The following is a 72,089-nucleotide window of genomic DNA, read 5'->3' on the forward strand; positions in this document are numbered from 1 at the left end:
ATGGTGTGGGGAGCGATCTCCTACACTGGCCGTACACCACTGGTGATCGTCGAGGGGACACTGAATAGTGCACGATACATCCAAACCGTCATCGAACCCATCGTTCTACCATTCCTAGACCGGCAAGGGAACTTGCTGTTCCAACAGGACAATGCACGTCCGCATGTATCCCGTGCCACCCAACGTGCTCTAGAAGGTGTAAGTCAACTACCCTGGCCAGCAAGATCTCCGGATCTGTCCCCCATTGAGCATGTTTGGGACTGGATGAAGCGTCGTCTCACGCGGTCTGCACGTCCAGCACGAACGCTGGTCCAACTGAGGCGCCAGGTGGAAATGGCATGGCAAGCCGTTCCACAGGACTACATCCAGCATCTCTACGATCGTCTCCATGGGAGAATAGCAGCCTGCATTGCTGCGAAAGGTGGATATACACTGTACTAGTGCCGACATTGTGCATGCTCTGTTGCCTGTGTCTATGTGCCTGTGGTTCTGTCAGTGTGATCATGTGATGTATCTGACCCCAGGAATGTGTCAATAAAGTTTCCCCTTCCTGGGACAATGAATTCACGGTGTTCTTATTTCAATTTTTAGGAGTGTATTTGAAACGAGACTCTCCGACCAGGTATCATGTTTCCAATGATCAGCAGCCCATTGTCGGTGTTGACGGCCCCAAGCGAGCCGCAAAGGTTTGTGCCGTGCAGTCATCATGGGTACACAAATGGGCCTTCGGCTCCGAAAGGCCATATCTGTGGTGTTTCGTTGAATGGTTTGCACGCTGACACTTGTTTATGGCCCAGCACTGAAACCTGCAGCAATTTGCGGATGGGTTGCACTTATGTCACGTTGAACGATTCTCTTCAGTGCTCGTTGGTACCGTTCTTGAAGGATCTTTTTCCAACCGCAGCGATGTCGCAGATTTGACGTATTACCGGATTCCTGATAGTCACGCTACACTCGTGGAACGGTGACACGGGAAAATCCCCACTTCATCACTACCTCGGATATTCCGTGTCCCATCGATCGTGCGCCGACTATAGCACTATGTTCACACTCACTTAAATCTTGATAATCTGCAATTGTAACCGATCTAACAACTGCGCCAAACACTTGTTGTCTTATATAGGCGTTGCCTACCGCTGGCTGTTTACATATCTCTGTATTTGAATACGCGTACCTATAAGTTTCTTTCGCGCTTCAGTGTATATTCGAACATCATGGGATTATTTTTCCTACTCATATTCATTAAAATACATTTTTCCACATTTAGAGAAAACTATCATTCATCACACCAACTAGAATTTTGTCTAACAAGGGAATGGTCAGACTTGTCATGCCGAAACATGTATTGATTTTTTTAGCACTGTTATTTAACTGTGCAAAAGGTCCGTATGCAAAATTGTAGCTGCTGACATGAACTGGAAGACACCTAAAAAAATCACGAACATGGCTGTGTTTTCTGCTTGGCGCTTGGAGTGACGGCTGGCCACCCCTGGAAACGGCGAGTCGCGAGCGTTGTGCACATGGTCGGGAAGTGCGGCCGTCTTATCGCGGCGTTCACTAAAGAGGAATATCGCTGCACGGTTTTGGTGGAAAGGGTAAACGAATATTCGTTTCTGTGGCATGCACGTCCTTTTAATTCTGGTACGTATTTCGAAACATACCGTCCTGAAACTGATTAGAGATGTGAAAGACGTTCTGTACATGTTCATCTATACTCCGCAAGCCACTTTACGGTGAACATTCAATCTCCCCTCACAGGTGATGGTGAACCCAGTAAATGTTTTGCTGCTTGCCATGGAGATATACCACAGATGCCAAATGAAGCAATCAACAGAAAACACGCGCGAATACTATGTGTTGTGCAACATGGTTGTTAAACTTCTAGACGAGCATGTAAATGGCGCAGACATGTGGCTGGAAACAACTGAAACACTCGATATTGCAGACTGTGAATCTACAGACGGCGAAGACACCTACAAAAGTTGCACTCATGAAGACTCTTCGAGTGATAGTGTCACGTACCATCATCAATTATCTCCGAAAGTAACACCAGCAACTACAATTATCTTACCAGACAAAGAAAAAGCGGTGACGTATTGGTCGAACGAAAGTGGTAAGAAACGCCTACGTGTCAGTACTGTTCAAAATAAGTATCGCTTTGTGCGTTCTGAACGTGAATTGTATAGATGGAAAAAGGAAGTCGCTGGACGACGTAAGAGTCGACTGGAAATTGCGACGGAGATAAATGCGCGACTTTTTGAGCTGTTTACCGATGCCAGACAACAGTCATTTAGTGTCAGCGATACAACTTTGCGTGATTGGGCGTTAGAAATTGCCAACGCGATAGGCGCTAAAGAATTTACAGCTTCTCAAAGTTGGATTAGTCGCTTCAAAAGATCACATAGAATTGTGGCAAGAAAAATAACAAAATTTGTATCGAGAAACAGGTCGGAAAATGAAGTGACACAAATCGAAATGATAGAAGCTTTTCTTACGAATGCAAAAAATAAGATCGCTAGTTTTAGTGAATCGTACGTGAACAATGCAGATCAGTCAGGTTTTCAAAAAGAAATGCGTGCGAAAAGAACACTGTCATTCAAAGGGAAAAAACATATTGAGGTGATTACGCAGTCCTTGACTGTACTCATCCATTCATACACTATAATGCCCATAATTAGTCTGGATGGTTCATTGCTGCCTAAACTATATGTGTGTCTTCAAGAACCAACTGGACGTTTTGGATCACGTGTCAAAAGAACAATGTTCTACGCAAACAATCTTGTGGTAGACGCATCGAAGTCTGGAAAAATGGGAAATGAAAACGTTACACCTTTCATGCGTCATGCTTTTCTTCCGTTCTGCGGGAACAAATCTCTTCTCCTTCTAGAATCGTGGTCAGGTCAGAAAAGGTCTGATTCATTAAAAGCTGTATTTCGAGCACTCCCTGACAAAGAAGTAGAGATACTTCAGATTCCACCCGGGACGACGAACGTAATCCAACCTTTAAACAGAGAATTTTTCCGTCATTGGAAGGGATTTTACAGAAAACTAACAGAGAAAATTATTGTGTGCAGATCACTGCAATTTCATGTCTATCACCGTGACAATATTCTCAGGCTGCAATCAGTAGTACGTTATCAATTTTGCCCCCCACGGTTTCAGAATTTGATTAAATATGCGTGGCACTCCTCGAAATATACTGATACTAGGCCTGATTCATTCCTAACACCAGCCCAGTTTTGTCTACGGACATCTAACAACGTCTGTGATTCGCAGGGCTGTCATATGTCGTCTTTGCTTGTATGTTCTTGGTGCACAAAAAACCTATGTTTTGAACATCGTATCAATATTTCGCGCTTTTGCGGTAATTACAAGAAATAAAATTTGGACGTGTTCTAAACCGTATGTTTATTTGTGTCTATTTCGTAGCTAATTGGAAAGAATGTTGTAGATAACATATCAGCCATATTTGTCAACGAATGTTTAATTATCATACGATTGCTTTCACTGGGGGAATCAGCTGTCTCACTGCTGTGGCAAGAGAGCGGCGCGTAGCTAACGCCACCTTGTCCCTAGATGGCGTTGGTATAACGTAGCGAGAGAGGTCAGGGATGTACAAGGGCAGTTATAAGCGCGGAAATCATGCGACAGTAATGTCTTACTTCATAAAATCGTTTACAGACTTCCAGGTCATGTCAGCAGCTAAAATTCTGCATACAGACTTCTTGCAATGTTAACTCACAGTGGTAAAAAAAGCAACACAGGTTTCGACATGACAAGTCTGACCATTCCCTTGTAAGTCACCTTATATGCTCCTACAATCACTCAACGACGGCACATTCTCTTACACCAAAGCATCATCAGCGAGCTGCCAAAGGTTGCTGCTCGCCCTGTTCGACGGATCACTCACGTATGTAGAGAACAAGAGCAGTCCTATCACACTTACCAACGGCACTTCAGACGAGTCTCTGATGAACATTCGATGTCGAGGAGAAGGTACTGGGTTGTGTTACCTTGAAGTCTTCATGCCATTGGCACATCTGTGAACCTATTTCTTATACTTGTACCTTCGAAAACAGTATGTGGTGCGGCACTGAGTCAAACGCTTTCCGGAAGTCTAGTAATATGGAATCTGCCTGTTGCTCTTCGTCCATGGTTCGCAGGATACCTTGAGAGAAAAGGGCATGCGCAGTTCTTCACGAGTGATGATTTCTGAATCCATGATGATCTGTAGGGAGGAACACTTTCGCCTTAAGGACATTTATTACATTTGAACTGAAAATATGTTCATGAATTCTGCAGCAAATCGATGTTAAGGATGATGGTCTGTAATTTTGCTGATCTCTTCGTTTACCCTTCTCATGTATGGGACTTTCCTGCGTTTTTTTTCCAGCCGCTTGGGACTGTGTTAAATGACCGCTCTCTTTCGTGTCGCTTGGGACTGTTAAATGACCCTTAGATTGTCACCCACGGAGAGTGAAATGAGACGTCAGGTCGACAGTAGATCTGCACAATTAATTTCTTTATTCTGGCCCATCGGCCATAGTACGTTAGGAACAGCTTGGTGAAGGCGTCCAGTTATCTCTCATGCGAGACAGTAGGCGTCTGGCATTGCTGAAAATGCAGAGAGCAGGGCTAAGCAGGGCGTACGGCATTGTGGGTCGGAAGTCCCCCATTCGGGGTAGTTCGGCCGCCGAGGGCAAGTACTTACTGCATTCGGATCCACATAGGGCGATTTGCGCGTCAGAGATGGGGATGAAATAGTGATGAGGACAACACAACACCCAGTCCCTGAGCGGAGAAAATCTCCTGCCCCAACCGGGAATCTAACCCGGGCCCCTTGGCGTGGCATTCCGTCGCGCTGACCATTCAGCTAACGGGGGCGGACGGCGTCACTTGAATATCACTGTTAGCGACGTCTCCAGCTGCGACCGTAATGACAGCGCGATGACGCAGCTGACAACGGCTGTGAACTTCCTCCAGCGAGTGGACGGCTCCCTCGTGACTCAGGGCAGGCTGCCCTGACTCGTGGTCAAAACGTGGACCCTGTACTGCAGGGGCGGGCAAACGTTGCACGCGGCTCATGAGCACACAGCGCTGCACGTGTGCTGCTCGCGTGCAATCGTCGACAGGGGCAGTGGCGACAGCCGGCAGGTTGCTGCAGTGTAGTACCAGGCTAAGCTGCGGACGTTGAATCGAAGCGACCACTACGTAGTGAACGTTGTATTTCAAGAACCGGAAAATGCAGAGTGAATCAAGGAAACGGAGAATTGGAGATTTGCTATCTTTTAAAAAGGAATGGGAGAATCATTTTTTTCTCTGTGCAAAAACGTGAAAATTGGAAATGTATAATGTGTGACAGTATTCTGGCTGGTCAGCGGAAGTTTAATATTGAACGCCATTATAATAAATTTCAGTATGTTGCAGTTCTTGGTGCAATAAAAGAGGAATTTCTCAAGCGATTTGGGGATATATCTTACTTATGCCAAGGTTTTGAATAGTTCTCGAGACAATTCTGCTGTTTCTGTAGATGATATTCATCCCAGTTTGCAAATGGAATTAATAGATCTACAGTGTAATTCTCGTCTGAGAGACAAGTTCCTTTTGGCAAGACGTGTAATAGATTTTTATCACGACTTCCACAGCAAGAGTTTCCTCGTCTCCATCGTGAAGCCATGAAGATAATGTCAATGTTTCGCTCGACATACGTTTGCGAGAGATTTTTTTCTGTTATGAAAGTCTCGGTTAAGAGCAAACATCAGTAATGAAAATTTAAGTAACTGTTTTCGTTTGTCTGTATGTAGAAATTTTGTTCCACTCCACCTGTGATAATTAAATAAAACGTATCGTAGGTAATAGGTACTCTTTCAAACCACGATTACTTTCAAGCACTCCTACTAACCTTATTCCTTCATTCAATAAAGCAGGCCAGGAAACAAAACGCATTACAGAGGAAGAAGCGGAGAGACGGTATGGTGGGGAGGGGAGAGAAGCGGGTGGCCAGCTTGCCCCTGTGTGCGCGCAGAACACCTGTTAACTGCACACGTGCATGTGCACCTCACACGTGCAGAATTCCTGCCCGCCCCTGCTGTACTGTATTACAGAATGTTGCTCTGGATGTCACAGGCTCGTTGTGTAGGCTGTGGTAGTATGACAAGGATGATTTAGTACATGAATGGCTGAGTAATTATACGCTGCAGACTGTGTTCGTTCAGGGCTGAAGGCATATACTCTAAACATTTCCGTGGTGGCAAGTGAAGGAAGTCTACTGTCCTTCCACTAGCGTATTGCAGCGTCGGGTGTTGCTATACCGCGCCCAGCTGTCTCTGCTTCACAATACTAGTTGGCCACGTTTTTCTTTGCAATGCATTACACTTTCACCTACCTGCGGATGGCAGTGTTGCATCTCACTTCTGCTCTGGAGTATATTTTTACCAAATAGTCTACAGGCTACATTGCCCTCCTTTTTATCAAGACACAGTCCCTCGGGTCGACCAAGCTAGATTATCCTTCACACTAGAGTTTCTGGCGACCGGCCCTTCTGGGCCTATTTCGCCTCTTAATAACGATTCAAACATCTGGTTCCCTTAACCCTATCACATAATCTTATAATTTGCACAGGGCCCCTTGCCCTGCTCCTTCTCTCAAACACCATGGAAATCATATCATTACTAGATTTCTTGCACAGTCACTTCTAACTCTCTATTCCCAACTCACATGCTAAAATGAATCAATTATTTTTAATGTTACCACCTTATGTGTTCAGCTTCCTTCTGCTTCATTTATGCTTCAGGTTTCAAATCCACTGGAATCTGAACGACGGCTAGGTCCGAGCTCAGTCTTGTGCTTCGTGTTCTGTGTTTCATAACAAGGACTACACTCAGCAGAACAAGTGCCACTGCAGTGGTTGGTATGACAACAGTCAGCGTTGTCGCTTTCCAATACTGATTTTCCCGATATGAATTTACGTGCTGCAATAAAGTTTCCAGAGGGACTCATCCCTCCATACTCTGTCCCAAATTTCGCTAATTACTCTGGCAAATTTCTTAACAAATTCTGTAGCCTCCCCTTTCTTCGCTTTCAAGATGTAGAACCATGATAGCATTTTACGACCATATACTGCTTTATATGGCGATAATACAGTATTCGTAGGCTGCTTTGAGTTGTAGGAAGAGATGACGTATTTCAAATAGACATCTCAGTTGGTGTGATGTGCATCAACATAGCATCAAGCATCTTCCCAATCGTCCTGTGCACACTTTCAGTTGTTCACATTCAATAACTTCACAGTTCCTTGAATAGACCTTACATAAGGTTCGTTCCCTAGTCTGTTCTTATTGTTTAAGACACTCCATACTTCAATATCGAATTATTCACACAAGTGCTTGTGCCACTGTTGGTGACTGCTGGTTTGGTATTGCGATCATTTCAATGTATCATGGATAATGATCTGTAATTGTGAGTACGTATTTATTCCCTGCAGGTTTCTTGAATGGACCTAAAACATCAGTCCCCAGAAAGTAGAATGGTGCTAATGCTTCAGGTAACCTCTGAAATGGTACTCCTGTTCGACACAAATATTCTCTCTGTGCGCACTGCATGCAGTTCCGCGCCTACTGGTTTACGTCTGTCTGCCTGTTCCTCCACCAACACGTTTCTGCTACTCTTCTTTTGGTAGATCTGTAACGGCCATTACCCGCTAATATGTGATCGTGACCTTGTAGCACTCTATTCCTTAGCTTCACTGGTACCACTACCCACGGTCCCAACTTGGTTTCTGTACATAGCAACCCATTCTGCATAAAAGACTGTGAATACTTAAAATACTGCTTACATTCATCATCCGTTCTACGTGCAGCTTGCCATTCATTATGCTCATTACCACCAACATGTAAGACTGCTACTTTTCTACTTAAGCCATTTGCATTTCTGTGCTTCTTCCCAGGCTTATGTCTAACTTCGAAATCAAATTCACTTAGTTTTACTGTCCATCGTGCTAACCTATTGGAAGAATCCTTTAACCCCAATAACCACTTTAATCCTGCACTATCTGTTGTTACTCTCAACTTTTTGTGGATCAGATAACGTTTGAAATTGATTCCATAAATACGGATTTACATATTTTCTCCATTGTGCAATAGTTTCTGCAAAATTTAGTTGCCTTGATGCGTAAGCTAACAAATGTTCTATGCTTTCTACCTGTTGTGGTAACACACAGCCAAGTGCATGGTTTGATACACCGCATGAGAAAACAAATTTTCTATTAAAATCCGAAAATACCGATATGGGACTCGATGTTAAAGCTTCTTTTAGCTTCTCAAAAGCGTGTTGTCACAATTCTAACCACGCAGATTTAGTACCCTTTTTTTAACAGTTGTGTCAATGGTCTAGCAATATCCACAAATCTTTTTACAATCCCGCGGTTATAGTTCGCGAGTCGCAAGAACTATTGAAACTTCTTTACAGATTCTGGAACAGGAAATTCACGTGCATCTCTAACTAATATTTGGTCTGTCTTAACCCTCATCTTTACATATGATATGACCTAGGTTTATTACCTCTTTCATCACAAAATTACACTTTTCCGTAGTCAGCGTTAACTTTACTGCTTTTAACCTTGGGAATATTTCTCTTAGTAGCTGCATATTTTGTTCTGTATCACTGCCATAGACGATTATGTCATCGAGATACACTAAGCACGCTATGGTTTCGAATCTCTGAGTATCCAAAAGTCTCTGAAATGTTGCATATGCGTTTTTTAATCCGAACGGCACGCTTCTAAATTGGTTGTGTCCCCAGTGTACCAAAAACGCAGTTTTGTGTTGATCCTGTGGTGCAAACTCTATTTGGTGATGACCACTCTTCAGATTCATTGCTGAAACATAGTTGGACTGCCCTAAATTATCCAAGGTTTCTGTGATGTTTGTCAGAGAGTAGGCGTCCGTTATATTTTTCGCATTTAGGTGTCTGTAACCACAACAAAAACTATATTCTCGTGTTCCATCCATTGATTTTTTTTGGCGTGACTACTATTCCTGTCCCAATGTACTATTACTTTCTTCAGTTATTCCATCTTTCAGCTTTTGATCGATAATTTCCTCCAAAATTGGCTGCAAGTACGTAGGTATTCTGTACGTTCGCAGTAGACTGGTGAGTCATTTCCCATTGGTACGCGGTGCTGTGCAATATGCACAGCTGGTAATGGACCTTTGGGAAAAATAAATTCTTAATTTTCGAAAGTAATTTCCCCATCGTGTTCTATTGCTTCCCTGTAGGTGCTTCACTTTTTCCCGTAATGCAGTTTCAATGGCGTCCGGCAATTGCCTGTGGCGGACACCCATCGTGTCCCGTTCTTCTCCCTGCGGGATATCCATATAAGCGATTAACAACCCCTTTGTTAATTCTATCTCCTCTGCGCTGAAATTATCTATAGGAAGAGGCGTCGTCTTTTCAGCCTCCATTTCTTGTATGCGTACAATACCTTTTTTAACTAAACAACCTGCCTGATTTGACACTTGATTCTAACGGTTCCCTCACACATAAAATTGCTGCTGGCAAGCTAGACTCAGCACTGACCCAAACCCAGTCACTTAGGTACAGAGTCGTGCAAATCAACTCTTAGTGTGGCAGTTCGCGGTTTAATCGGTTTGTCTTTCGCAACAGACTCCCCTCAGAACATCGCTACGCTGGCAATGGCTTCACCTAATTGAAACATTTTCCCGTCTAGTTCCACCCTATGATGTCGAAGATTGCTTATGGCAGAATGTTGATATACGAAATCTAATTGCAGAGTCATCTCGTAGCTCTCACTACTGTGTGGCACAATCTCTACAAGTTGTTTAAATTAAATAATATCCGGGGAAAAGTCTATGTCCATCATTCCTAATTGTGTGACATCTTTACCCCCCATTCCACGCAGTCTGTACAGTGGTGGGTCAACATTGCTTACGTTTAATCAGATCACCACTGCCGACCGACACGTGCGGCCCTGTGTCTAATAGTACTCTGCAACCCCTTTTTCCTACTGTTCCTCTTATCACACAGTCTAGCTCTGCATACGATTTCCTAGCATCCAGTCTTACTGGGAAGGACAATAGGTGGACCTGGAGTTCCCGTTGGTATTTAACACTTTATTTCTCTGTGGTCCTCTGCTTCTAAAACTGTTACTTCCTCTCACTCTAATCACATCACCCTTAGGTTGGCAATACCGCCTCCTTACATGCTCCATTCATCCACACCTTAAACATTTTATATTAGCTGCAAACACTGTCCGTTTACCCTGCATTCCGTTCTACAAATCGATCTCCCCACACTCTGTAGCTAACCGCACTGCTGTTCACAAATCTGGCTGAGTCCCTGTCCACACGCGTCTTGACATTTCCACATGCAACCCTCTTAAAATAGCATCGGACGTCCTCTGCTCAGCTTCTTGCAAAATAATTTCATTGACTGCAGCATCCCGTCCTGATTCATAGGCACATCCATTAATTTTTCTTATCCTGTCTACAAAATGTTCCACAGTTCCTGCATTTTTCTTAGTTATTACCCACCCCCAACCCCCATGAATCACAGGCCTTGCCGTCAGTAGCGTGACTTACGTGCACCAGCGATGCAGATAGCCGTACTGTAGGTACAACCACATCGGAAGGGTATCTGTTGAGAGGTCAGACAAACGTGTGGTTCTTGAAGAGTAGTTGCAGGGGCAACTGTCTGGATGACTGACTGATCGGGGCTTGTAATATCAACCAAAATGGCCTTGCTGTGATGGTATTCCGAACGGCTGAGGGCAAAGGGAACTACAGCCGTAATTTTTCCCAAGGACATGCAGCTCTACAGTATGGTCAAATGATGATGGTTTTGTTTTGGGTAAAATATTCTGCAGGTAAAACAGTCCCCAATTTGGATCTCTGGGCGGGCACTGCTCGGTAGGATATCGTCAACAGGAGAAACAAAACTGACATTCTACGGATGGGAGCGTGGAATGTTAGATACCTTAACTGGACAGGTGGGTTAGAAAATTTAAAAAGGGAACTCGATAGACTGAAGTTCGATGTAGTGGGAATTAGTGAAATTCGGTGCCAGGATGAGCAGGACGTTTGGTCAGGTGAATACAGTGTCATAAATAGTAGTTCAAACAGGGAAATGCAAGTGTAGGTTTAACAGTGAATGAGAAAACAGGATTGTGGGTAAACTACTATGGACAGGATAATGAACGCATTTTCGTAGCCAACACAGACATGAAGCCCACGCCTACCACAATAGTACAAGTTTACATGCCAACTAGCTCCGCAGATGATAAGGAGATTGAAAAAAAGAAATGTATGATGAGATAAAAGAAACTATTCAGATGATTAAAGGAGACAAAAGTTTAATCGTGATGGGGGACTGGAATTCGACTGTAGGAAAAGGAAGAGAAGGAAAAACGGTAGGTGAATGTGGAATGGGGGAAGGAAACGAAAGAGGAAGCCGCCTGGTAGAATTTTGCACTGAGCACAATTTAATCATCGCTAACACTTAGTTTAAGAATCATAAAATAAGGCTGTATACGTGAAAGAGACCTGAAAACACCATAAGGTTTCAATTTGGTTATATAGTGGTTAGACAGAGATTTAGGAACCGAACTGTAAATTGTAAGGCAGGGGCAGATGTGGACTCTGACTACAATTGATTGGTTATGAACTGTAGAAAAAAATGGTTCTAATGGCTCTGAGCACTATGGGACTCAACTGCTACGGTCATCAGTCCCCTAGAACTTAGAACTACTTAAACCTAACTACCCTAAGGACAGCACACAACACCCAGCCATCACGAGGCAGAGAAAATCCCTGACCCCGCCGGGAATCGAACCCGGGAACCCGGGCGTGGGAAGCGAGAACGCTACCGCACGACCACGAGATGCGGGCTAGTGAACTGTAGATTAAACTTGAAGAAAAGGTAGGAAATTAAAGAGGTGGGGTGTGGACAAATTAAGAACCAGAAGTTTCTGCGAGCTTCAGAGGGAGCATTATACAACGGTTGACTAAAAGAGGGGAAAGGAATGCGGTAGAAGAAGAATGAGTCGCTTTCAGAGACGAAATTGTGAAGCCAGCAGAGAATCAATTAGGTAACAAGAAAAGACATAGTATAAATCCTTGGATAACACAAGGGATATTGAATTTAAAAATGCAGCAAATGAAGCGGGTGAAAGGGAATGCAAACGTTTAAAAATTTATTGCTAAGCAGAAATGACTAGAGGACAAATTCAAGGCTTCAGAAACATGTTTCACTAGGGGAAAGGTAGATACCACCTACAGGAAAATTAAAGAGTCCATTGGAAATTGAGAAGGAGCTGTATGAATATCAAGAGCTCAGATGGTAAACCAGTCATAAGCAAAGAAGGGAAAGCTGAAAGATGGAGGGAGGACACAGAGGGTCGATACAAGGGAGATGAACTTGAAAGCATTATTATACAAAGGGAAGTGGACATAGATGAAAATGAGAAGGGAGATGTGATACTGCGAGAAGAATCTGACAATGCTCTGAAAGGTCTAAGTCGAAACAAGGTCATGGGAGTAGGCGATATTCCTTCGGAACTACTGATAGCCTTGGGATGGCCATCCATGACAATACCAGCTGATGCGCAAGATGTATGAGGCCGGTGAACTACCCTCATACTTCAAGAAGAATATGTAGTAACACCAATTCCAAAGAAAGCAAATGCTGACAGGTGTGAAAATCACCGAACTATCAGTTTAATAAGTCACTGTTGCAAAATACTAACATGAATTCTTTACAGAAGAATGGAAAAACTGGTACAATCGGACATTGGGGAAGATCAGTTTGGATTCCGGAGGAATATACTAATCTACCTTAGTAGATCTGTTAAGGAAAGGCTAACCTACATTTATCGCATTTGTGAACTTAGAGAAAGCTTTTGACAATGTCGACTGGAATAGTCTCTTTGAATTTCTGAAAGTAGCTGGGGTAAAATACAGGGAACGATACGTTGTTACAACTTGTACAGAAACCAGACGGCAGTTATAAGGGTCGAGGGGCATGAAAGGGAAACAGTGGTTGAGAAGGGAGTGAGACAGTGTTGTAACTTATTCCCGATATTATTTGTACTAAATATGTGCTTTGAACCAGCAGAAAAGGAAACCAATGAAAAATTAAGAGGAATTTAAATTCAGAAAGAAAAAAAAAAACAACTTTGAGGTTTACCGGTCAGAGACAGCAAAGAAGTTCAAATGGCTCTGAGCACTATGCGACTCAACTTCTGAGGTCATCAGTCGCCTAGAACTTAGAACTAATTAAACCTAACTAACCTAAGGACATCACAGACATCCATGCCCGAGGCAAGATTCGAACCTGCGACCGTAGCGGTCACGCGGTTCCAGACTGAAGCGCCTTTAACCGCACGGCCACATAGGCCGGCCAAGCAAAGAAGTTCGAAGAGCAGTTGAACGGAATGGACAGTGTCCTGAAAGGAGGATGTACACAAAAGCACTAAAGAAACTAGTATACACATGCGTATTCATATACAGAGATATGTAAACAGGCAGAATACGGCACTGTGGTCGACAACGCCTATATATATGATAACAAGTGTCTGGCGCAGTTGCTAGATCGGTTACTCCTGCTGGGATGGCAGGTTATCAAAATTTAAGTGAGTCTGAAAGTAGCGTTATAGTTGGCGCACGACCGATGGGACACAGCATCTCCGAGGTAGCGATGAAGTGGAGATTTTCCCGTACGACTGTACGTCAGACTGTATGTCAGAAATCTCCGACATCTCTGCGCCCGAAAAAAAAAATCCTGCAACAACGGGACCAACGACGACCGAAAAGTATCCTTCAACCTGACAGAAATGCAACCCTTCCGAAAAATGCTGCAGATTTCAATGATGGGGCATCAACAAGTATCGGCGTGTGAACCATTCAACGAAACATCATCGATATGGGCTTTCCGAGCAGATGGCCCACTCGTGTACCTTTGATGATTGCACGACACAAAGGTTTGCGGCTCGCCGGGCCCGTCAACACCGACATTGGATTGTTGATGACTGGAAACACGTTGCCTGGTCGGACAAGTCTCCTTTCAAATTGTGCACGGGTATGGAGACGAGCTCATGATACCATGGACCCTGAATGTCGGCAAGGGACTGTTCAAGTTGGTGGAGGCTCTGTAATGTTTGCGGCGTGTGCAGTTGGAGTGATGTGGGACCCCTGAAACGTCTAGATACGACTCTGACAGGTGACACGTACGTAAGCACCCTGTCCGATCAGCTGCATCCATTCATGTCCATTGTGCATTGTTTATTTATTTATGTACACGTCTAGTTCCGTAGAACCAAACTGAGGAGCAAATGTCCAAGGTCTGATTGCTTGCATCCATTTATGACCTTTGTGCATTCCGACGGACTTGGGAAATTCCATCAGGACAATGCGACATCCCACACGTCCAGAATTGCTACAGAGTGGCACCAGGTATACTCTTATGAGTTTAAACAATTCCGATGGCCACCAAACTCTCCAGACATGAACATTATTGAGCATATCTGGGATGCCTCGCAAAGGACTGTTCAGAAGAGATCCCCACCACCTCGTGCTCTTACGGGCTTATGGACAGCCAAAGAGGATTCCTGGTGTCAGTTCCCTCCAGCACTACTTCAGACATTAGTCGAGTCCATGCCACGTCGTGTTGCGACGTTTCTGCGTACTGTCGGGCGTCCTACACGATATTAGGCAGGTGTACCAGTTTCTGTGGCTCTTCAGTGTAATATAAATCTCAACAAAAGCAAAACAAGGGTAATGGAATGAAGTCAAATAAAATTAGGAACTTTGTTACGAATACTTCGACAATTTACTGTTAAAATTTTTACAGTAGAAGTGTCATTACTTTGTATGCGGTCTGATTGATGTGCTGAGAATACACAGAAAGATAGATCCTTTATCATTTAGCTACAATATAGCAGGTCAGCAACTGGAAGCAGTTAATACCATAAATTATCTGGGAGTACGCATTAGGAGTGATTTAAAATGGAATGATCATATAATGTTGATCGTCGGTAAAGCAGATGCCAGACTGAGATTCATTGGAAGAATCCTAAGGAAATGCAATCCGAAAACAAAGGAAGCAGGTTACAGTACGCTTGTTCGCCCACTGCTTGAATACTGCTCAGCAGTGTGGGATCCGTACCAGATAGGGTTGATAGAAGATATAGAGAAGATCCAACGGAGAGCAGCGCGCTTCGTTACAGGATCATTTAGTAATCGCGAAAGCGTTACGGAGATGATAGATAAACTCCAGTGGAAGACTCTGCAGGAGAGACGCTCAGTAGCTCGGTACGGGCGTTTGTCAAAGTTTCGAGAACATACCTTCACCGAAGAGTCAAGCAGTATATTGCTCCCTCCTACGTATATCTCGCGAAGAGACCATGAGGATAAAATCAGAGAGATTAGAGCCCACACAGAGGCATACCGACAATCCTTCTTTCCACGAACAATACGAGACTGAAATAGAAGGGAGAACCGATAGAGGTACTCAAGGTACCCTCCGCCACACACCGTCAGGTGGCTTGCGGAGTATGGATGTAGATGTAGATGTAGATGTAGATTTCGCTCTCTGCTTATTGATGACGAGCGCTCACTTGAGGATCTCAATCAACCGCCTAACCTAAAAACAACTATGTGCATTTTGCAAGTACTATACTATCTGTACAGCTGCTTCCTTTGTATAGTTCACCCTTGGCCGATCCATTCAGTAACGCATTTCTCGCGTTAATTTGTAAATGCGAGCTGGCGAGGTGAGAATTCTTTTCCTTCTTCTTGCATCAGTCTTCGTAACGACTTCAACCAGTCCATCATAATTATCATCAGTTTTTCCGCGGTTTTGTTTTTAAGAGTCGCATTGCAGTAAGATTTCATGTTGGTGTTTAAAACTGAATAAAAGTTTGGTAATTGTGAAATCGACTGACATTTGTGAACTTTGTTTCCTGCCACTTCTCCCATGGAGAGGCGACTCATATTAACAAATATGAGATGGTGTTTCCATTGTGTGCAGTAGCCAAATAATGAGCGCGATTATACGTAATATGCAAATTTCCGAAACCAGGTGACTAGAAGGTAGCGCTCGCATGTTACCAATGACAAATTAGTTGAAAGTTATTCAAACTCATATATCGTGCGTTATGCTTATATTGAAGGAAAAACTGGCTGCTACTAGGAAGCACTGCAAAGAAAAATTATAGGTTTCTTCAGAAAGAATCACGCAAAAAATTGGAAAATACATGACAAGAAATTAAGAAAACTCAAATAAACCAAATCACGTACATTTATGGACGTATACAAATAATGGATAACGCATGACTTCCAAAATTCCTAGTTCCTAAAGAAAATGGACGACTAGGGTTTACTGAACATTAGGGAATGGATAAGCTTAATGACGACCCCCAACAACACTCATTGGTACATACACTTACTTGTGGCAGTAAAACGTTCATGAGTGCCTATTTTAAGATCGAAATGTAAGAGTCAAGTCGCAAGAAAATATGGTCTGTGTGGTGAATGTGAAATGGTTTACAGAAGGTTATCTGTGAGCTGTGACTAAATATGTAGATTAGTGTTATCACGAGCAGAGAAAATGCCATTGATACATTTTGGCTTCTGCATAGCTCATATGGTCCATATCATTTGTCAAACGACTGATATTTAATGCGGCTTGAATAACTGCATTTACTGAAAAAAATTTTTAAGAGGACATATTGACGCAGAACTGCGTTTACACCACATGCCTAAAAGAGTCTACGAAAATCATATCAACAACAGTTGCTCTGAATGGGATAAATGCCACACCAGCCACGGAGTCTACGCTTGACATAATCAGTCATCATTATCGCTCCGTTAAAATCGAGCCGTTTGCAACTGACTGTTTATACTAAATCTGAATCATTGAAACTGGTATACAAGTTATGAATATCCTATTAAGAAATAAACTTTCCACTCTATGTTTGAGACTGGGTACAGATTGTTTAGGAGAAAGTGTTAATAAGGCACCATGTTCTGCGGTACAGGTTGAATTTGAGAGGAGAAAGACAACATCCCTATCTTACGCAGCTTTTAATCCAAGCATTTCTGTCTTGATCTTCGACATTTCATTGCTCCCTCTAAGTTTTTGTACATACTGTGTATCATTCGTTTTTCCCTGTAGTTTATCCCTGTTTTTCTGAGAATATCAAAGATCTTGCTCCATTTTACTTCCTCAGAAGTTTTTTTTCTAAGCCGACAAACACTGTGACAGTGTCTTGATTATTCTTAAGTCACGCGTCCATTATGCAGGGTGATTTTGCTAAATATCGACACAGTGCAGGAAACGATGCCTGAGAGGAAAAAAAAGTCTTATGGACGTGTGACAGGAGACATCTACCAAGAGAGGCACACCCACTTGAAGGTGGAGATACAGTAGAAGAACATTCACAGTGACCCTGGTGTCAGCATCAGATAGTTTTGCAGGCAGCATGGCGTAATCAAATAAAACTGTATGGCTCTAGAGAGCTTCTGAAGTCTCAAACATCAATGATGTATACAGGGTGGTCAATTGATCGTGACCGGGCCAAATATCTCACGAAATAAGCGTCAAACGAAAAAACTACAATGAACGAAACTTGTCTAGCTTGAAGGACAAACCAGATGGCGCTATGTTTGGCCCGCTAGATGGAATTCCCATAGGTCGAATGGATTACATATTCGTGTAGTACTGGTACGTAAAGAAATATGAATGTTTTAGTTGGACCACCTTTTTCGCTTTGTGGTAGATAGCGCTGTAATAGTCACAAACATATGGCTCACAATTTTAGACGAACAGTGGGTAACAGGTAGGTTTTCTAAATTAAAATACAGAACGTAGGTACGTTTGAATATTTATTTCGGTTGTTCAAATGTGATACTTTGTGATCTTATCATTTCTGAGAACGCATGCTGTTACAGAGTGATTACCTGTAAATACCACACTAATGCAATAAATGCTCAAAATGATGTCCGTCAACCTCAATTAATTTGGCGATACGTGTAACGATATTCCTCTCAACAGCGAGTAGTTCGCCTTCCGTAACGTTCGCACATGCATTGACACTGCGCTGACGCAAGTTGTCAGGCGTTGTTGGTGGATCACGATAGCAAATATCCTTAAAATTTCCCAACAGAAAGAAATCCGGGGACGTCAGATCCGGTGAACGTGCGGGCCATGGTATGGTGCTTTGACGACCAGTCCACCTGTCATGAAATATGCTGTTCAATACCGCTTCAACCGCACGCGAGCTATGTGCCGGACATCCATCATGTTGGAAGTACATCGACATTCTGTCATGCAGTGAAACATCTTGTAGTAACATCGGTAGAACATTTCGTAGGAAATCAGCATACATTGTACCATTTAGATTGCAATCGATAAAATTGGGGCCAATTATCCCTCCTCCCATAATGCCGCACCATTCATTAACCCGCCAAGTTCGCTGATGTTCCACTTGTCGCAGCCATCGTGGATTTTCCGTTGCCCTATAGTGCATATTATGCCGATTTACGTTACCGCTGTTGGTGAATGACGCTTCGTCGCTAAATAGAACGCATGTAAAAAATCTGACATCGTCCCGTAATTACTCTTGTGCCCAGTGTCAGAACTGTGCACGACGTTCAAAGTCGTCGCCATGCAATTCCTGGTGCATAGAAACATGGTACGGGTGTAATCGACGTTGATGTAGCATTCTCAACACTGACGTTTTTGAGATTCTCGATTCTCGCACAATTTGTCTGCTACTGATGTGCGGATTAGCCGCGACAGCAGCTAAAACACCTACTTAGGCATCATCATTTGTTGCAGGTGGAAGTTGACGTTTCACATGTGACTGAACGCTTCTTGTTTCCTTCAATAACGTAACTATCCTGCGAACGATCCGGACACTTGGATGATGTCGTCCAGGATACCGAGCAGCGTACGTAGCACACGCCCGTTCGGCATTTTGATCACAATAGCCATACATCAACACGATATCGAACTTTTTCTCAATTAGTATACGGTCCATTTTAACACGGGTAATGTATCACGAAGCAAATACCGTCCGCACTGGCGGAATGTTACGTGATACCACGTACTTATACGTTTGTGACTATTACAGCAGCATCTATCACAAAGTGGAAAAAGTAATCCAACTAAAACATTCATATTTCTTTACGTACTACACGAATATGTAATAAAAAATGGGTGTTCCTATTTTCAAAAACGCAGTTGATATCCATTTGACCTATGGCAGCGCCATCTAGCGAGCTAGCCATAGCGCCATCTGGTTTCCCCCTTCAAGCTAGACGAGTTTCGTTCTTTGTAGTTTTTTCGTCTGATGGTTATTTCGTGAGATATTTGGCCCGGTCACTATCAATGGACCACGCTGTATATACTGACTGCAGCGACGGATAAAAGTTTCTACCAAAGCTGAGACTCAAACCTGGGTATCCTGCTCACGAGGCAGATGCGCTGACCAATACTCCACCCAAGCACAGTGATTTTCCACAACGGCACGAACTACCCCGGCACGCCTCCCTCCTCAGTCCAACTGTTGAAGGGCCTCTGCAATTCTGTTCGAGTTTAGAGGGAATAATAAGTGTGTGAGTGGGAAGCGCTGCAGAGAAAAATTTTAGGTTCCTTCAGAAAAAAATCACGCAAAAAATTGGAAAATACATGACAAGAAATTAAGAACACTCAAATAAACCAAATCAAGTACGTTTATGAACATAAGCAAATAATGGATAATGCATGAAGTGGGTTCGAATCCTGGTCTTGGTACAAATTTTCGTTCACCCCTTCAATCTGCATATATATCAGGGGTGCCCAGAAAGAAATGCACCGCAAATTTTTTCCTTCAATAATTCTTTATTAAACATAATGAGAATTACACACACGAAATAATTGTGTTTAATTTACGCACTCTATTTTTCCATATAATCTGCATCCTGTTCTACGGCCATCCTCCAGAGCGAAACAGGGCATGTATGCCTTGTCGGTACCAGTCCTCGTCCTGGTGGCGGAGCCAGTGCTTCGCTGTGTGGATCACCTCCTCATCGACCTCAAAATATCTTCCACGGATGACATCCTTTGATGGCCCAAACGAGTGGAAGTCCGAGGGGTCTAGGTCAGGTGAAAGTCTGCAGGCTTTCGTGTTCTAGCAGTAGTGGACACTAGAAGATCCTGAGGAAGATCCCAGCAGAGGGGTCGAAACGTCGATCATTTTAGGCCGGCAGGTGTGGCCGAGCGGTTCTAGGCGCTTCAGTCTGGAACCGCGCGACCACTACGGTCGCAGGTTCGAATCCTGCCTCGGGCATGGATGTGTGTGATGTCCTTAGGTTAGTTAGGTTTAAGTAGTTCTAAGTTCTAGGGGACTGATGACCTCAGATGTTAAGTCCCATAGTGCTCAGAGCCATTTGAACCATTTGGTCATTTTAGAAGAAATATGACGCGGCCCACTAACCCAGAAGATTTTAACTTCAGTTAACTTTAGGTCAGGTGTGACAGTCGTGGATTGTCTCCCCGACCGCTGCAAATCGTGGAGTTCCGCCGAACCACCTTCTGATGACCTCGCCCTCCGTGCCCAGCGACTAGCGGTACTTCTGTCGACAGCAGATGCCTCATACACTTTGCACAAGCATTTGTACGTATTCCCCACAGTTTCTTTCTTTGCAGTGAGAAATTCAATGACGGTACGTTGCTTGTAAAGCAGATCACCTATAGTCGTCGTTTTGAAACTGGCCTGCACCTACGCTATCTGTCGGAAGTGACTTGGCACGCTAACTCAGGAGACTTCAAATAATACATACGTAACGTTTCGTATTCGAGCATTGTTTTTGGCTGAGAAAGAAAGTGGTCCATTTCTTTGTGGGCAACCATCGTACATTCTAGCATGGGGTGAGCCAGACGAGTGTGTTGAACATTCTTCCTTCTAAACTTCCACTATGTGTATAACTCGCAGTTTGTGCAAGCTTTGTTAACTAAGGAGTTGCATCTATGGCAGTGGTTTTGTCGCTGGTTCGTCGCACAGGGACCAAGTTTCTAGGATTTCTGTCGTCGGTACTATTCACAGATGACGCGAGCTTCATGAGGGACGATATCGGTAATCTACACAATAGGCATCTGTGGGTTATGGAGAATCCCCATGGTATGGCGGCAGCGAAACTTCACCACGAGTCCAGCCTCAATGAGTGGGTGGGGATTACTGGCCACCATCTTGTCGGACCTGCTATTCTACCACAGTGCCTGACAGGAAAGGCATATCTGCACTTCGTGCAGGTAATCTGCGTCCCCTGCTGGAAGACGTGCTTTTGATGGTACGAAGGTTAATGTGGCTACTGTGTGATGTAGATCCAGCGTAGTGCTCTCTTGAGTGTGGAGTGAAAACACTGGTACAGGAGAACATTTCCAATTGCCCAGTGTGTTCTCATGTGCGTTTTCAATCACTGATGCCTGCACTGCCTTGCCGGCCTGAGTGGCCGAGCGGTTCTAGGCGCTTCAGTCTGGAACCGCGCGACCGCTACGGTCGCAGGTTCGAATCCTGCCTCGGCCATGGATGTGTGTGATGTCCTTAGATTAGTTAGGTTTAAGTAGTTCTAAGTTGTAGGGGACTGATGACCTCCGATGTTAAGTCCCATAGTGCTCAAAGCCATTTGAACCATTTTTTGCACTACCTTTCTCGCCATATGCTCATGTGACCTTTTTGCTTCTTATTGTCTCAGGAATGGCCTTCTCCAATTTATCCCCTCTTACCAAGACCACCCTTTAAAACCCAATGACAGCACTGTGTGAAAGTGAGTCACAGTTTATCGAGACCTGAGCTGATAAATCCCTAAGTTTTTAAGATATGGTATTACATAAATATGCCGAAAATAGACTGATTGGACGAGAATTAGCAAGTTCCAGAATGAGATTTTCACTCTGCAGCGGAGTGTGCGCTGATATGAAACTTCCTGGCAGATTAAAACTGTATGCCGGACCGCGACAAGAATTCGGGACCTTTGCCTTTCGCGGGCAAGTGCTCTACCTAGCAAGTTCTCCGATTAATCGACAAGCGAAGTAATAGAGAACACGAACTAGAACAAGGGATACGTTGGTAGGGGTTGTGTTAAAAAATGAAGAAATAACTTTCATGTTGAACAATAAGCTTTAAGGGCACAAACAATATGGAAAGACAAAGCTTTGAAGCCCTTAAAACTGTGACTCGAATCGATTACCTTCAACTGGAGAATAAACACATCTTCACACCATAACGACCTCGACGGGTAATGAACAGTGACAGCAATAACTTCGAGTCGTGATGATCAATCTCTTCCACGAAGCCAACAATAATTTCAAGCAGCAGATTTACTGAAAGGCTGCGGCGACAGTTATGACTTTGGCAGTGCCTCCGTATTTATTGCACCGGAGCCAATACAACCACCGCAAGTACAGGGAAGGCCGCGCTACGGAGTGCCTCAGCTGGTGCTCATGCGAGGCCTTCCAGACGAGACCAGTTGACGGCGTGAGTCAGCGAGAGGCCTCGCTACAGAGGGCCGTCTCTCGCTCAGATATGTGGGGAGCGATTCATTGCTGGCAGCTGGGCGCGAAGGCCGGCCCCTGCGACCTCTGCCGCCCTGCACCTGCACCCTGCTCGCCGTGCCGGCGTCCACACCTGCCGATTGCGACCGGCGAGTCGACCCGAAGGCTCCGGAGATGACGAATGGCCCCACGTGGCCTCGGCTCTTGACGTCGGGCAAGGCTGCGCGCGGGAGAAAAAAGGACTTATTTAAATGAGGACAGCGCTCGCGCATTACTCTGAGGGCGTCGTTAAAGTCTTAGACGTGCGAAGCTCATTAGAGCTTCCCGATTTGTAGGGCAAGCGGAAGACATTGCTGCCAGGGATCCTTGTGGCTCACAGCCTACGCCGCTATACTCGATACCAGACAAATGCCAGATACACTACTGGCAATTAAAATTTCTGCACCACGAAGATGAGGTGCTACAGACGCGAAATTTAACCGACAGGAAGACGATGCTGTGATATGCAAATGACTAGCTTTTCAGAGCACTCACACAAGGTTGGCGCCGGTGACGACACCTACAACGTGCTGACATGAGGAAAGTTTCCAACCGATTTCTCATACACAAACAGCAGTTTACCGGCGTTGCCTGGTGAAACGTTGTTGTGATTCCTCGTGTAACGAGGAGAAATGCGTACCATCACGTTTCCGACTTTGATAAAGGTCGGATTGCAGCCTATTGCGATTGCGGTTTATCGTACCGCGACATTGCTGCTCGCGTTGGTCGAGATCCAATGACTGTTAGCAGAATATGGAATCGGTGGGTTCATGAGGGTAATACGGAACGCTGTACCGGATTCCAACGGCCTCATATCACTAGCAGTCGAGATGACAGGCATCTTATCAGAATGGCTGTAACGGATCGCGCAGCCAAGTCTCGATCCCTGAGTCAACAGATGGGGAGGTTTGCAAGATAACAACCATCTGCACGAACAGTTCGACGACGTTTGCAGCAGCATGGACTATCAGCTCGGAGACCACGGCTGCGGTTACCCTTAACGCTGCATCACAGACAGGAGCGCCTGCGATGGTGTACTCAACGACGAACCTGGGTGCACGAATGGCAAAACGTCATTTTTTCGGATGAATCCAGGTTCTATTTACAGCATCATGATGGTCGCATCCCTGTCTGGCGACATCACGGTGAACGCACATTGGAAGCGTATATTCGTCATCGCCATACTGGCGTATCACCCGGCGTGATGGTATGGCGTGCCATTGGTTACACGTCTCGGTCACCTCTTGTTCGCATTGACGGCGCTTTGAACAGTGGACGTTACATTTCAGATGTGTTACGACCCGTGGCTCTACGCTTCATTCGATCCCTGCGTGACCCTACACTTCAGTAGGATAATGCACGATCGCATGTTGCAGGTCCTGTACGGGCCTTTCTGGATACAGAAAATGTTCGACTGTTGCCCTGGCCAGCACATTATTCAGATCTCTCACCAATTGAAAGCGTCTGGTCAATGGTAGCGGAGCAACTGGCTCTTCACAATACCCTAGTCACTACTCTTGATGAACTGTGGTATCGTGTTGAAGCTGCATGGGCAGCTGGACCTGTACACGCCGTCGAAGTTCTTTTTGACTGAATGCCCAGGCGTATCAAGGTCGTTATTACGGCCAAAGGTGGTTGTTCTGGGTACTGATTTCTCATGATCTGTGCAGCCTAATTGCGTGAAAAGGTACTCATATGTCAGTTCTAGTATATTATAAGTGTCCAATGAATATCCGTTTATCATCTGCATTTCTTCTTGGTGTAGCAATTTTAGTGGCCAGTAGTGTAGCAAAACGCACTCTTTGTTTCTTTATTCTTCGGCTCTAGCATGGTTCAGCTCTATAAAAAGATTTCAGATACCGCTACTGGTCACCAAATTATTGTTTAATAAGTTGTTCACGTAGCGACGTGTTTCGAGATGATATCTCATCATCAGGCTGTGCCGGGATTGCGAAAACACTTAATGTAAGTCTGTACAGATATTAAAGTTTCTTTACACGACTGTTGTGATCATTTTATGGGGAGAGGAAGTATAACCTAGTATGAGGCGATGTCACTTCGTCACTCACTTTATTCTTGGTGTGGCAATCTTCTTGTGATGTGCTGAGGTATCGCTATTTCCATGGTTCTCATGGATTTCTTCACCATTGTTCACAAACTTCGCGAGGGTGACTTTTCAAAACGATACCACAAAAAAATCGGCAGTGCAGGAAATAAGACGGCTTTCAAAACAAGGTTAGTTTCGATTTGACTATCGGTATGTCGATCCTGGGATTGTCAGTGGCAATGTCTTCTACTTGTCTGGATGTCGTATTGCTGATGTTGGTTGGTGTAATATATTACAAAACGAGCGACTGCAACAATTTTGCAATACAAATGACTGTATAAACACTTTTTATTTTATTTTAGAAAATTTCAAAGGTATTTCTGGGGTCTACACTCATGTATAACCTTAATGTCATGTGCTTACTATTTTACTGAATTGAAATTCGTAAAAAAACGTGAACGACCATCAGTAATACGACAGCAAGACAAGCAGAATACATGCTACTGACAACATCATGATCGACATATCGATAGTCAAATAGAAACTAATCTTGTTTTGGCCGTCATCTTGTTTTCTGCACTGCTGGTTTATTTTGTGGTATCGTGTTATAAAATCACCCTTGTGAAGTTTGTGATTTCCAAGAGAGCCATGGAAATAGATATACCTCAGCATATCACAAGAAGAATGCTAACCACAGGGACAAAGTGAGTAATTGTCTTATAAAAATTTTCATGTGAACAATAGACCAATATACAAAGTGACATCGTCTCATACTAGATTACCATTCTCTCTCTCCACAGGATGATCAAAATAGTCACGTAGAGAAACTTTATTTGTGTACACTTACGTTAAATGCTTTTGTAATCCCAAAATTGCCTGAATTTTGTGACTGGTAGTGGTATCTGAAAACCTTTTCATATTTTTGAAACAGTCACAGTCGATAAATGGTCACTATGGCTTCAAATTATGGGGCAGCTCTGCTATACCCCCTTCAGTGGAACTTATTTTCAGTTAAAAACATATTAAGAGAAAAGCGGCATTCTGCCGCCAACAAGAAACAATGATTGTGTTTTACAGTTTTACAAAAAGAAAATTAAACCTAGTATATCATAAATTACACACATCAAGGAAAGTTTTCAATCAACTCTTTACTTTGAAATTCACAGAAAACAGAATTTGTCTCTGATGCATGTGTACATCATATGATCAAAAAGTAATGGGAGTTTTCATTTTATTAAATAGTCTGAATTTATTCATCAATATCAACTTTGTCCCCTTAAAATTAATTCTTCTCAGATGTAATATACTTGTGCCAGCGCTTTTTACAATCTTGTTAGTGCTTCTGGAACTCACTGCCCTTTATGGTGTTCAACTTGTTCAGTGATATCTCATCAGTGGTTACAAAATGGTTTTCTTCAGTCTCTGGAACAGAAAGAAGTAGCAGGGTGCATGGCTGAGGCAACATAACGGTTTTGGTTTTTGTCAAAAAATCATCAACAAGCATTGAGGTGTGAGTGGGAACGTAATCGTGACGCCACTTCCACGACAGTTCTGATCGTTTTCTTCGGATTGTTTCAAGCAAACGGCGCATAGCTTTCAGGTAGCATTCCTTATTGAACGTACGACCATACGGCAGGAACTCATGATGCAATATCCCATTGCAATCGAAGAAAAAACGGTGATCAGAATCTTGACACGTTATCGAACTTGTCGAATTTTTTTTCGCTCTTGGCTCTTTAGGCAGTTTCCACTGATACGACTGACGTCGAAGCAGTATAACCATGTTTCGTCATCTGTTATAGCCTTCTTTAGACGTTCTGGATAGTTGTCGACTCCATTCAGCAATTCCTGAACGATATCTAAGCGACGTCAGTTTTGGGCGACATTCGACAGTTTCGGAACAAACTTTGCTGCTACACTTTTCATGGCCACAACATCTGAAAAAATTGCATAGCACGAACCAGAGATTACAGAGATTATGCTGACATTATCAGCAATCACTCTAATGCTGATGCGCCGATTTTCCAGCGCTATTTTCTTTACTTCTTCCACATTGTCGTCAATACTTGACGTGATAGTGAGTCAAGGGAGGTCGTCGTCTTCTCGACTCTCTTTGAAACGCTTATACTACTCGTAAACATTAACACATAGTAGATTCGCCAAAAGCCAAAGTCAACATTTCGAAGGCGGCTGCACGTTATTCTATTTTTCAAGCAAAATTTAATTCAAATTCTTTGATCTATCTTTTTTGAAAGTAAAAATTTTCCGAGCGCACGAAAACACTTATAACCTTTCCGACTGTCAGCAGTAAACTAAATACTTAAAACAGCTGAAAATGCAAACACACAACAGGAACATGCATACCAACAAGAAAAAAAACTGAAAATCGGATGTATAAAGCCCGCGAGATTAAAGGAAATTCCCGTTACTTTTTGATCACATCTTACATACTCATCTGCAATTTTTCTAGATCATTAAACTTAAAAAAATGAAAAAATAGAATCACCTGTTTAACGACGAAATAGTGTGTTTCCCACAGCAATCCTGAGCAACATCAAGCCCGTCCTGGTCCACATTGTCCCACTCCAAAATGGTCACGCTATGTAAGTCGTGTAGAGTACGTGGTCGTTGTCGATGTTCAAAAACAGGTTGTCAGTTTTCGATTGAGTTCATGTCTGGCGAACAGGCAGACCGCTCCATTGTGATGATCCTAAGACGGAGAAGGAACGTGTTCACGAGAACAGCACGATCAGCATGCGAGATAGCATCCATCAACAGGAAACTGTCACCAAAGATGTCGGCGATACGGTCCCACTATTGGCTACAGAATGCCGTCCCTATACCATAGAGCAGTGAGCCTGCCCTGAACAGCCACGAGAAGACTACGGTGATGCGTGCAGTGCCACCTTAGAACACTGCGCCACCGCCATCTTGTTGCACATGTGGGCACAAAGTTGCAGGCGTTCAGCATTACCAGGCTCTCTCCAAACACATTGTCTACGAACATCACGGCGCAAACAGGTCCCAGTTTCGTCCATAAACAACTCCCGACGCCATCCTGGGGCGTTCATTCTGCATGATTTCTTGCCTGTCCATAACAGAGTCCATGGTGTTGTGCTGTACTACGTTGCGCTCGTCGCGATCGTCGGGAATGGAGACTCACGTGGTCCAATCGCCTCCTAACAGTTTGATGGGTGACGCCGTATTGACTCTTCGAACACCGAATTCAGTCCTGGTTCTGGAACACACATCCCACAGTCCCTTTTGACTCAAACGTCGTAGATATCCATCAGCCTGTGTACATGTCGAACGTGAAATCTCTGTGCGGTAACGTGATGCTCCCTGCCGCCGTTGGATAAGCAGCTGCAGCAGCAAGTCGTATACTCCTAGCTCACCCATTTGTTACATAGTTTAATTCTTAATTTCTTTGCGTGTTTTTGGTACTTGCATTGTTTAATTCATAAATTTCGGGCGTATTATAGTATTTGAGAGCTGTAGCATCGCGTTTTAGTACCTGAATAGTGTAAATTCGCGTAGTCGTCTGTCTTCTGTTTTTGTTTTGAACGGCCAGTGTCGGTTGGTCACAGTCAGTGTGCTCCCTGCCGCCTTTGGATAAGCAGCTGCAGCAGCAAGTCATATACTCCTAGCTCATTCATTTGTTACATAGTTTAATTCTTAATTTCTTTGTGTGTTTTTGGTACTTGCATTGTTTAATTAATAAATTTCAGGCGTATTATAGTATTTGAGAGTTGTAGCATCGCGTTTTAGTACCTGAATAGTGTAAAATCGCGTAGTCTCCTTCCGCCGCCGATCAGTGTGTCAGCAGTGCGCAAGTAGCAGCATTACTGCATTTACTAGGCAACCTTGTATTTTAATAACCGTTTAAATTTTGTGTCGATTTGTTTGCGCTCTCTGTAGATTAGTTCAGACGTTCTTTGCACAACACTTTTTAGCATGGATAGGGACTGCAACTGCTGTGTTCGGATGCAGGCTGAGTTGGCATCCCTTCGCTCCCAGATTCAGGCAGTGTTGGCTTCGGTCACACAGCTTGAGGCTGTTGCCAATGGGCATCACTGTGGAGGTCCGGATGGGGGTTTGTCGGGGACGGCCAGCTCGTCCCACGCATCCCCCGATCGGACTACGACTGTGGTTGCCCGGGATACTGCCCGCATTGAGGCTGATCCCTCACCTGTGGTAGAGTGGGAGGTCGTCTCAAGGTGTGGCAGGGGGCGAAAGACATTCCGGAGGGCTGAACGGAAGGCCTCTCCAGTTTGTCTGACGAACCGGTTTCAGGCTCTGTCTCAGGCTGATACTGATCTTCGGCCTGACATGGCTGCTTGTCCTGTTCCAGAGGTTGCTCCTCAGTCTGCAAGATCCGGGCGGTCGCAGAGGGTGGGCTTACTGGTAGTTGGGAGCTCCAACGTCAGGCGCGTAATGGGGCCCCTTAGGGAAATGGCAGCAAGAGAGGGGAAGAAAACCAATGTGCATTCCGTGTGCATACCGGGGGGAGTCATTCCAGATGTGGAAAGGGTTCTTCCGGATGCCATGAAGGGTACAGGGTGCATCCATCTGCAGGTGGACGCTCATGTCAGCACCAATGATGTGTGTCGCTATGGATCGGAGGAAATCCTCTCTGGCTTCCGGCGGCTATCTGATTTGGCGAAGACTGCCAGTCTCGCTAGCGGGATGAAAGCAGAGCTCACCATCTGCAGCATCGTCGACAGGACTGACTGCGGACCGAGTGGAGGGTCTGAATCAGAGGCTGAGACGATTTTGCGACGGTGTGGGCTGCAGATTCCTCGACTTGCGCCATAGGGTGGTGGGGTTTCGGGTTCCGCTGGATAGGTCAGGAGTCCACTACACGCAACAAGCGGCTACACGGGTAGCAGGGGTTGTGTGGCGTGGGCTGGGCGGTTTTTTAGGTTAGATGGCCTTGGGCAAGTACAGAAAGGGCAACAGCTTCAACGTGTGCGGGGCAAAGTCAGGACATGCGGGGACCAAGCAGCAATCGGTATTGTAATTGTAAACTGTCGAAGCTGCGTTGGTAAAGTACCGGAACTTCAAGCGCTGATAGAAAGCACCGAAGCTGAAATCGTTATAGGTACAGAAAGCTGGCTGAAGCCAGAGATAAATTCTGCCGAAATTTTTACAAAGGTACAGACAGTGTTTAGAAAGGATAGATTGCATGCAACCGGTGGTGGAGTGTTCGTCGCTGTTAGTAGTAGTTTATCCTGTAGTGAAGTAGAAGTGGATAGTTCCTGTGAATTATTATGGGTGGAGGTTACACTCAATAACCGAGCTAGGTTAATAATTGGCTCCTTTTACCGATCTCCCGACTCAGCAGCATTAGTGGCAGAACAACTGAGAGAAAATTTGGAATATATTTCACATAAATTTTCTCAGCATGTTATAGTCTTAGGTGGAGATTTCAATTTACCAGATATAGACTGGGACACTCAGATTTTTAGGACGGGTGGTAGGGACAGAGCATCGAGTGACATTATACTGAGTGCACTATCCGAAAATTACCTCGAGCAATTAAACAGAGAACCGACTCGTGGAGATAACATCTTGGACCTACTGATAACAAACAGACCCGAACTTTTCGACTCTGTATGTGCAGAACAGGGAATCAGTGATCATAAGGCCGTAGCAGCATTCCTGAATATGACAGTTAATAGGAATATAAAAAAAGGAAGGTTTATCTGTTTAGCAAGAGTAATAGAAGGCAGATTTCAGACTACCTAACAGATCAAAGCGAAAATTTCTGTTCCGACACTGACAATGTGGAGTGTTTATGGAAAAAGTTCAAGGCAATCGTAAAATGCGTTTTAGACAGGTACATGCCGAATAAAACTGTGAGGACCGGGACGGGAAAAACCCACCGTGGTTCAACAACAAAGTTAGGAAACTACTGCGAAAGCAAAGAGAGCTTCACTCCAAGTTTAAACGCAGCCAAAACCTCTCAGACAAACAGAAGCTAAACGATGTCAAAGTTAGCGTAAGGAGGGCTATGCGTGAAGCGTTCAGTGAATTCGAAAGTAAAATTCTATGTACCGACTTGACAGAACATCCTAGGAAGTTCTGGTCTTACGTTAAATCAGTAAGTGGATCGAAACAGCATATCCAGACACTCCAGGATGATGAAGGCATTGAAACAGAGGATGACACGCGTAAAGCTGAAATACTAAACACGTTTTTCCGAAGCTGTTTCACAGAGGAAGACCGCACTGCAGTTCCTTCTCTAAATCCTCGCACGAACGAAAAAATGGCTGACATCGAAATAAGTGTCCAAGGAATAGAAAAGCAACTGGCATCACTCAACGGAGGAAAGTCCACTGGACCTGACGGGATACCAATTCGATTCTACACAGAGTACGCGAAAGAACTTGCCCCCTTTCTAACAGCCTTGTACCGCAAGTCTCTAGAGGAACGGAAGGTTCCAAATGATTGGAAAAGAGCACAGGTAGTCCCAGTCTTCAAGAAGGGTCGTCGAGCAGATGCGCAAAACTATAGACCTATATCTCTGACGTCGATCTCTTGTAGAATTTTAGTTTTTTGCTCGAGTATCATGTCGTTTTGGAAACCCAGAATCTACTATGTAGGAATCAACAAGGATTCCGGAAACAGCGATCGTGTGAGACCCAACTCGCTTTATTTGTTCATGAGATCCAGAAAATATTAGATACAGGCTCACAGGTAGATGCTATTATTCTTGACTTCCGGAAGGCGTTCGATACAGTTCCGCACTGTCGCCTGATAAACAAAGTAAGAGCTTACGGAATATCAGACCAGCTGTGTGGCTGGATTGAAGAGTTTTTAGCAAACAGAACACAGCATGTTGTTATCAATGGAGAGACGTCTACAGACGTTAAAGTAACCTCTGGCGTGCCACAGGGGAGTGTTATGGGACCATTGCTTTTCACAATATATATAAATGACCTAGTAGGTAGTGTCGGAAGTTCCATGCGGTTTTTCGCGGATGATGCTGTAGTATACAGAGAAGTTGAAGCATTAGAAAATTGTAGCGAAATGTAGGAAGATCTGCAGCGGATAGGCACTTGGTGCAGGGAGTGGCAACTGACCCTTAACATAGACAAATGTAATGTATTGCGAATACATAGAAAGAAGGATCCTTTATTGTATGATTATATGATAGCGGAACAAACACTGGTAGCAGTTACTTCTGTAAAATATCTGGGAGTACGTGTGCGGAACGATTTGAAGTGGAATGATCGTATAAAATTAATTGTTGGTAAGGCGGGTACCAGGTTGAGATTCATTGGGAAGTCCTTAGAAAATGTAGTGCATCAACAAAGGAGGTGGGTTACAAAACACTCGTTCTACCTATACTTGAGTATTGCTCATCAGTGTGGGATCCGTACCAGATCGGGTTGACGGAGGAGATACAGAAAATCCAAAGAAGAGCGGCGCGTTTCGTCACAGGGTTATTTGGTAAGCGTGATAGCGTTACGGAGATGTTTAACAAACTCAAGTGGCAGACTCTGCAAGAGAGGCGCTCTGCATCGCGGTGTACCTTGCTCGTCAGGTTTCGAGAGGGTGCGTTTCTGGATGAGGTATCGAATATATTACTTCCCCCTACTTATACCTCCCGAGGAGATCACGAATGTAAAATTAGAGAGATTAGAGCGTGCACGGAGGCTTTCAGACAGTCGTTCTTCCCGCGAACCATACGCGACTGGAACAGGAAAGGGAGATAATGACAGTGGCACGTAAAGTGCCCTCCGCCACACACCGTTGGGTGGCTTGCGGAGTATAAATGTAGATGTAGAAGTAGATGATACTGACATGATCATTGGTCACGCCTGTCCTTCGTGGCATGATGGAATTTCACTCTACGGTTCCACAGACGTCTCTAATGCGACCCTACTGGTACTTTACTTTGAAGTGAAATTCTGCAGTCCATTCCAGTTCGTCGATCTAACGATATGTGGCGCGTTTGGTAACTGAATATATACTTACAAACAACGTCAGGGTGACCGTCTGCTCGATACAGGAACGGTTACCCCGACATGTCGGGGTGATGTAAAACTTCTGTTGATGTGTGACTCTGTTATCACGGACTTCCGTAGAATTGTACTGTCTTCAGATCTAAAACATGGAATGTATGATAGCCATCATCGTAGTCAGATTTTGCGCATCATGAAATCTGTGTACATATGGTGTTTCAAAATCTTTGCATAAAACGTCTGGGGTGATATATCAAGTTGTGGAGGAACAAAACGCCCACTGACTGTACCCCGTGGCTTTAGGCGTCTTTTTACTGTTTCCTTATATGCCTGAGAGGCAGCAATGGGTGGGCAATTTTCGGAGTGTGTATACCATGTATTTTGCCTATAAACCAGTCATCTGCTCTGAATAAGAGAGGATAGACGGAGCGTATGATTCCTTTGTAATATATGTCTCTCTGCTTATACTCATTCTTTAGGTTTTTTTGTTGAATGTCTATTAATTTACTGGGTTACGTAGTATACAGGTGCGAGGCAAGTGGTTAGTAGACCAAGCTAGCACAATGAAATTTCGTCGTCCCAGGACCGACGAATTCAATGAAAAAACGCTTAGGATCGACTAACGTTCTTTGCCATTGACATTATCCATAATCCCTAGGCGTCTGATACAAAGACTTTGAACACCCTGCTTCCATATACACTGCTGTGCAAACTTGAAAGTAAATATCGCATTACGTGCCGCCTCTTGGCCGTAAGTAGAATACTAGTACAATATAGTACAGTACAGTACAGAAGGTAACAAATGAAGCGAGATAATGAAGCAAATACATTTTTGTTTTAATGAGACGATAAACACTTTTAACGGCATCAGAAAGCTGTTCAGAATGTGTATACAGTGTTAAAACGTTAGTTAATTTTGGAGTCGAAACTAAAATACCAGAGAAAAGTGCTAAAATTAAAGGCCAAGGCGGCTGGAACCGGCTTATCGCTGTAAACACCGCCAAGTGCGGCTGTCATACCAGGTTGCGCCGCTGTGTGGAGCCTATAGACTGCTTACTTGGTTCCAGCAAAGGAGATCATTTAATCATGAGTATTTACACACATGTGAAAAAGTTTTCTAATGCGCTAGGAGTTAGTATGCAGTTCAATTTACAAGATTCGTATCTGACCACGTATGTAAGTCATTTAAACTGTGAGATACATTTTACCTTAATTGCATAGGCGTATATTCTCGCTATATACAACAAAGCCTGAGATGACCGCCCAACCTAGAAATGTTTACACCGCAGTTCCTTTCAGTTTGAGCACATTTATCGGGTACTTATGAGGAAAGTTTCACTTTTTTTTCTTTCTTTTTTTCTGAGTCATCAGTCTTCTGTCTGGTTAGATGCGGCCCGCCACGAATTCCTGTCTTGTGCCAACCTTTTATCTCAGACTAGGAACCTACGTCTTCAGTTATTTGCTCGATGTATCCCAACCACTGTCCTACATCTCCCTCTAGTACCGTGGAAGTTACTGCGTGATGTCTTAACAGAGCCCTGTCATTCCGGCCCAACATCTTGTCAGTGTTTTCCATACATTCCATTCCGTGCTGATTCTACAGAGAACATCCTCATTACTTACGCTGTCAGTCCATTTAATTTTCAACATTCTTCCTTAGCAGCCGCGCGGTATTAGCCGAGCGGTCTCGGGCGCTGCAGTCATAGACTGTGCGGTTAGTCCCGGCGGAGGTTCGAGTCCTCCCTTGGGCATGGGTGTGTGTGTTTGTCCTTAGGATAATTTAGGTTAAGTAGTGTGTAAGCTTAGGGACTGATGACCTTAGCAGTTGAGTCCCATAAGATATCACACACATTTGAACATTTTTTTCTTCCTTAGCACTACGTATCAAATGCTTCTATTCTCTTCCGGGTTTTGCCCATCCCATGTCTCACTACTATACCACCCTGTCCTCCAGACGTACTTTCTCATAAATGTCTTCCTGAAATTAAAAACCGGAAGAGAATAGAAGCATTTGACACGTAGTGCTAAGGAAGAATGTTGAAAATTAAATGGACTGATAGGGTAAGTAGTAAGTAATGAGGATGTTCTCTGTAGAATCAGCACGGAATGGGATGTATGGAAAACACTGACAAGATGATGTGCCGGAATGACAGAGCTCTGTTAAGACATCACGGAGTAACTTCCACCGTACTAGAGGGAGTTGTAGAGGGTAAAACGGCAGAGGAAATAACTGAAGACGTAGGTTGCAAATGCTAGTCGGAGGTTTATTTATTTAATCGTATGCCTAGGATGGAAGCTGTACCATTATATGTTTCTTCTTCAGTGTACTAACATGGGTTGTAAGACGACTTGTCTGTGAAAGGCCGTTAGTATCAGCCCAGCCATCGTAGAGAATCTCGAACAACTACGAGGATGAAGAAATAATGTGTTTGTCAGGTATTTTTCTTGGCATCACTCTCTGAAGTAGGTGTGCAGCGCTTGTGCAACAGCTGTTTTCCGACTAAAATAACCAAAGCGCATGCTATTCTTATTTATTAACCTGGCAACCACACCGTGAAACAGCTGGTGCCGTTGTTAGACCAACTCTTCGTGCGTAACAAATTTCTTCATCTGCTTTAAGCTATTTCTTAGCTTAGCTTGTAACTTGGTGAATACAGTTTTCTGGAGGCAGGTCACGGGTGCCTGATGGAATTCATTGGATTCGTCTGTTTGTGGTACAGCTGTAGAGAATAAGTAATGGTTGACACTGTGGATCGCATTTCAGAGAGGTGTGACGTTTAAAGCTATATTCAGTCACGTTCATCTACTCGTAGATTTACCATGATTTTTCCTAAACATCCTGATACGTCAATACCAGGATTATTCCTTCAACAAGATCGCAGGTAATTTCTGCTTATTATTTTCCATTGTGAGCTGCTTCTATGTCTCTAACGAACTGGATGCAAACGTTAAATTAAAATTCAGTTTTCCTTCCATTATTAAGTGCGCTAAGTATTTCAAAGACGTGTGTTGTTTATAATGTTATCGTTTCATTGTTGCATTCGCAATTTAATGCAGATTATCACTTTGTGTTGCAACGATCATCATTTTATCTACTACTCTGATCCACAAAAACTGTCACCAATCGTTTGTGTATGTTACATACTCGTATTAATGTGACTGAAGGAGCTAATTCTAGTCTACGACAAAGAGAATTTCCCTTACAAAGGAAACTAGGGCCCGACTCTCCGTTAGGAAAAGAGCAATACAAACATGATAAAAATGACCTTGTCGAAACTATTCAAAATTTAGCTGAATTTTAAACACATTAACAAAATATTCGGGTAAAGGTCCCACAAAATTTTAAGCTCTTGACAGACAAAACCGGGTGAGTCGGAAAGAAAGATTTCAGTCGTAATTACAGTCAATCTGTAAACGATAGAAACACATTAGGGGAAAGAGGAAGATTTGAAACTTCGACACAGCTGCGCTGCTGCAATTTATAGCAAGGTGGTGACTACACCACAAGAGAAATAATTTTTTATGTTGGAGTTTATATGAAGATGGTCCATTGCTCAAGGGCAACGTGATCGCCGTCGATTCAGCAAGGAGTCGCTTCCGCACAAGCAGATGTATGACTGGCATACAAAACATTTGGAAGTTCATTACATATGCAAAGGGAAAAGCACTGCTCGATCACGCATGTCTGGTGAAAATGTGGAGCGTACTCGAGTTGCGTTCACACGGAGCCCTCGAAAGTCCACAAGACGGGCAGGCAGGAACTTGAACTTCCTCAAACAACGGTGTGGCGTGTTCTAAAACGACGCCTGCATGTGAAGTCTTACGAGTTGTTCGAATTGCAATTACTGCAGCAATTGCGTCCCGGCGACCATAACAGAAGGTACGAATTTTGCATTTCAGTTCTCCAGTATATGCCAGAGGACACTTTATCCAAACGACTTATCTTTTCGAACGAATCGACGCTTCATCTATCTGGAAAATTAAACCGCCACAATATAAGGATTTGGAGGCCACAAAATCCTGGTGTCGTCGTAGAACATGAAATAGACTCACCGGAACTGAATGTGTTTTGTGCCTTTTCTGTTCACAAAGTTTGTGGACTTGTCTTTCCAGCAGAGAAAACTGTGACACGAATGTCATACCTGGACATGCGGCAAAATTGTTTTTTTTTCTCAATTCATCATGATACTAATGATTTCATTTTTATGCATGGCTACACCCCACCTCACACTCGTATAGAGGTGCGGAGCTATAACGTTGGACTGGAAGAGGAGGACAACAAGATCTTGTTCCACAAGCTGCGAATACAAGTAGCGAATACAGTGACCCAGGTACTGTCATGTGTTTTTTTATTCCACTCTTTGATCACAATATAAAGTCCTTCGGCGATGACCGGTTTCAGTCAGTAATGACCATTTTCAGATACGTGTTTTTATATTTGTTTTTATTTGTGTTTTATATATGTTTTGACGATGCCATTACTGCTGTATCACAATAGGTCATGGGGTAGAACAGATCTGAAGATGGTCATTACTGACTGAAACTGGTCGTCGTCGAGGGACTTTATATTGTGATTAAAGACTGGAAGATCTTGTTCATTGTTTTGGCACCCCAGGTCATCAGACTTTACCCCTCGCGATCTTTTTGTGTGGGGGTACATAAAAGACAGAGTGTTTGTCCCACATAAGGCAGCTGTTTTTCACGAGCTGAGAAATCGAATTGTTGAAGCTGTCGATTCGATAAACAGGGGCCTGTTGATTCGTACGTGGAATGAAACTGACTACCGTGTCGATGTTTCTCGAGCAACGCACGGTGCTCATGTTGAACGTATGGTGTACTGTCTGTGCGAACTTAAAACTTTGAAACTTCGTCTCTCTAGTGACACGAGCAATCTTTTTTTATCATTCATAATTTGTCTGTAATAAACAACTGAATTACATTCTTTCTTTTTGAATCATCCTGTACATTTAGCCCGCTGGCTCATACAGCCGGCTCACAGCCGGCCACAGTTCTCATGTCCGTTATTAGATTATCGGTTGTGAGACTGGTCGAGCAGCTCTAGCTTCTTCGTAGTGTTTCTTCTTCTCTGTTAATGGGTGGCATGACATGTCACACTCCATTGGAAAGCTGAGAAATCGATCTATTTATCGATGTATAACACATTCGATTTATTTCGATATTTTGCGAGTTATAAGTAACCGTTTTCAGGATTTGTTATGCTCCTCCTCCGCAGTCCAGTTAAGAAAGCACCCTCCAGAAACTGTGTAGCGTACAGAGGAAGGATAGATGGCATCATTGTGAGAAATTTCCAGTGGTGCTCACATGCTTGCGTTTTTTCAGGTGTCCCGTACGAACAATAGCTTCTAAAATTATCTTCACTCCTCATCACTTCAGTAGGTAGTAATGATAGATCATTAAGAATTCCTGTTGAAAAACATATCATTTTGAGAAAAGTGTACAGGACAAAATACGCAGAATTTCAAAAATTTAAATAGTAAATACAGGATCGACCATGGGGAAAAATACTACTAAGTCGTTGGGTTAAAATGGCAAATGGATCTTGACGCTACAGAATAATGATGAGTTTTTATGCAGTAATGTAGATGATTTATCACATGTACATAAATGAAGAAGTGATGCTGAGGCAGCCATTGGCAACACAGCCATATTATCAGTAGTGTAACGTATGGGATACGTAGTAAGTAAGATTTGTCCCCGTTCAGTGAGTTTATCAGAGAGTTCACCCTTGTGCTGTACCGTAGGTCTCTAGAAGAGCGTAGCGTTCCAAAGGATTGTAAAAGGTCACAGGTCATTCCCGTTTTCAAGAACGGACGTCGAACAGATGTGTAGAAGTATAGACCTGTATCTCTAACGTCGATCAGTTATAGAATTTTGGAACACGTATTATGTTCGAGAATAATGACTTTTCTGGAGACTAGAAATTTACTCTGTAGGAATCAGCATGGGTTTCGATAAAGATGATCGTGTGAAACCCAACTCACGCTATTCGTCCACGAGACTCAGAGGGCCATAGACACGGGTTCCCAGGTAGATGCCGCGTTTCTTGACTTCCGCAAGGCGTTCGATACAGTTCCCCACAGTCGTTTAATGAACATGAACAAAGTAAGAGCATATGGACTATCAGACCAATTGTGTGATTGGATTGAAGAGTTCCTAGACAACAGAACGAAGCATGTCATTCTCAATGGAGAGAAGTCTTCCGAAGTAAGAATGATTTCAGGTGTGCCGCAGGGGAGTGTCGTAGGACCGTTGCTATTGACAATATACATAAATGACCTTGTGGATAACATCGGAAGTTCACTGAGGCTTTTTGCGGATGATGCTGTAGTATATCGAGACAAGTGTAATGTGCTGCGAATAGATAGAAAGAAAGATCCTTTATCATTTAGCTACCATATAGCAGGTCAGCAACTGCAAGCAGTTAATTCCATAAATTATCTGGGAGTAGGCATTAGGAGTGATTTAAAGTGGGATGATCATATAAAGTTGATCGTCGGTAAAGCAGATGCCAGACTGAGATCCATTGGAAGAATCCTAAGGAAATGCAATCCGAAAACAAAGGAAGTAGGTTGCAGTACACTTCTTCGCCCACTGCTTGAATATAGCTCAGCAGTGTGGGATCCGTACCAGATAGAGTTGATAGAAGAGATAGAGAAGATCCAACGGAGAGCAGCGCGCTTCGTTACAGGATCATTTAGTAATCGAGAAAGCGTTACGGAGATGATAGATAAACTTCAATGGAAGACTTTGCAGGAGAGACGCTCAGTAGGTCGGTACGGGCTTTTATTGAAGTTTCGAGAACATACCTTCACCGAGGAATCAAGCAGTATAGTGCTCCCTCCTACGTATATCTCGCGAAGAGACTATGAGGATAAAATCAGGGAGATTAGAGCCCACACGGAGGCAAACCGAAAATCTTTCTTTCCACGATCAATACGAGACTTGAATAGAAGGGAGGACCGATAGAGGTACTCAAAGTACCCTCCGCCGCGCACCGTCGGGTTGCTTGCGGAGTATGGATGTAGATGTAGATGTAGATGTAAATCGTTCCCGAGTTTCTGTTATTTTTTTTTTTTTTTTTGTAGTTTAACTTACGGGACGCCCTGTACAGGGCTATTACAAATGGTTGAAGCGATTTCATAAATTCACTGTAGCTCCATTCATTGACATATGATCACGACACACTACAGATACGTAGAAAAACTCATAAAGTTTTGTTCGGCTGAAGCCGGACTTCAGGTTTCTGCCGTCAGAGCGCTCGAGATCGCAGTGAGACAAAATGGCGACAGGAGCCGAGAAAGCGTATGTCGTGCTTGAAATGCACTCACATCAGTCAGTCATAACAGTGCAACGACACTTCAGGACGAAGTTCAACAAAGATCCACCAACTGCTAACTCCATTCGGCGATGGTATGCGCAGTTTAAAGCTTCTGGATGTCTCTGTAAGGGGAAATCAACGGGTCGGCCTGCAGTGAGCGAAGAAACGGTTGAACGCGTGCGGGCAAGTTTCACGCGTAGCCCGCGGAAAATTGGCTCATGCCACAACTGGAGACCGACAGCGCCGACTTCATCTTTCAACAGGATGGTGCTCCACCGCACTTCCATCATGATGTTCGGCGTTTCTTAAACAGGAGATTGGAAAACCGATGGATCGGTCGTGGTGGAGATCATGATCAGCCTCCACGCTCTCCCGACTTAACCCCATGCGATTTCTTTCTGTGGGGTTATGTGAAAGATTCAGTGTTTAAACCTCCTCTACCAAGAAACGTGCCAGAACTGCGAGCTCGCATCAACGATGCTTTCGAACTCATTGATGGGGACATGCTGCGCCGAGTGTGGGAGGAACTTGATTATCGCCTTGATGTCTGCCGAATCACTAAAGGGGCACATATCGAACATTTATGAATGCCTAAAAAACCTTTTTGAGTTTTTGTACGTGTGTGCAAAGCATTTTGAAAATATCTCAAATAATAAAGTTATTGTAGAGCTGTGAAATCGCTTCAATCATTTGTAATAACCCTGTAGTTAATATTGGCCCCCTTTCGATGAAGTGCTCAGGAGCTTCTTATACATCATGCTCCAGGCTCTCTCTCTTTTTAAATTCTTTCCTTCTATTCCTCTTATGGGACATCTGCATTTAAGCTCTGCCTTCGTTAACTGAACTGGTCACGCACTTCACGCAGATCGCTCTCCACTTTCTATTTTAATCTTTTTTCTGCAGTCTGACGTACGAGACACCATATAGTTAAGTAGTGGCCCCGTTCACTGACCTGGTCAGGGACTCCATATAGATCGATCTCGAGTGTGCCATAATTTCCTGGCGATGACTTTCCTCTGCAAACATCGGAACCCTTTTAAGAGCAGGGCTGGGCCGCGAGCCATCAGTCCAGCTATCGCAGATGCCGGCCTCGGGCCGTCAGTGAAGGCGCCGATCTGGCCAGTCCGATGCCGATACACGGAGGGGGCCTTCCGGAGGAAACCAGCGCCGCTGTCCGAACCGCGAGCGGCCAGCAGCCGTCGTCGCCGTATTTATAGCGAGAGCCGCTATGCAATTAGTCCGGAGGCGGCACCGACGGCGGCTGCACTTGTGCGAAGCTTCCCGCATGCTGCCAGCACACTGACTAATGGCAAAAAAAGGCAAAAAAAAAAGAAAAAAACCGCATCCGCCCAAGAACGCCGATGAATGTGGCTACGAACAGTGTTTCCACACGTCAACGGTTTCATAACCTGACAACACTTCAGTTTCTCCTTACTAGCCAGTTTTTAAATTCATTTGATGCCTTCCTCCTTTTCTTTTCATTATCTACATCTACATTTATACTCCGCAAGCCACTCAACGGTGTGTGGCGGAGGGCACTTTACGTGCCACTGTCATTACCTCCCTTTCCTGTTCCAGTCGCGTGTGGTTCGCGGGAAGAACGACTGCCGGAAAGTCTCCGCGCGTGCTCGAATCTCTCTGATTTTACATTCGTCATCTCCTCGGAAGGTATAAGTAGGGCGAAGTAATACATTCGATACCTCATCCAGAAACGCACCCTCTCGAAACCTGGACAGCAAGCTACACCGCGATGCAGAGCGTCTCTCTTGCAGAGTCTGCCACTTGAGTTTGCTAAACATCTCCGTAACGCTATCACGCTTACCAAATAACCCTGTGACGAAACGCGCCGCTCTTCTTTGGATCTTCTCTATCTCCTCTGTCAAGCCGACCTGGTACGGATCCCACACTGATGAGCAACACTCAAGTATAGGTCGAACGAGTGTTTTGTAAGCCACCTCCTTTGTTGATGGACTACACTTTCTAAGGACTCTCCCAATGAATCTCAACCTGGCACCCGCCTTTCCAACAATTAATTTTATATGATCATTCCACTTCAAATCGTTCCGTCCGCATACTGCCAGATATTTTACAGATGTAACTGGTACCAATGAAGGATCCTTCTTTCTATGTATTCGCAGTACATTACATTTGTCTATGTCAAGGGTCAGTTGCCACTCCCTGCACCAAGTGCCTATCCGGTGCAGATTTTCCTGCATTTCGCTACAATTTTCTAATGCTGCAACTTCTCTGTATACTACAGCATCATCCGCGAAAAGCCGCATGGAACTTCCGACACTATCTACTCGGTCATTTATATATATTGTGAAAAGCAATGCTAACATAACACTCCCCTGTGGCACGCCAGAGGTTACTTTAACGTCTGTAGACGTCTCTCCATTGAGTACAACATGCTGTGTTCTGTTTGCTAAAAACTCTTCAATCCAGCCACACAGCTGGTCTGATATTCCGTAGGCTCTTACTTTGTTTATCAGTCGACAGTGCGGAACTGTATCGAACGCATTCCGGAAGTCAAGGAAAATTGCATCTACCTGGGAGCCTGTATCTAATATTTTTTGGGTCTCATGAACAAATAAAGCGAGTTGGGTCTCACACGATCGCTGTTTCCAGAATCCGTGTTGATTCCTACAGAGTAGATTCTGGGTTTCCAGAAATGACATGATACTCGAGCAAAAAACATGTTCTAAAATTCTACAACAGATCGAAGTCAGAGATATAGACCTATAGTTTTGCGCATCTGTTCGACGACCCTTCTGGAAAACTGAAACTACCTGTGCTCTTGTTCCAATCATTTGGAACCTTCCGTTCCTCTAGAGACTTGCGGTACACAGCTGTTAGAAGAGGGGCAAGTTCTTTCGCGTACTCTGTGTAGAATCGAATCGAATATATGCGTGTTGTTTTATTTACAAATATAGGGAATCGCCAAATATTTAAGAAATGAAGATCTTCGTTAATGGATATCCTCCAGAATTATTCCCACTTCTTGTAGATCTTTTTCTAACTCTGTGACTCATGCCTCATTGATATTCTTGTTGGAAAAGTAACAGAAATTCAGACTGGTCAAGCTCGTGTGACTTACATCTACATCTACATCCATACTCCGCAAGCTACCTGACGGTGTGTGGTGGACGGTACCTTGAGTACCTCTATCGGTTCTCCCTTCTATTCCAGTCTCGTATTGTTCGTGGAAAGAAGGATTGTCGGTATGCTTCTGTGTGGCCTCTAATCTCTCTGATTTTATTCTCATGGTCTCTTCGCGAGATATACGTAGGAGGGAGCAATATACTGCTTGACTCTTCGGTGAAGGTGTGTTCTCGAAACTTCAACAAAAGCCCGTACCGAGCTACTGAGCGTCTCTCCTGCAGAGTCTTCCACTGGAGTTTATATATCATCTCCGTAACGCTTTCGCGATTACCAAATGATCCTGTAACGAAGCGCTCTGCTCTCCGTTGGATCTTCTCTGTCTCTTCTATCAACCCTATCTGGTACGGATCCCACACTGCTGAGCAGTATTCAAGCAGTGGGCGAACAAGCGTACTGTAACCTACTTCCTTTGTTTTCGGATTGCATTTCCTTAGGATTCTTCCAATGAATCTCAGTCTGGCATCTGCTTTACCGACGATCAACTTTATATGATCATTCCACTTTAAATCACTCCGAATGCCTACTCCCAAATAAGTTATGGAATTAACTGCTTCCAGTTGCTGACCTACTATTTTGTAGCTAAATGATAAGGGATCTATCTTTCTATGTATTCGCAGCACATTACACTTATATGGACAATGTGGCCATAGAAAACAATCCTTTTACGCATCGTGTCTGTCACCTTATCTGCCCGTAGACAGGTTCAACATTAATAAAACCGACGAACTGCAGCGTCAGATTCCTGACTGGAAATGGAGAAAAAAAAAGGTCCTATGAATATGTGTCTGGAAATTGACGGAGTGCGTGAAATGACAACAAATCGTCCTGGCACACAGTACAGAGCTGAATCGCATCGACGTCACAACTGATGTTCAGAGTGGCCTCCTAAGGACTGCACGTGATAAGGACAGCAGCGGTTGTCGTGCAGGATACACAAACTCGTACTTTGGCTTTCACCACGTTGGTGAGACACTTGCGTGGAGCTTCTACGAGGATTCGTCTCGATATTTTGTAGAACCCGGTCCTGCAAATCTGGTGTACGCACAGTCCGTCGCCTCCCTGAACGTTCGTCTGTCTGCAAAGATCCATGATCACACAAACGCCGAAAAAGGGCTTGAAACGCTGTGTGAGGTGATTGTTGTCTGTGAAGGTACTTGGGGCCGCACTGCCTCTCGACCGTTTCCATCTGTCTGACCGTACACAAAACACCTTCTCGGCTTGTTCCCTACATGAATACCGGACCATTTTGCTGTTTACAGTTCACTGCCTCAATCACACAGCCTGCAACACACAAGGAACACAAGGCACCTGATCAGAGGAACTGTCACTAGTCAGCGCAATCTATCGTGGCAACGATGCGTTTCCGGACACATGTTCACAGGACTCGATTTATTCCATTTCGAGCTGGGAATCCATCCCTGCAGTTTGTCGGTTTTCTTAAAGATCACCCTGATGGCGTTCAGCGCTTTTATCGTCTCTTGAATTCACTATTTTCTTAAATAGGGCCTAGGATTTTCCTCAATATCTGTCTTTGTCTAATTTCTAATTTGTCGGTCAGACCTTTACTATTCATAGCAAGGTATTCTGCGGCATATGGGGCAACACAATCGCTCATACTACTGTGCAATAATGTCGGAGGGTATTACTTTTTTTACTTTTGACTCAGTCACTGTTTTATCACACAATCATAACCGGTTTCAGCCTTCTAAAGAAATCTTCAGCTGCTACAATAGACAACAGAAAAGCTTAAATGAAGACCCGGAAGAAACCCAATTACCTTCACTAAATCTACTTGGTTGAAATGGTTCAAATGGCACTGAGCTCTATGAGACTTAACATCTGAGGTCATCAGTCCCCTAGAACTTAGAACAACTTAAACCTAGATAACCTAAGGACATCAAGGACATCCATGTTAGAGGCAGGATTCGAACGTGCGACCGTCGCAGTCGCGCGGTTCCGGACTGAAGGCCCTAGAACAGCTTGGCCACCACGGCCGGCTGGTCTACTAGTGAGATTACTAAAGAGGTATTACAATGCATATGGTTCATACCTATGGGCGGCATTTGATGAACAAATGTTCATGCGTTGTCAGCTGAAAATAAAATCAGAAAACACGGAATTCTATACATACAATCAAGTGTACTTTTCCTTCCCTGCTCTTTGCACTAGATGAGCGCGTCCTCTATAAGGAAAACTTCATTCATAAAAACCATAAAATACGACAATTATTATAATTATATTTCAGTCAGTTGTCCATCAATTACGAAAGTAAAGGCAGGTCTTTAAAACAGTAAAATTTATTTAGAACAAGGTGAGGTCTTTACTATACAAGAGACATCTTCATGATACATTTTTGGTGCCCGGTGAGGCTGCTAGATGTATATGCCACTTCCCATAGGCCCAGGTAAGAAGACACGGGATGGACGACCTGGCAGTTCCTTGTTGCAACTCTTTGGTATTCTTCTTCCGGCTGCGAGGTGTTTAGAGCATATAATTTGTTTTTTTTTCATATATATGGGAATTCTGAGATCCAGAAAATAACATACCGTGATTGTGATAAAAACTATATCGGCCAGATACGCAAGTCCTACGCCAGCTATAGAACAGCATTAGGTTTACATATGCAAAAGGAGGGACATGATACTGGTAGCACTGACCAACAACTAAAAATTTTACATACAGTCGAAAACAGTAGACGGTTAGACGTTTTTGGTGGAACTGGAGATTTACGTCACGAAACTCGAAGAACCGGGTAAACTCCTCAATCAACAAAATGAGTTTTCAACGAATGCTTATTTTAATATTTAAGACGACTTACTTAGCTGAGGTATTCGCTGCCTCCTGCGTATACGCTCCAGGTGGTCGTGGAACACCTTGTGAATGAAGTGTCGCACCGTGCTGTCCGGGTCGTGTCTGCGCTTCCTAACGTATACCGAGGAAACGTACACACCTCGCAGCCGGAAGAAGGGTCCCAGTGAGCTGCAATAAGGAACTGCCCTGGTCGTTCATTCCTTGTCGTGTCCCCTAAATCTACGTGCAGTGTCGCAAGCGCGTAGCACATTGTCACCAGGCACCGAAAAATACACTACTGGCCACTAAAATTGCTACACCAAGAAGAAATGCAGATGATAAACGGGTATTCATTGGACAAATATATTATACTAGAACTGACATGAGATTACATTTTCACGCAAATTGGGTGCATAGATCCTGAGAAATCAATACCCAGAACAACCACCTCTGGGCGTAATAACGGCCTTGATACGCCTGGGCATTGAGTCAAACAGAGCTTCGATGGCGTGTACAGGTACAGTTGCCCATGCAGCTTCAACACGACCTCACAGTTCATCAAGAGTAGTGACTGACGTATTGTGACGAGCTAGTTGCTCGGCCACCATTGACCAGACGTTTTCAATTGGTGAGAGATCTGGAGAATGTGCTGGCCAGGGCAGCAGTCGAACATTATCTGTATCCAGAAAGACCCGTACAGGACCTGCAACACGCGGTCGTGCATTATCCTGCTGAAATGTAGGTTTTCGCAGGGATCGAATGAAGGGTAGAGCCACGGGTTGTAACACATCTGAAATGTAACGTCCACTGTTCAAAGTGCCGTCAATGCGAACAACAGGTGACCGAGACGTGTAACTAATGGTACCCCATACCATCACGCCGGGTGATACGCCAGTATGGCAATGACATATACATGCTTCCAATGTGCGTTCACCGCGATGTCGCCAAACACGGATGCGACCATCATGATGCTGTAAACAGAACCTGGATTCATCCGAAAAAACGACGTTTTGCCATTCGTGCACCCAGGTTCGTCGTTGAGTACACCATCGCAGATGCTCCTGTCTGTGATGCAGCGTCAAGGGTAAGCGCAGCCGTGGTCTCCGAGCGGGTAGTCCATGCTACTGCAAGCGTCGTCGAACTGTTCGTGCAGATGGTTGTTGTCTTGCAAACGTCCCCATCTGTTGACTCAGGGATCGAGACGTGGCTGCACGATCCGTGACAGCCATGCAGATAAGATGCCTGTCATCTCGACTGATAGTGATACGAGGCCGTTGGGATCCAGCACGGCGTTCCGTATTACCCTCCTGAACCCACCGATTCCATATTCTGCTAACAGTCATTGGATCTCGACCAACGCGAGCAGCAATGTCGCGATACGATAAACTGCAATCGCGATAGGCTACAATCCGACCTTCATCAAAGTCGGAAACGCGATGGTACGCATTTCTCCCCCTTACACGAGACATCACAACAACGTTTCACCAGGCAATGCAGGTCAACTGCTGTTTGTGTATGAGAAATCGGTTGGAAACTTTCCTCATGTCAGCACGTTGTAGGTGTCACCACCGGCGCCAACCTTGTGTGAATGCTCTGAAAAGCTAGTCATTTGTATATCACAGCATCTTATTCCTGTCGGTTAAATTTCGCGTCTGTAGCACGTCATCTTTATGGTGTAGCAATTTTAATGGCCAGTAGTGTATATCATAAAGGTGTCTCTTTTACTGTGAAGAATCGCGTTGTTCTGAATAGATTTCACTATTTTGACAATCTGTATTTACTTTCGTATTTGACAAATAACTAACTGAAATATTATTGTAATAATTGTCAGTTTATGGTTTTGACGACTGGAAATTGTCTTATAGAATACGCGCGCATCTAGCGCAAAGAGAGTGGAAGGAAAAGAACACTCGCGTGTATGTATATATTCTGTGTTTAGTTGCCCAGATTTTATGTTTAGTTGACAACTTGTTAACACTTGTTCATCAAATGTCGCCCATTGATATGAACCATAAGCATTATAATAATACTTTAGTAAGCTCATAAGTAGATCTAGTGAAAGTAAATGGACTTGTTTCAGGTCTTCATTTAAGTTTTTCTGTTGTCTGTTATAGCATCTGAAGATGGCCTCAGAAGGCCGAAACCAGATGTTATTGCGTTATAAAAGAGTGACTGACTCAAAATAAAAATAAATCAATCACCATCTCTGCAAACGGAATTTATTTTCCCAAGTAACTTCGTATGTTCACACTAATTGACAGTTAATTTTTTTAATTTATGTTCTGTTGTCATTACTGTGATCCGTGACTCGAAGACATCTCAGTGGTGTTTGGATCTATCTGTTCTCGTAGATATTTAAAACATCTCCGTGCGGTTGTTTTGCCATTACACTAGCGCTCCCTGGTGAATTGATATTTGTTATAAATTTAGGTTTCTCGAAAAAGATCTGGAATCGTGCCTTTGTTGATTATCTTTTCAGTTCATTGATTTGTCCTACAGCTGTCTCTAGCGAATAAGAAAAAATACCGAGGTCATCTGCAATGGTTAGGAAGTCAATTCTCAAATACGTGTTTCTATAGCCAAGTCTGACTCCAACACTTTCAACAAGCAGTCTGTAACATCTCATTTCCTAGCCACGCCTGTTTGCTCTTCCTATGGCTGTTGTCTACGAGTATGGCAAAGTTTATTTATGGGAGAAGGAAGCTTTCTTCAGCCTGGAGTTGATGGTCTGGTCTTTCCCAAATCCTCCTAAACGAACCGTGGGCTGTGCACAAAAGGTCTGCTCAAGGTCCAGTGATTTCCCCAGGACGGCCGATGATTTCCGACAACCGTTGCAGATTCAGTTGGACAAGTGCTACTTGAGTGCACCTTACATATGCCCTATAAGTGGGAGCAGGGATGGCCAATGAAAATGTCTACATTCTGCATCTGATTCTGATTATCTATAAGGCATAAATATTAAATAATTTCATCCCTCTGCTCTTTCTTCCATCAGCTATACAAAATTTTAACGCTTTAACGCATTTCCCATTAACCTATAATGTTAGTAAATGTTTTGCCCACACATTCCATCTTATTTCGTACTTTATTGGCCTCACCACATTTTAATATATACGCCATTCCAAATACTTCCACTTTCTTCTCCGGCTTTCGCATGGTCTCCATTTTGCTTCTTTACAATTCTCTGCTCTAGGTGTTCAATCCTCCCCCCAAGAACCATGGACCTTGCCGTTGGTGGGGAGGCTTGCGTGCCTCAGCGATACAGATGGCCGTACCGTAGGTGCAACCACAACGGAGGGGTATCTGTTGAGAGGCCAGACAAACATGTGGTTCCTGAAGAGGGGCAGCAGCCTTTTCAGTAGTTGCAGGGGCAACAGTCTGGATGACTGACTGATCTGGCCTTGTAACATTAACCAAAACGGCCTTGCTGTGCTGGTACTGCGAACGGCTGAAAGCAAGGGGAAACTACAGCCGTAATTTTTCCCGAGGACATGCAGCTCTACTGTATGATTAAATGATGATGGCGTCCTCTTGGGTAAAATATTCCGGAGGTAAAATAGTCCCCCATTCGGATCTCCGGGCGGGGACTACTCAAGAGGACGTCGTTATCAGGAGAAAGAAAACTGGCGTTCTACGGATCGGAGCGTGGAATGTCAGATCACTTAATCGGGCAGGTAGGTTAGAAAATTTAAAAAGGGAGATGGATAGGTTAAAGTTAGATATAGTGGGAATTAGTGAAGTTCGGTGGCAGGAGGAACAAGACTTTTGGTCAGGTGATTACAGGGTTATAAATACAAAATCAAATAGGGGTAATGCAGGAGTAGGTTTAATAATGAATAAAAAAATAGGAGTGCGGGTTAGCTACTACAAACAGCATAGTGAACGCATTATTGTGGCCAAGATAGACACAAAGCCCATGCCTACTACAGTAGTACAAGTTTATATGCCAACTAGCTCTGCAGATGATGAAGAAATAGATGAAATGTATGACGAGATAAAAGAAATTATTCAGGTAGTGAAGGGAGACGAAAATTTAATAGTGATGGGTGACTGGAATTCGTCAGTAAGAAAAGGGAGAGAAGGAAACATAGTAGGTGAATATGGCTTGGGGGGAAGGAATGAAAGAGGAAGCCGCCTTGTAGAATTTTGCACAGAGCATAACTTAATCATAGCTAACACTTGGTTCAAGAATCATGAAAGAAGGCTGTATACATGGAAGAAGCCTGGAGATACTGACAGGTTTCAGATAGATTATATAATGGTAAGACAGAGATTTAGGAACCAGGTATTAAATTGTAAGACATTTCCTGGGGCAGATGTAGATTCTGACCACAATCTATTGGTTATGAACTGCAGATTGAAACTGAAGAAACTGCAAAAAGGTGGGAATTTAAGGAGATGGGATCTGGATAAACTGAAAGAACCAGAGGTTGTAGAGAGTTTCAGGGAGAGCATTAGGGAACTATTGACAGGAATGGGGGAAAGAAATACAGTAGAAGAAGAATGGGTAGCTCTGAGGGATGAAGTGGTGAAGGCAGCAGACGATCAAGTAGGTAAAAAGACGCGGGCTAATAGAAATCCTTGGGTAACAGAAGAAATATTGAATTTAATTGATGAAAGGAGAAAATATAAAAATGCGGTAAATGAAGCAGGCAAAAAGGAATATAAACGTCTCAAAAATGAAATCGACAGGAAGTGCAAAATGGCTAAGCAGGGATGGCTAGAGGACAAATGTAAAGATGTAGAGGCTTGTCTCACTAGGGGTAAGATAGATACTGCCTACAGGAAAATTAAAGAGACCTTCGGAGAGAAGAGAACCACTTGTATGAATATCAAGAGCTCAGATGGAAACCCAGTTCTAAGCAAAGAAGGGAAAGCAGAAAGGTGGAAGGAGTATATAGAGGGTTTATACAAGGGCGATGTACTTGAGGACAATATTATGGAAATGGAAGAGGATGTAGATGAAGATGAAATGGGAGATAAGATACTGCGTGAAGAGTTTGACAGAGCACTGAAAGACCTGAGTCGAAACAAGGCCCCGGGAGTAGACAACATTCCATTAGAACTACTGATGGCCTCAGGAGAGCCAGTCATGACAAAACTCTACCATCTGGTGAGCACGATGTATGAGACAGGCGAAATACCCTCAGACTTTAAGAAGAATATAATAATTCCAATCCCAAAGAAAGCAGGTGTTGACAGATGTGAAAGTTACCGAACTATCAGTTTAATAAGTCACAGCTGCAAAATACTAACGCGAATTCTTTACAGACGAATGGAAAAACTGGTAGAAGCCGACCTCGGGGAAGATCAGTTTGGATTCCGTAGAAATGTTGGAACACGTGAGGCAATACTGACCTTACGACTTATCTTGGAAGAAAGATTAAGAAAAGGCAAACCTACGTTTCTAGCATTTGTAGACTTAGAGAAAGCTTTTGACAATGTTGACTGGAATACTCTCTTTCAAATTCTGAAGGTGGCAGGGGTAAAATACAGGGAGCGAAAGGCTATTTACAGTTTGTACAGAAACCAGATGGCAGTTATAAGAGTCGAGGGGCATGAAAGGGAAGCAGTGGTTGGGAAGGGAGTGAGACAGGGTTGTAGCCTCTCCCCGATGTTATTCAATCTGTATATTTTGCAAGCAGTAAAGGAAATAAAAGAAAAATTCGGAGTAGGTATTAAAATTCATGGAGAAGAAGTAAAAACTTTGAGGTTCGCCGATGACATTGTAATTCTGTCAGAGACAGCAAAGGACTTGGAAGAACAGTTGAATGGAATGGACAGTGTCTTGAAAGGAGGATATAAGATGAACATCAACAAAAGCAAAACGAGGATAATGGAATGTAGTCAAATTAAGTCGGGTGATGCTGAGGGAATTAGATTAGGAAATGAGACACTTAAAGTAGTAAAGGAGTTTTGCTATTTAGGGAGTAAAATAACCGATGATGGTCGAAGTAGAGAGGATATAAAATGTAGACTGGCAATGGCAAGGAAAGCGTTTCTCAAGAAGAGAAATTTGTTAACATCGAATATAGATTTAGGTGTCAGGAAGTCGTTTCTGAAAGTATTTGTATGGAGTGTAGCCATGTATGGAAGTGAGACATGGACGATAACTAGTTTGGACAAGAAGAGAATAGAAGCTTTCGAAATGTGGTGCTACAGAAGAATGCTGAAGATAAGGTGGGTAGATCACGTAACTAATGAGGAGGTATTGAATAGGATTGGGGAGAAGAGAAGTTTGTGGCACAACTTGACTAGAAGAAGGGATCGGTTGGTAGGACATGTTCTGAGGCATCGAGGGATCACAAATTTAGTATTGGAGGGCAGCGTGGAGGGTAAAAATCGTAGAGGGAGACCAAGAGATGAATACACTAAGCAGATTCAGAAGGATGTAGGTTGCAGTAGTTACTGGGAGATGAAGAAGCTTGCACAGGATAGAGTAGCATGGAGAGCTGCATCAAACCAGTCTCAGGACTGAAGACCACAACAACAACAACAGGTGTTCAATTTAAACAACATCGTCTCTAATTCATTGCTAAAATAGGGGACAGACAAACAAAAACGAGACCGATGTTTATTATTTCAAAAGTAATCGCCATGTCTGTTAATACATCTATCACACATTTATCACACTGGTCGTGCGGTTATAAGCGCTACAATCTGGAACCGAGCGACCGCTACGGTCGCAGGTTCGAATCCTGCCTCGGGCATGGATGTGTGTGATGTCCTTAGGTTAGTTAGGTTTAATTAGTTCTAAGTTCTGGGCGACTGATGACCTCAGAAGTTAAGTCGCATAGTGCTCAGAGCCATTTATCACACTGACAGTGGCTTCATGGAAAAATGTTTGCGGTTTCCGGCGGAATCATAATTGTACCGTGCTGTGCACTTCTTTGTCCGAAGCAAATCAGCAACCACGAATGTCTTTTTTCAGAGCAACAAAAATATAGAAATATCACAGGGAGAGATCGGGATTGGATGTAAAATTTGTAAGGGCTTCACAGAGAAACTTCTGCAGCGTAGTCGAGACAACCTGGGCAACATTCATTCTGTTGCAGGATAATGCCCGCCCACATGTTGCCAAGGTTCTTTCGAGAAGGCTGCAGAGGTTTCACTGTCACTGTTGAAGTTCTTTTCGCACATTCTTATTTGTACAGGCTCCGTAATTACATAATTCCAGTATGTACGAGCCTGGGACAAACAATTGGTTGTGTCAAACAGTATTTTGTTTTTGAGGCTATGCTCAGCAACTGCAGATATCTCCAGTTCTCTATTTTTAATATGCCGTTGATGTTCTGCACAGTGGTCGGTAACGGTACGGAGGGACTGACAGATGTAATTGCCTGCGCACTCACAAGGGATGTTATAAATCCTAGGGATCCTGAGGCCGAGACTGTCCTTAACAGGGCGTAGCATCTCCTTTATCTTCTTAGGATGTCGGTATATAGATTTTACACCTCATTTTCCCAGTAGCCTGCCTATTTTGCTGGATATAGAGCCACAGAAAGGAACGAATACAACAGCGGCTCGTGACGTGAATGTTCAACGTTTTCACGTTTCCTTTTCTTGGAGAACCCTGACTTCATATCGCGTAAACCATAGGCGTTCTTCCGGAACAAGTACTTCAAGTAATTAGCTTCGGAATCTAAGAGGTCCTCGTCAGAAATAGTTTTTGCTCTGTGTACCAACGTATTGAAAACTGCTATCTTCTCTACTGGACGATGAAAACTCTGATGCCCAGATATAAATCAGTGTGCACCGGCTTGCGGCTTGCGGTACGCCTGAGTGGTAGACCTGAGTAGCCGAGACGTCCATCCCACTTCCGTTGTATCAAAACATCTGAAAATGATTGCCTTACTTCTTTCAGTTGCGTGGAAGGCTATAATTGTCCTCGACGCTTTCGGACTGCAGATAGAGAGAAGCCAATAAATTTCGATTATTTACATAATCGAACTCGCATGTATAAAACTGCTTCCAACGTCTAATTATTACACAAATAAGTTAATGTCGTAAAATATGCTTCTGTGTGACTTGCGTTTACTGATGGGGATAGAAAAATTGTTGACTGCTTAGTGAGAGAAAAATAACTTAATAATTTTGAAAATCAAATACACCCGAAATTTGAGGATGTTTCTCGATGGAACCGTTAGTTGCACCTAGGATTGCCATCCGTCCCAATATATCGTATCGTCACCTTTGTGGACCTTCTTGTCGCGACATCCTGACAACACTCAATTTTGAAAAATACTGTTACTAGCTTGGCTCAAGTATTGAAGTAATGCCATCTGTTACCGCAACATGTAAATGCAGCCTCAGTTACTTTTATTTATATCAACAAGTTTAGTTGACAAGGTCGTCTCACAGATGGCGTTGCATGTTGCGTATCCTGTATCGACAATGCAAGCACCTTCTCGATCTAGTGCCATCATTCGAGAAAATACCAGACTTCTCCAGCAGGAATTATTTAAGCAGCACCACGCGCAATAACCGGGGAGTTCCCATTTGAACAGCGATTTGATAAGTCGATTCTTTCTAAACGTAATACGATCAACGAGTGCAAGTTAGTAATGTTTGAAGTGTTTACTGCACTTGTATAGGGCCTGAAGTGTTTAGTGACGTCTATTTCGATGACTAAAGTGTTATTGTCGAGTGTTTAGCGTCTATTAAACTTATCTTATCATAGCTTAGGAAAACGCCCAAGGATGGAAAACGAAAGCGTCACTTTCCGGATGATTACACAGAAGAATGGTCTTCATTCAAGAAAGAACGTACGTATCAGGAAGCATTGTGTGATATTTATAGCTGTTTCATCTCAGTAACTCACGGAGGCAAGACAGATGTGAGGCATCATATTTCTCGGTGGCCGTGCTGTTCTGGCGCTGCAGTCCGGAACCGCGGGACTGCTACGGTCGCAGGTTCGAATCCTGCCTCGGGCATGGGTGTGTGTGATGTCCTTCGGTTAGTTAGGTTTAAGTAGTTCTAAGTTCTAGGGGACTTATGACCTAAGATGTTGAGTCCCATAGTGCTCAGAGCCATCATATTTCTATGAAGAATCATAGAAATGGATTCACCGCAGCATCGACATTAAAGCCCATTTCTACATTCGTAACTAAAGAAGGTAGCCAGGATGAATTAATCGTTGCTGCTGCATTACTAACCACAGCTTATAACGTTGTCAAGCACCATCATTCCGCCAGTTCTCTTGAAAACACCGTCAAACTGAATGCTGCAATGTATCCTGATTCCAAAATTGCCGCAAAGCAGTCAAGAGCCAGGACCAGTGCTTACAGCGATTGTTAAAAATATTCTTCCACCTCACTCCGTGTCCGAATGCATAAAACAGTTGCAACAAGCTTCATTTTACGACATAGGCACCGACGCATCGAACCACAAGGCTGAAAACATGTTTCCTTTATTGTCCAATCCTTTACTGAAACTGATCTAATACACCAGAAGCTGTTGAAGTTTGATTCGCTGAATAACGAAACATCGGAGACAATTGCAAAGTTTTGTCTAGACACTTTAAGACAATTGCAGATTCCCTTAGATAAAGTATTTGCTTTTCGTGGGCACAGTACCAATACTACCTTCGGAGGGCTTCATCGACGCGGCTAGCGGAATGTGTTTCACCAAATTAAAGAAGAACTAGGAAAAACGTGTAGAAGGAATTGAATGTTCTGCCCATATTCTCCAGAATACTACACACATCAAAAAAAGTTTTGCGTCACCTCGGTTCCAAGAGTTCCGGAAACTGTACAGAGAATTGGAGTAGAGATCAACATAAAAGTCATTTCCGCCCCTTTTAATTGCTCATGAAAACCACACATTGCATTGCGTGCCACCATACAGAGAGACCTTCAGAGGCGGTGGTTCACATTGCTGTACACACCGGTACCTCTAAAACCCAGCAGCACATCCTCTTGCATTGATACATGCCTATATTCGTCGTGGCATACTATCCACAAGTTTATCAAGGCATTGTTGGACCAGATTGTCCCACTCCTCAACGGCGATTCGGCGTAGATCCCTCAGCGAGATTGGTAGGTGACGTCGTCCATAAACCTCCCCAGGCGTGTTCGATAGGCTGCATGTCTGGAGAACATGCTGGCCACTCTAGTCCAGCGACGTCGTTATCCTAAAGGAAGTCATTCACAAGATGTGCACGATGGGACGCGAATTGTCGTCCATGAAGCCGGTCACTGTGGCCGAGCGGTTCTAGGCGCTTCAGTCCGGAACCGCGCTGTTTGCAACGACTGCAGGTTCGAATCCGGTCTCGGCCATGGATGAGTGTGATGTCCTTAGGTTACTTACGTTTAAGAAGTTCTAAGACTAGGGGACTGATGACCTCAGATGTTAAGTCCCATACTGCTTAGAGCCTTTGGAACCATTTCGTCCATGGAGACGAATGCCTCGCCAATATGCTGCCGATATGGTTGCACTATCGGTCGGAAGATGGCATTCACGTATTGTACAGCCGTTATGGCGCCTTCCATGACCACCAGCGGCGTACGTCAGGCCCACATAATGCCATCCGAAAACAGCAGGGAACCTCCACCTTGCTGCAGTCGCTGGACAGTGTGTCTAAGGCTTTCAACCTGACCGGGTTGCCTCCAAACGTGTCTCAGACGATTGTATGGTCGAAGGCATATGCGACAGTCATCGGTGAAGAGAACGTGATGTCAATCCTGAGTGGTCCATTCTGCATGTTGTTGGGCCCATCTGTACCGCGCTGCATGGAGTCGTGGTTGCAAAGACGGACGTCGGGAGTGAAGTTGCGTATCATTCAGCCTATTGTGCACAGTTTGAGTCGTAACACGACGTCCTGTGGCTGCACGAAAAGCGTAATTCAACATGGTGGCGTTGCTGTCAGGGTTCCACCGGGCCATAATCCGTAGGTAGCGATCATACGCTGCAGTAGTAGCCCTTGGCCGTCAGAGCGAGGCATCTTGTCGACAGTTCCTGTCTCTCTGTATCTCTTCCATGTCCGAACAACATCGCTTTGGTTCACTCCGAGACGGCTGGACGCTTCCCTTGTTGTGAGCCCTTCCTGGCACAAAGTAACAATGCGGACGAGATCGAACCGTGCTATTGACCGTCTAGGCACGGTTGAACTACAGACAACACAAGCCGTCCTTCTCCTTCCTGGTGGAATGACAACTGATTGACTGTCGGACCCCCTCCGTATAATAGGCGCTGCTCACGCATGGTTGTTTACATCTTTGGGCGGGTTTAGTGACATCTCTGAGCAGTCAAAGGGACTGTGTCTGTGATACAATATCCACAGTCAACGTCACACTTCAGGAGTTCTGGGAACCAGGGTGATACAAAACTTTTTTTGATGTGTGTATATCAAGCACTGCTGGACTCTTAGCTGTCGAAATGGAAATAATCGTCGTGAAAATATTTGTAAGGGCAGAGAAGCGGAAGAGTACTTCTTATTTGTTGATGTCAATCATCAGACTCTTCTATCTCTGTAAAAAACAAGATGGCTGTCGTTAACTCCCACAGCTGAAAGAACTCTTAAGATTTGGATTCCATTAAAACAGATTTTTGACTGTGAAGTAGGCCACCAAAAACAATTTCAGATTTTCTCAGTTGTCCGGTCAGTGGAATTTATTTCATGATTCTGCAGTCAAATATGGCTCTGTCTGAAAAAAAAAACGTGGAGAAGAATAAAGTTTCGATAATTTAAATAAGAAACATATTAATCGGCGCTCAAAGATGTCTGAATGAAAGAAAGACTGCCAATTTCAGAGGCATGCAAACTGAGATGGATCTGAACAAACTAATGAATGAGAATCCTAATCAAGAAATAATTAATTTGATTTCGATATTTGAGGAGGAGACAATGGATTTTTATACACAATGGCTTTTTATACCATATAAGTTGATTACTTAAAGAAATAGGCTGTTTCTTTTAATAAATATCAAGCATTTGACTGGATGATGCCATCTGAAATCACCGATTTGGTGATGACTGTCAATACTATTATATTTCTAACAAAAATGGTTTCAAGATTTCAGGCGACTATTGTTTTCAGGAATATATGTATCTGAAGAGCTTTATAGAGACCAAGGATGACTCATAAGAATGGAAGTCTAAACACTCTGTGGAAGAAATGTGGATTTACCTTCTTTAAGGAAACCGAAAATCCCGAACGCAAATGCCAGTTGCTAAAATTATGCGAGTATAGTTTTATATTCCCACATACAACGCCACTGTGGGAAGATTATTTTCACTGATGTCGGCCCAGTGGATTGCTGCCAGGGACTGTGGAATAATCCCTACAGTGCCAGTTTAACTACAAGCTGACTTGCATGTAGTTTTACAAATACGTAAAAAGGAAAGAAGTCTTGCTGAAAAAAGTGAAATCTTCCGAAAACCTATGGTGTATGAACTACTTTTGCAGCAAAAAGTTCTATGTAATTTTGTTAAAATACAAAGTTATATTAAATAAATTTTTACTTCATTTCTACACCCCTCTCTCAGAGTGTCCCGACGAAGTTCCAACGAGATATGGAAAACCTTGTCACACCACACAGAAGGGATTTACATTAGCGAGAGAGACACGAACGGGTTTTTATTTCATGATTATCGTTAGTTATGTCTCGCTTTAGATAGGTACGCAGAGGGCTTCTCTGCTGATCTGACTTGGAGAAAACTATTATTGCTTTTTTGTTCTGACCATGAAATCGGAAACTTTAAGACTAGAAACTATTGAAAAGGGCGTGAATAATACTAGCTTAACTGTTAGGTATCGCGTAAGAGTCCATATTGACACAGTCCAAGGCAGGCGGGAATTGATCCGTTTTCACTTACCAAAATGGTTCAAATGGCTCTGAGCACTATGGGACTTAACATCTTAGGTCATCAGTCCCCTAGAACTTAGAACTACTTAAACCTAACTAACCTAAGGACATCACACACATCCATGCCCGAGGCAGGATTCGAACCTGCGACCGTAGCAGTCCCGCGGCTCCGGACTGCAGCGCCCAGAATCGCATGGCCACCACGGCCGGCTTTTCACTTACCTCCAAGCCACGAAGAACAGCTGAACTGCTTAGTCTTTTCTACAATAAAAGGTACCATAGGACAATAATAATAGTGAACACCGATTTCTTCACTTGAATGGTTATTATTAAACAAAGAACGGACATACTCTCATCCCCCCAAACTCTATTCAACGCTAAAAAAGCAAAGATACCAGAATGTGACAAAACAAGGTCAACCTGCTGTTTATCTACAGAGTTTGTAATATTCCATCTGGCACCGAAATTATTTACTGTAACCCGTCAGTGCCTCCTTGGGCGAAGTCTGTTCAGTTCACACTCACACGACCGAGCCTAGTGATTCACTTCACAAAGTGTTTGTTACATACTGTCTAACACTTTAGCCAGAGTGTTTTCTGGTATTTTAATATCTTAGTATTCATTATTGTCCATGTTGCTTTGATGTTCGATGATACCGTACGTGATTCTTTCACATATCAGTTTTACAGTAATATGAAATGGTATTTCGTTCTGTTCTTTCACACAATACGGTCTTTACACACCAAAATATCATTTTAACTTTTCTAATTACATCGCGTAACTTATCTCTTATCGCATTAGCTTCATAAAAGGTGGTTTCTCTCTTTGTACGTATTTTATACATTCGTATTTCAATAATACAATAAAACTATTGTTTTCAGTAAAACAGTTACACTACCTCGTACCTGAAACGGAAACAAGGAAAAATTCAAGATTCATATGCAGTTATATGTTCTCTTCCGGTGACTTATCGGTTATTGAAGTCGTAAGATGAATCAGAAAGTGGCTGAACGTTTCTAGGCGTTTCAGTCCGGAACCGCGCTGCTGCTACGGTCGCAGGTTCGAATCCTGCCTCGGGCATGGATGTGTGGGTTGTCCTGAGGTTAGTTAGGTTCAAGTAATACTAAGTCTAGGGGACTGATGACCTCAGATGTTAAGTCCCATAGTGCTTAGAGCCATTTGAACCATTTGAATCAGAAATGGGTTGGATAATTGGACTGTCCTTTGAACCATCCGCGAAAAGGCCTTCAAAGCCTTTTTATGGTACCCGAGACTCCACATTGTGTAGTTCATGTGAAACAAATATTTTAACTGCAATTAGATAACATTTTATACTATATACATTTATATATATACATAAAAATACAGTGATCTCATTTATTACATCATATTGTCATTCTTGATGATCTTAGGTCTGGTGTGTCTTAAAATTTCTCCATTTTGTGTTAACTCATGAGCTTTTAGTGACGAATCATTTACGCCTTTCTCTACAAATTTCCTCATTATGCACTTGCATAAGTGGTTTTGTGAAGTTCGCTTCCTGTTTTTAAATTCACGTTGTCCTTACGTCCGCTGGGCGGCAAGAATGCTGACGCACACATGAGCAGTGTTGCCAGTTTGGGGGAAAAGTCGCTAAAGATGGGGTATTCGACAAGAACAGCAGCAATTTAGTTGCTGCTGTTCTTGAATTGACGACGTTTTCGAGGTCAGTTTGTACACATTATGGAAAATCTTAAGCGTTTTCAGTACCGTAGCTCCCAGATTATATTCTACATTCGGTACTTCTATATTCGGTACTTCTCTATTTTTCAATAATGTAGAGAGGTATACGTAGAAAATATGAGCTTGTTTTCCATTGTAAGAGGTAAGTGTATTCCTGACGTCTTACATACCAGTAATAATCAGTAACAGCTTTCCTGAGTAAATGAACATAATTTCTTCCTGTATTGCACCACCTATGAAGCAAGAGCAACTTGCGAAGTGAATTCTCTCGTTCTAATCTAAAGAACAAAATAAGGAAACATTTTATAACAATGAGTCTCGAAGAAGGCAGTGTACTGTTACACAGTTTGCTTTCAGAGTTAAGTTCACTTCAGTGTTTGATTCCATGTGCGTCCGTGTGCAAAATTGTGCATTTCGCTGATGTTTCGAGATGAGATTTAATCCTAAATACGATCAACATTACAAACAGGTTTGAGAATCCTACCCTCAATTTAAAGAGTGGTTACTGTATGTTGAAAATAACAGTGCAAGAGATTACCATACTAACATTAAGTCCGAAATTAATTTAAAATTAACAGACATTAAAAAACACGTTAAAACACAGAAACACAGCAAATTTTCGGATCCTTTCGGAAGTTCTCGACAACGGAAGCAACCGTTTAAAATCGAGGCTTAAACAAATGCCAATAAATTACTGGAAGCAGGAATTTGCACGTTGACTGCTGAACATAATCACTTCTTTCGTGTGATCACTTGTTAGAATTATGTTAAAAACAATTTTCAGGTAACAAATTGTACGAGAGAACTCCCGTTACACAGAACTAAGTGCAGAGAAATTGTCGTAAACGTGTCAGCTCTCGGAAATGTTGCGTCAAGATATTAGTAAAAATGGATTCAGCTTAATTTTAGATGAATCAACAGATATATCCGTTACAAAATTACTCGAAGTTTGTATACGCTATTTCAGCGTATCAATGCAAAGTGCAGGTTCTTGGGTTTGGTGGAATTAAAATGTGGCACAGCTGAAGTCATTGTTAATTTAATAAAAGCTTTGTTGGACTGTCATAAACTTGACAATTCCAGCTGTGAGTAAGACGCCATAGCTTTCTATTGAGCCGGGCGTTCCAAGAATATTATCACAGTGGGAAGCAATGAAACTTCACTTTCAGATTTTTAGCTCTAAAGAAAACTACTACGCAGCAGAAGTAGTGTACCATATGTATTGCAGTCTTGTGAATAAGTTATATTTGTGTTATTTAAAACCAGTAGTACAGGAAGTGCAAAAGACAACCAAGGCTTTTGAAAATGAGGACGCTGACCCTACAAAATTACTTCAGGATTTGAGAAATATCATCCAATCACTCAGTAGGAGAATTATACTACCTACAGCGAAAGTAGGTATCCTGACAAGTGAAACCGATTCATATGTAGATCCCAAACCGTTTATGAGATATGAATTTGAGAAAATGATTTCAGAAAGTAAACTCAGATGTGAAACTGATATTTCCTCCGTAAACGGTGCATATATCTCACAATGAAACTCACTACAGGACTGAGAAATAGGCTTCCTAATAACATTCACAACCTGAAAAAAATTAACACATTCTCTGTAAACGAGTTTCTGAAGTGTTAAAGAAGCGATTACTGAATTAGCCGAAATATTTGGTTATTTTGGTTATCTTAAGCCCGACGTAATTGAACCCATCATTAGTCAGTGGTCGAATATCAGTTCCATAAAATCGCGCAACGCTAGTAGGACCTATACTTGAGTATTGCTCATCAGTGTGGGATCCGGACGAGGTCGGATTGACAGAGGAGATAAGAGAAGATCCAAAGAAGAGCGGCGCGTTTCGTCACAGGGTTATTTGGTAAGCGTGATAGCGTTACGGAGATGTTTAGCAAACTCAAGTGGCAGACTCTGCGAGAAAGGCGCTCTGCATCGCGGTGTAGCTTGCTGTCCAGGTTTCGAGAGGGCGCATTTCTGGATGAGGTATCGAATATATAGCTTCCCCCTCCTTATACCTCCCGAAGAGATCACGAATGTAAAATTAGAGAGATTCGAGCACGCACGGAGGCTTTCCGGCAGTCGTTCTTCCCGCGAACCATACGCGACTGGAACAGTATAGGGAGGTAATGACAGTGGCACGTAAAATGCCCTCCGCCACACACCGTTGGGTGGCTTGCGGAGTATAATGTAGATGTAGAATGGATGGATTTATGGGCTGGAGTAGGAGCTGATAAAGATTGCATAGGCATGAATTGCTTTCAAGAGTTATGATGTCTCTCAATTAAAATGTTAAGTCTCCCCCATTCAGATGCAGAAGTGGAGAGGGTTTTCAGTCCAATGAGCAATTTGCAACGAAAATTGCGTAATAAGATGAATGTCGATACTCTGAACTCGATTCTTGCAAGAGAATTTGGCTAAAATGCACAGGAAAGTTTTGTTATTCATATGAACCACTTGACTCCGTATTGAAGTTGACAGGCACAATGACAAGTTACACAAGACAGATTGCTCTTGACAATGAAGGAGTTGGACCTAGTCAGTCATCTTCAGAATGGAGGAATGTGGAAGTGAGGATGAGGACTTAATGTAAATGTAAGTTTTAAGAAACACGTTATTTTAGGTAGTATCTGATTATCATTATCGATTTAGTTTAAATATAATAATAAATTTTAAGCGAAAATTGATGTTTTATTTATTTCCACATATGTTTCAAATTTGATGTGTTTAGATTAGAAACGGCAACTTTTTAATGGTTTTAGGAAACTTTCAGTATTACCGAGTTGGCAACATTGTACGTGAGTGCGTTAAGCAAGAAACAGCACGTAACCACAGCGCGGCAGCTGGTCTTCTTATCCACCAAAGCTGAGTGGTGCAGTATACTTTATAACCGTACGTCACTCACTTTAAAGTCTTTTTTTTTAATTTTAGCTCAGGACTGTCTTCCTTCATACCACCCTCGCTCATGAACACAATGCTTGTTTGAGGACATCGCCTTCCGCGGCTTGCAATTAAATAAAAATAGTGTGTGCTAAAGCTGAGCTCTTATCGTGCTGCTACATATATTTACGTCTTTTTATTCATTTCTCTGCTTCTGTGAGAGCACCAGTGTATGCTAAAAATGTAAACGTTTGAGTTCTGCCCCTCACTACAAAACAAAGTTCTTTACGGTTCTTCTCAGGTGTATTGTACCTCTACTTTTCTGTAGGTTATGAGCAGTTTCTCCTGCCAATTCCAAAATTTAGACCTGAGCACTCATATATTTATCTTAAAAATAAAGGTAATATTAAACTGCTGTGCTTAATAGTATTCGTACTTTTCTATATGTTCCGAATAATTAGCACTTATTGCCGTGAAGCACTGAAAGTCTCATGCATCACTTATACTTATGCAAAGACGAAGAAAAATCTAATTGTGTCCATTCCTCTACTCCACTCGTTCAAGAGGTCAGTTTTTGTTCCCATCCATTGTCCACTCATCTTGATCAACCTGTAGTAAAATACTTTGCGAGCTCCGTTCTCGTAGACTACGGGTCCCTCAACTACTTAACCTAACCTACAGTGATCAGAAAGCTATCTTGCCTGGCAATTATCTTCTCTCGCTTCTTACCTGCTAGTCACAAATCTACTCTATCCCAATTTCCATTTTATAATCCAGCGTCATTTGCCAGATAAGTGTAGTAATTTTTTATTTTACTTAAGTACTGCATAAAAGTTGGAACGGAACCAAAGTGTTTGTGTTGTGATTTTGTTCTTTAATTTTGTGCTCCGACCTAAAGCCTTAATTTATTATTACTGTTTGTAGGTGTTAGTATTACCTACAAAAGCATTGTCTCTGCGGTTACTTCTCTTTACATTTTGGGACTGGAGGTGCTGCAGTGGATTTTTTTCTTTTTCTTTTCAATGTTTGAAGATACGGGTGACAAAAGAAGGCGTCGGAGGGCGTAATGTGACCCGGATGTGTAACATTGGTGACGTCGATTATACTCATCGCTGGATTTGGATTTCCCCATTGCACCTCCCCATTCAGATTCGGGGCCGAATTCTATTTCTAGTAAGAGTTTTTGATTAAACTGTCGCTGTTTTCCGAGGTGGTATTGCCACTGTGGATTATGAAAATTCCTATCCGTACTTTACTGTGGGCGACTATTTGGCGGTGGTCCCCACTGGCCTTTATTGTTCTGGTCATTCCAGTTGCCGTTACCGTTGTTCAAACAACGTGGGTGATACCCGTCATCGTTTCTACGTCTCCTTTTATGATTTGGAGAGCTGCCGCCGGCCAGACGATGACATCGGCGCAGCCTGCTGTGTGTCAACAAACACAGGACGAGCGTCAGTTGTTATCCCGTGATTGTTGCCGTTACACTGCGGCCGGGTGTGCGTAGTCGGTTCTCCACCCTAGTTGTTGTGGTCTTCAGTCCAGAGACTGGTTTGATGCAGCTCTTCATGCTACTCTATCCTGTGCAAGCCTCTTCATCTCAGAGTAACTACTGCAACCTACATCCTTCTGAATCTCCTTAGTGTATTCATCTCTTGGTCTCTCTCTACGATTTTTACCATCCACGATTCCTCCAATATTAAATTGGTGATCCCTTGATGCCTCAGAACGTGTCCTACCAACCGATCCGTTCTTTTAGTCAGGTCGTACCACAAATTTCTCTTCTTCTCAATTTTATTCAGTACCTTATCGTTAGTTACATGATCTACCCCTCTAATCCTCAGCATTCTTCTGTAGCACCTTTCGAAAGCTTCTATTCTCTTCTTGTCTAAACTATTTATCGCCCACATTTCAATTCCATACCTGACTACACTCCATACAAATACTTTCTGAAAAGACTTCCTGACACTTAAATCTACACTCCTGGAAATGGAAAAAAGAACACATTGACACCGGTGTGTCAGACCCACCATACTTGCTCCGGACACTGCGAGAGGGCTGTACAAGCAATGATCACACGCACGGCACAGCGGACACACCAGGAACCGCGCTGTTGGCCGTCGAATGGCGCTAGCTGCGCAGCATTTGTGCACCGCCGCCGTCAGTGTCAGCCAGTTTGCCGTGGCATACGGAGCTCCATCGCAGTCTTTAACACTGGTAGCAAGCCGCGACAGCGTGGACGTGAACCGTATGTGCAGTTGACGGACTTTGAGCGAGGGCGTATAGTGGGCATGCGGGAGGCCGGGTGGACGTACCGCCGAATTGCTCAACACGTGGGGCGTGAGGTCTCCACAGTACATCGATGTTGTCGCCAGTGGTCGGCGGAAGGTGCACGTGCCCGTCGACCTGGGACCGGACCGCAGCGACGCACGGATGCACGCCAAGACCGTAGGATCCTACGCAGTGCCGTAGGGGACCGCACCGCCACTTCCCAGCAAATTAGGGACACTGTTGCTCCTGGGGTATCGGCGAGGACCATTCGCAACCGTCTCCATGAAGCTGGGCTACGGTCTCGCACACCGTTAGGCCGTCTTCCGCTCACGCCCCAACATCGTGCAGCCCGCCTCCAGTGGTGTCGCGACAGGCGTGAATGGAGGGACGAATGGAGACGTGTCGTCTTCAGCGATGAGAGTCGCTTTTGCCTTGGTGCCAATGATGGTCGTATGCGTGTTTGGCGCCGTGCAGGTGAGCGCCACAATCAGGACTGCATACGACCGAGGCACACAGGGCCAACACCCGGCATCATGGTGTGGGGAGCGATCTCCTACACTGGCCGTACACCACTGGTGATCGTCGAGGGGACACTGAATAGTGCACGGTACATCCAAACCGTCATCTAACCCATCGTTCTACCATTCCTAGACTGGCAAGGGAACTTGCTGTTGCAACAGGACAATGCACGTCCGCATGTATCCCGTGCCATCCAATGTGCTCTAGAAGGTGTAAGTCAACTACCCTGGCCAGCAAGATCTCCGGATATGTCCCCCATTGAGCATGTTTGGGACTGGATGAAGCGTCGTCTCACGCGGTCTGCACGTCCAGCACGAACGCTGGTCCAACTGAGGCGCCAGGTGGAAATGGCATGGCAAGCCGTTCCACAGGACTACATCCAGCATCTCTACGATCGTCTCCATGGGAGAATAGCAGCCTGCATTGCTGCGAAAGGTGGATATACACTGTACTAGTGCCGATATTGTGCATGCTCTGTTGCCTGTGTCTATGTGCCTGTGGTTCTGTCAGTGTGATCATGTGATGTATCTGACCCCAGGAATGTGTCAATAAAGTTTCCCCTTCCTGGGACAATGAATTCACGGTGTTCTTATTTCAATTTCCAGGAGTGTATATTCGATGTTAACAAATTTCTGTGCTTCAGAAAAGCTTTCCTAGCCATAGCCAGTTTACATTTTATATCCTCTCTACTTCGAGCGTAATCAGTTCTTTTTCTCCCTTAAAAGAAAAACTCATCTACTACTTTAAGTGTCTCATTTCCTAATCTAATTCTCTCAGCATCATCTGCTTTAATTAAACTACATTCCATTACCCTCGTTATGCTTTTGTTGATGTTTATATTATATCCTCCTTTCAAGACACTGCCCATTCCGTTCAACGTCTCTTCAGGTTATTTGCTGTCTCTGGCAGGATTACAATGTCATCGGCAAACCTCAAAGTTTTTATTTCTTCTCCATCGATTTTAATACCTACTCCGAATTTTTCTTTTGTTTCCTTTACTGCTTGCTCAATATACAGATTGAATAACATCGGGGAATGGCTACAACCCTGTCTCACTCCCTTCCCAACCACTGCTTCCCTTTCATGTCCCTCGACTCTTATAACTGCCATCTGGTTTCTGTATAATTTGTAAATAGCCTTTCGCTCCCTGTATTTTACCCCTGCCACCTTCAGAATTTTAGAGAGAGTATTCCAGTCAACATTGTCAAAAGCTTTCTCCAAGTCTACAAATGCTAGAAACGTAGGTTTGCCTTTCCTTAATCTACCTTCTAAGATAAGTCGTAGGGTCAGTATTGCTTCACGTATTCCAACATTTCTACTGATTCCAAACTGATCTTCCCCGATTTCGGCTTCTACCAGTTTTTCCATTCGTCTGTAAAGAATTCGGGTTATTATTTTGTAGCCATGACGATATTCATTCGGATTATTATTGTTATTACCAGCCTTCGTACCGTCTTTCATAAAGTCAACAGAAATGTCGACCGACAAAAAGTGTTTTAAGTTAGTTTCCGGGACCTGCATTATTACTCTAGTTTTCTCGGTGTCATGCCCTGAGTTGCATGTAGCATGAAACAAACAATCATTTATGTAACAATAGAACTGTTGCTTTGTGTATATTAGATAGGATATAGGAAAATTGTTGACTGCTTAGTTAGAGAGAAGAATTTAATAATTTCGAAAATCAGATACACCCGTAATTTGATGATGATACTCGATGGAATTGTTAGTAGCAGCACACAAAAGAGATTTACATTATAGAGAGATGTATGAACGGGTTATTTTCTAGGGCCATACTTTATGATTATATTTAGTTTCACTACCCACAAAAAAATATCTCTCTCGCTTCATATCGATATGCAGGAGGCAGAGGGGTTCTCTGACGAGCTGACCTGGAGAAAACTATTATTCCTTTTACGTTTTGACTGTGAAATCGGGAAATTAAAGACTGGAAGTCCTAGAAAAGGGTGAGATTTTTACTCGCTTAATTCGTACGTACTGCACAAGCGGCCACATTGATACAGTCCGAGCCAGCGAGGAATTAATCCGTTTTCACTTACCTCCTCTTACATCTTCTAAGAACAGCTATATCCGTTCGATCTCTCTACAGTAAAATGTACCACAAGACAATAATAAGTGTGTACTCCGATTTCTTCACTATATTATGGTTATTATTACAAAACGAACGGAAATACTCCCATCTGCCGAAACTCTATTCAGAGCTGAAAAAGTGAAGATACCATAATGTGACAAGACAAGATCAACCGTAGCATATCTACCATTTTTCTATAGAGATCATAATATTCCATCTGGCACCGAAGATATTGATTGTAACTCCTCAGTTTGACGGTAAGCACGTAATCGAGAGAAAGCTAGGACGTGCTTGAAATTATGCTTAAAGACTGTCGAAAGTCGCCAGGTGCTGTTCATTATTAAACGCTGGATGAGTACAGTCTGAGTATTCTGCGCTCCATTTGAAGCAAAAGTTAGTTCTGCAAGCATCCCAGTGTTTGTGACGTCATATCTCCTAAACTGTAAATGGTACAATGATATGCATAATTTTGCAGGTACTTTTAGTGGTATATGTGATTACACTCTGCTAACATTGTTGCAAACAAAATTGGTAGGCCCAGTAAAGAAATGATAAATTAAAACGTCGTGCCTGGTGTTGCAGTTGTATTACATTAACAGCGAAAATGTAGTAAGCTTTAAACTTGTATCCTGTCATGATTTTGGTCGGAACGTCAGCTAGAAAAAGTTTCGTAAAGGTCTGTAGTTACGTGCAAAGTTTGTTGCTATTTAAGTCGCTAAGCGCTCTCTTTCCACAAATATTGGGTGAGTGAAGTTCGCGTTCGCGCACCGTCAGTTACGCTGCCCCAAGACAAATACACAGTTTCTAACAGTACTACTTGTCTGAGTGTGTTACAGTTCTAATATGAGATTGTACCTCTTAATGATTAGGTTACGACAGCATTTCATATTTTCATATTCGGTCAATAATTAGGCGAAAAATTGAAAATCAGATTTTTGTAGCTCCAGGTAGCCGTTCGATAGGGAACTTGCTACTGGTAGCGGGTATTGGGTTTCCATATGGTCGTTTACTGTTAGTAATATAGATGGTGATTACGGTACAAGCCAGAGTACAGACACACAAACAAAAACACTTATATACAGAGTATCTATATCGACCTAGACGAAAATTCCACGGCATTTAAGAATGATAAGTCTAAACGTATCATAATCTGCGCCAGAATTTATGTACATTTCGATAGCTTTCTGTTTTATATCCATCTTTTCGCTCTATTGTTTCAGATATCACTGCGGCAGTGGGTGCCACGGTTGAACTCCGCGCCTACGCTACTACTGAAACATGCTTACCGGAGTACGTTCATGCCCGACAAACATTTATAGTACCACATCCTGGCCGTAATGCTTGTCCAGAATCATGAGCCATTTGATTCAGAGCCATCTTGATAGTACAAAGTAATGAACACATTTCCGGCATGGGAGCGACGTTATCTGCCGACTAAACTGACACAAGTCGTATTAACTTTCGCGTTCCAGGGGAAATTAATTGAGGCCTTAGAGCGTACGGGACAAATGCCTTTGATGTTGTTACGGTCGTAACATACCGCTTAGAATCTTCAGTTATCTTCCTTTGAAAAAAAAAATGCTCGTGCTAATTCTCTCCCAAACACGCCTTCAAAAATATTATTCTGAACGATGTAACGTAACACTTCGTTACTCTTGTCATTCTATACCGATCTATGGGAAGGGCATCATGATAATCGAGAACCGGCATACGGTTTAAATAGGCTGCTAACCCAGCAGGCTGACCAGCCTGTGGCGCTACCCTGTCAAGTGGCTGGAAAACTAAATCAATAGTTCACGGTGCCTCCACTAGAGCGCACTTCTTTCGCCTTGTTTGAGGGTGTTCCTGTGCGGAATACCTTTGTCTACTTTATTCAACATTATTTGACGCTTATGACATTTTCCAGTAACATTGTCTCATCGTGCATTTGAACACCAAAGCATAAAAAAATAATTTATGAATAAGGAGAATCATATGGTTTATTTCTTTTCTCAAGTTTCCTGGCTTAAAAAAACAAATAGAAATTCATAAGACCAAGCTCATCGCAAGGTAAAGTTTCACGTTATTATTTCTGATTTTATCTGTGTGTCGAAGATGTTGTGATATGTGGGAAAGAACATTTGGTCAGGTAGTAGAAGTGGAAGCACAGCAAACAATAGCGCAGGTGACATTCTCCACGAGGCAACGATTGAAGAGAACATTGAAGATACACAGGATGTCCATAGTTAAAGTTCCAATTTCAAAAAGCTGTGGAAAGAGGGCCCTTGCTCAGAATGACGTCAAATGTGAACAAGATATTATTGACGCTGAGGAAGTTTCACGGAACAAAAGAATTTGACGATAATATAACCAATATATGCCTCTGTAAGCACAGACGGGCGACGCACAGCTGTTCCTCAGTTTGCGTCCGATATGACAAACATGACTGTCTTCATGCAGGATCGCACGCTTCTGCTACAGCTCTTTTACAAGAACGGTTACTGTGCGACAGTAGTCCTGCAGAAGTTCCGGACGCTCAAGAGTCTGTTAAAAGTCTGGAGAAAATGATTACAAAATTCGAAAAGAAAGCACTTCATAGGACAGCTGTCAAAAATGTGGCCACAACGTTGCAGGAGACTCGAGCGGTGATGTGCATGCATACAGTGCACGGGGAATTGAATTGTGTGCCGGCCGCGGTGGCCGAGCAGTTCTAGGCACTTCACTCCGGAACCGACCGACTGCTACGGTCGCAGGTTCGAATCCTACCTCGGGCATGGATGTGTGTGATGTCCTTAGGTTAGCTAGGTTTAAGTAGTTCAAGTAGGGGACTGTTGACCTCAGATGTTAAGTCCCATAGTGCTCAGAGCGCTGAATTGTGCGAACGCTGAATGTCCCTGCGACCATGGCGCATAAAATGATACGAACATTCTACATTGTTAACCATACAAAATCACCCATGTTCAATGGTTGCTTCCTGTTGACCAGTCAGTAAGACAAACGTAAGCTCTGCAATTTCTTGCTCGCACAGAAGTGGACAATGAATGGCCATGGAGCATTAGTGGACAGACGAAAGCACATTTCAGTCTCCATGGACATGTCAATACGCAGAACTGCAGAATATGGGTAACGGATAATCTGCATGCACATCGAGCGGTACCACTTCATTCTGCAAAGTGCTTACCTTATTCGAACACTGTTTTCCCCCAAAACTTACCAAGGTTAGAGCAAAGTCTACAAAGAAGCCATGTATTACCCAAGGAATAGGGGTATCTTGTAAAACAAAAAGAAAACTGTATCTGACAATCCGAAACAGTTCCGATGTTGATGCTATAGCACATTACAAGCAATACCGCAAAATATTAAAGACTGTAATACAGACATCAAAGCAAATATATTACAAGCAAAAGATAGTCATACCAGTTAACAAAATAAAGGCAATATGGGATATAGTGAAGGAGGAGACCGGTAGGACCAGACATGAAGAGGAACAAATAGCATTAAGAGTAAATGATACATTGGTGACAGATGTGTGTAGTGTTGCAGAACTTTTTAACAAACATTTTATAACTGTTACTGAAAATCTGAAATCTATTAGTTATGAACTGTAGATTAAAACTGAAGAAACTGCAAAAAGGTGGGAAATTAAGCAGATGGGACCTGGATAAACTGACTACACCAGAGGTTGTACAGCGTTTCAGGGAGAGCATAAGGAAACAATTGACGGGTATGGGGGGAAAGAAATACAGTAGAAGAAGAATGGGTAGCTTTGAGGGATGAAGTAGTGAAGGCAGCAGAGGATCAAGTAGGTAAAAAGACGAGGGCTAGTAGAAATCCTTGGGTAACAGAAGAAATATTGAATTTAATTGATGGAAGGAGAAAATATAAAACGCAGTAAATGAAGCAGGCAAAAAGGAATACAAACGTCT

This window comes from Schistocerca cancellata, chromosome 5 (assembly GCF_023864275.1).
Source record: "Schistocerca cancellata isolate TAMUIC-IGC-003103 chromosome 5, iqSchCanc2.1, whole genome shotgun sequence".
NCBI lineage: Eukaryota > Metazoa > Arthropoda > Insecta > Orthoptera > Acrididae > Schistocerca > Schistocerca cancellata.